The sequence below is a fragment of the Diadema antillarum genome, unplaced genomic scaffold, assembly GCF_040938485.1.
Source record: "Diadema antillarum isolate AM-2024a unplaced genomic scaffold, OU_Dant_1.0 seq00000932_RagTag, whole genome shotgun sequence".
Classification (NCBI taxonomy): Eukaryota; Metazoa; Echinodermata; class Echinoidea; order Diadematoida; family Diadematidae; genus Diadema; species Diadema antillarum.
In genome coordinates this window covers 52,699-124,787 of record NW_027271783.1, presented here as the reverse complement: position 1 = coordinate 124,787, position 72,089 = coordinate 52,699, and the positions used below count along the sequence as shown (strand labels likewise).

At 38.7% G+C, this 72,089-nt stretch overlaps 1 protein-coding gene across 1 annotated transcript; it reads left to right on the top strand.

The window, feature by feature from the left end:
• Nucleotides 1-15,939: 15,939 nt before the first annotated feature.
• LOC139741539 (CMP-N-acetylneuraminate-poly-alpha-2,8-sialyltransferase-like) lies at nucleotides 15,940-67,595 on the top strand. The gene is made up of 8 exons (XM_071652118.1): nucleotides 15,940-16,326; nucleotides 36,049-36,250; nucleotides 52,711-52,836; nucleotides 61,897-62,062; nucleotides 62,622-62,734; nucleotides 64,179-64,268; nucleotides 65,198-65,433; nucleotides 66,583-67,595. The coding sequence occupies exons 1-8, from the start codon at nucleotides 16,140-16,142 to the stop codon at nucleotides 66,816-66,818; spliced, it is 1,356 nt and encodes a 451-aa protein (XP_071508219.1). The 5' UTR covers nucleotides 15,940-16,139; the 3' UTR covers nucleotides 66,819-67,595.
• Nucleotides 67,596-72,089: the final 4,494 nt, after the last annotated feature.

The window sequence follows — 72,089 nt, the reverse complement described above, 5'->3', positions numbered from 1 at the left end:
GTGACGTGCACCCAGATCGTGTGCTCATATCAATGTTCTGTTGACCATGGAATCCATTTAAAGGGTATGTACAGTTTTGGTTGAGGTGAGGATTTAGCTTTTAACATTTTTTGAGAGATATTTAGAAACCACTCTTATATGAGATGTCAAAGAGCATGCAATTCTAAGGGGTATCAAAAGTTTACTTGATGAAAATCGATTTTGAAATGGCTGAGATATCCAAAAACAAGGTGAAACAAAGAGATTCTAATAAAAGATGTACATGTAAGTCGATGTCAAGTAAATCTAAATTTAAATCTGATTACTCGCAACCTACACCACCTTCCCGGTTGTTCTAAGTTTAAATGAATATCTCAAATTGTTCCCATTCCATATTATGCAAATTAATGACAGAAAAATATTGGCCTTCAAGATAAAGACTTTCCAATTAGCGAAAAAAAAAAAAAGAAGAGAAATCAGGATATGATTCATGTCATTCCTCTAGACTGCGGTTTATAATAAACTTTATTGTTGGATTGCAGTATATCAGGAAATTTGTGCAATTTGTGTACTCTAGGAATCAGATGATCAAATAGTCGGATGATACCAGAAAATCTGATTAGCTGGCAAGTTGTTGTATGTAGACGTGCGCCTTGGAAGAGACTTCCGCGTATCAATATCCGGTCTAGTTCGATCGCCAGCTACGTGAAAATTGAACATACTTCCTGCGAACTTCCTTCGCAGTTTGTGACACAAAACAATTATTTGGGAGGATTATACCTTGACCCATGTACACATTTTCGGAGGCTAGTCACGTCTAATCCTGGTTCCATTTTCTTGCACAGGCTTCATCGACGACGGAACGCGAGAAAAGCGGCAGCGGAGGCCGGGGTTGTTCACATGCAAGAAGGACAGGTATACTCTTGCTAACATTCACGGGCTTTGTTGTAGTCCTTGCTGTAGTTCCTGTGTTTGTGTTTGTTGTTGTAGTGGTGACAATATAATGCAACAGAAATTCACAAAGGAAACTACACACACACCTATTTGGTTGCATATACTTACTGCACACACAAAAAAAACTTACATGTACATGCATTTACAAGCATTAATATTGAACTTGCTTTTGACAGCTTTAGTAAATTCAAATGGCAGTCAATCATATAAAAGTTGTGTTAATAGGCACTAATGTTCTTCATCAAGCCCGAATTTGCCTGCGTGCGATCGTTTTTGAAATTCTCTCTTTTGTTCCTTTGTATGTTCTCTATAGGTGAGCTTCGGGGATGGGGGGTATGGTCAATCCTACTTATGCTCCGGCCCCACCTCTCCCTGAGAAGGCTCCACCCAATGACGCAGAACTGTCGGCCATTGGTCCGCCGACTTTCGATTCGTCATACGTCACAACGCGGGATGACGTGCCCCTGCACGAACATGATTTCTCGGAAGCTTGATTGGTTAGCATGATCACATTGGGACCGTGAATAAAAGAGATGGGGGCCCTCTGGATACCCCGGGGTCATCCCATAAGATTGTCACCCATGAGTCACACAAGCATACAGCCCACGAGTCCTACAGCCCACGAGTTTGACATTAGCCAAATAAAGCCCATCACCCATGAGATCGACACTAGGTAAAAACAGCCCACGAGTTCGACAGACACGATACGGGATTTAATGTGTCGGTCTCGTGGGCCTTGTTTGCTTAATGTCGAACTCATGGGCTGTATGAATCGTGGGCTGTATACATAACTCGTAGGCTGTATGACTCGTGGGTGTCGGTCTCGTGACGTGCACCTGATACCCCATCCTAACTTACAACCGATCATCACAAAAGGCTATTCAATCTATTTTTTTTTTTCTGCATTCGATTACTACACAGATGATGGGATTACCATTACAGATCATGTGTGAGCTAGCTTAGCCAGTTTCATCAAATCGTTGGCCAAAAGCCAAAATGATGTCCATTTTTTCCTCTCTTAATGCACAATCCATGACTGCAGTAGTTCGCATTTGTTAGTCTTACTAAGTATCATATAACCTTTGATTTCATCTTAACCATGAACTTTTGACTAACAACATGAGAGCCGAAACAGTTCTAACTTCGTGCAAGGCCCACGAAGCTAACGTCCTTTTACCACTGATGGGACTAATAGAAGTACTTGAGGACTTACCTGCTTACAGAAGTATCTTCACAATTGTTGTTATGTGTATGAACGTGATGATAAGATAATGTATATCATGTATTGATCCATATGTCTTTCATACATCCATACAAAATATTATAAATACTATGTAGCGATACCAGGTGTATGCTACTGTATGCTGCTATGAAAAAAAAGCGTGGTGGACACATTAATGTTAAGAAAAGAATATAAGAGTTGGCCAAGCCGTATAGTTTTGAGTATTTGTTTGTCGTCTTTCTTACGTGCCTTATATCAGTGATAGCAAAGTAAAAATATCATAAGGATTGTGTTTATATATATATGTATTTGCGAGTTTTTTTTTATTACAGAAAACAGACGCACTTTTGATCGACAATTTTGGGTTGTCTGGAAGTAAAATCGTGTAAGCCTTGTTTGAGCATGTACTACTTAAAGGGTCTCGTGTAAAAGGAAAAGACACCTTTTAAAGGAAACCATTCCCATAAAAACAGAGATGAATGAAAGAAAATATCTAAACACATTCTTCATCAATATTGTCGATTGTATTCGCATGACCCAGTTTAGACTGTACCGACGAATTATGTCTTAATCATCCGTGGAAAAACCCGAGATTTCGCGTCGACTTTGCTTCCACGAATTATAGAGGGCATACTCTTTTAAAAGCGCATCTTAAAATGAGTTATTTCACACCGACTGGCGTCATAGAATTCAGTAACAGCATCCATCCGTCTTTTGTGTTAAGAAGCGAAAAAAAAAAATAAGGTGCTCCTGTGCAATTTTACAAGTTCTTCTCCAAAATCGCTTATCAAGTATATTCGAGAATAATGCGTTGGTACAAAAAATACTGTCCCTACAAATTATTTTACGACTATACATCAAGGCCCTGTTTTCTTTTTTAATTCGCAGAAAATATCAATACAGCCTTAATTGTCACTTGCAGCTATCTGAACCTTATCAAGCAAGATTTGCTTATTCAAAAGATTCTTTCCCCGACTTATTTTAGTATTTTGTGGTACGATAAAGTAAACAGACCCAATAAGGTAATATTCAGTGGACAAGTTAGTGTGAGATTTGAAGTACTATAAATGGATTTGAGTGAAGAAGGCATCTTGGTTTAGTCGATTATCATTATTTTTTTTCTCTCTATGATAAAAAAGAAGTAGCGATGGTATATCCTACGAAAGAGAATGAAGTGGCATAAACACCATTCGTGATTCTATGATCATAGCGTCCACACTATACTATGAAATAAATTGTGCAATTATTCAAAGTTTAGACGGACACGATTACGATAATATACAATATGTATATAATTCTTTGTACAACGTCATCTTTTCTCATCACTCTAGAAGATGTACATTGTAATTTTGAACTGCCGCTAAAAAAAAAACAGTGACTGCGCTCTTAAAGTGGTAAGCATGGTTACAGAGCTATATCAATCATGTCAATCAATGGGATTTGGTGCGTTGTGAGATTGTTAACGAGATGTACGACCAGCTTTACAGGTATTTTTCTTTTCTTTTCTTTTTTGTACTGAATGTTATAAGATTGATCGTATGATTCAAGTGAATCGTCATTGAATAGTGAAACATTTCACAGGCACAAAGTTTTTATCACTTACAATTTTTTAATACAGGGTTTTGGGGTTTATTGGCTAGAAACTTACCATAATAGCACAGTTTTCTTTAGAGTGGTTTAAAAAAAAATGAAGCAGTATAGTGCACGTGTAGATTCAGTATAGTACAAGCAAGTATTTTGCTTTCCATGCAATTTCGATATCGCCATCCAATCAGCTTATTTAAAGCATTGTAGTGATTGTCACTCGTACAGAATGTCTCTAGTGAGGTGTGAGATTCTCATGATCATGTTTTTTATGTCGTTGGCTTGAAAAGACACTTAGCGACTGCGTAGTAGTTGCGTGGTTGGTTTTGTAATAGCTATAAATAATGCTTTCGTATCATGTGTTCAGAAAGTGATTGCGTTCTCATCGAAATATCGTGGAAAATCTCTCTGGCGATCCGAATTTCGGGGTTTGCTTCCTCTTCTTTCCTCAGTACTTAACTGTAATCAGGATATGTCGCGTGTGTATGTGTTTGTGATTGCCGAGTATGCAGATTCTCATTTTTTTTTTTGACTCACTGACATGTTCAAAAGGCAATTCTGGACTATTAAGTAGTTAATCTGTAAGGGAAGAGTGACATTTTATAACAGTGAAAATTTGATCAAAATCGGATAAAAGTCAGTAAAGTTAATAAAATTGTAAATTGTAAATTGTAAAATGTTTCGTATATGTTTACCCATCAGTTCACTGGCACTAATAGGGAAATGAGTGAGCTGATATTCTCATCCTCTTGCAATATTTTCTATCAATAATGTGTAAACCCCCCTCCCCCAGCTTAAGATAAAGTAAAACGTGACTGAGATTAGCGTTTGCGATACTAGTATTATATTTCCGTGAGTTCATTTAATTTAGATACTGCTCGAGGATGTTGAAAGTTTATATTGAGCCTTAACTTTCGCGCGCATGATTGTGTCATCAGAAATCACACTGACATGAATATGAGATATCGCGCGTCGAAACTTGCCACACAAAATATATTGTTTTATGGAAGATGAAAGAACTACAAGATATATGACTAAAGTAATTACTACATTCAATCAATCAGGAAGAAAACTGTAGAGTTGAACCGATTATGATTGCATCAAACTTAAGTTTAAGAAATAAATTATATCAATACACTATATCAATGTATATAGGCGACAGATTGTCCACGTTACCCATGTGGGTTCTAATGTCGGAGTTTTGCCGACATGCCTGTATAACAACTTGTAGCACTGGCGTTTCAGCACGACTGTCGGGTCACTGGACTTCAGATGATGTATTCACGATTTCTTTGTGTCTTGGATATAGAGGCAGTTGATTTATTCAGTTGTTCGTATAGCAGACTGAAACTGTATTCGCGATACATGTACACACATTTGAATTAAATATGCATAATATGAATATGCATGATCTTTCTTACAAAATATATTTCACTTGTTTTATTGTGTATATCATTTTCACTTGTTATATACGTCTTTAGCAGACATCAAATTGTGACGCTCTTTGATGAGCTGTGTAGCTAAAGGGATGTGATAGTTTGGTTAAAATGGGGATTCATATTTTGACGTTTTTTGCAAGATAATTTGAAACTACTTGTGAAATGTTAAAGAGCATACAATTATAAGAGACACTCAAAGTATATTCGATGGAAATCGGTTTTGAAGTAGCTGAGATATTCAAAACCATGTAAAGCTAACTGGTCCTAATAAAAGATGGATCCCCACTTTGTATACAGGACCCGTTTGTTTGGGGGATCTCAGCCATTTCAAAACTAATTTCATCAAATAAACTTTCAATTCCTCTTAGAATTGCATGCTCTGTCATATTCCATAAGAGGTTTCTCGGTATCAGTTGGAAAATTGGAAACCTGAACCTTATCTCAACAAAAACTATACAATCCCGAACTAAAATAACTAGAATAACTATAAATGTTTAAGAAGTAGTACGGAATGACATCAGAGACACTTTAGACATACAGCACTGGACATTTCTGCAATGTCTATGAAATGAAATACACATATATTCAACACTTAACTCGCACCCATAACCGCTATGGTGACCGTGCTTTTTCCGTTTGTGCCCCCCTTCTTTGGAACACTCTCCCTTCTCACATTCAGACCTCCACCTCCGTTGACATCTTCAAAAAGAAACTTAAAACTCATTTGTTTTTAGAGCAGAGTTAATGATTATGTAGGCCCTGTATGCATTGTATATTTGTTATTCTAAGCTGATTTGTATGTTTGTTTGTTTGGTTGTTTAGCATTGTAAAGCGCTTCGAAACGTGTTGTATTAAGCGCTAAATAAATATTTCATATTATTATCATTATTATTATTAACAATTACATGTTTAACACATGCATTTTCAAATATTTTGAAACTTAAAATAATGCATTATATACACTCAGAAAAACTCCCTGGAAAAAGTGAAGTGATTAATTAGATTTTTGTTTGATAGTTTTGTCAATCACCAAAATTTGATGTCCATATAACTAATCTTTAACTTGTTCACTGTTATCGATAGTACTCATAAGTGTGTCATTACCTGCCATGTATACAGAATACGACCATGGGCCTGGTATGATGTTGACATGTTCTTTGTTTTGTTTTTGTTTACATTACCAATAAAGACATGACAACAGCAGAGAGAAGGGGGAGGGATTTACTGTTGCAGGAGAAAGAAAAAAAAACGTTCAACCATCTGGTAACAACAACAACGAAGGTTAAATGTCCACTGATGCTGGTGTTGAGTCATTATTGTCGGGTCTTCAAGAGGGCAGCCCCCACGTTCTGTTACTTGTCATTGTCATTCAGGATTACAAGAGCGTTAATCCAGCCAATTCCGTCGACTGGCACCGTGGTTCTGTACTTGCAGTTCCATGCAGGCCATAGTAGAGCTTCGCTTCATGGATTACGGGACCTATGGCCTACATGAAGCCTAAACCTTGCGGTGGAAATTGACATGGAATTACGTAATTCAAACAAAACAACAAAAAACAGCGGTCTTTTAATTATAGCACCATCTTCGTGCAGGACTTAATTTAAAGAGTCAATGTAAAGACTAACTTATCTCACACCACACAAATATTTATTCTACTAGGCTGTCTGCATTATTTGGAAATACCTTGGAAGTAAAGTCTGGGTACTGTTTCATGAAAGTTGTCAGCGCTGACAACTTGTCAGTCACTGACAATTACCATTGTAACAGTCAGTGACAAAAGCTTATCAACCAATCAAAACCGAGGATTTTACTGAAATTGTTAGAGACTGTCAACTTGTCAGCGCTGACTAAATTGATGAAACACCCCCTGGTCCGTAGTGTATGTTATACTGTGCTGTCCATTTGCTATACGCAAAAACATTATGCTGCTTTGTGCGTTTGTGTGTGTTCTTCTTTCGTGTTTGTTTTTACAGTTTACACGTTGTGATAAACCTGCTCTTATTTACCATTGGGTGATTATCATCATGTGAATCGAAGAACGGAAATCCGAGTTTGCTCGAACTTTGTTTCCACAGAGTCTTATTCGGATCATAGGATAGCAGCACGATTGTTATATACACGTTGACGTGTGTCCTCAAAGCTCAAGCATGAATGTGTATGCGAACGAGAACGATAGTCAGTTTTTGTAAAAAGCAGTCGGATAACCCTGCCTGAACAACCTGGATTGGGTCTCTTGGAGCCGCCTTTGTACGTGCGTGTTTGGTCTTTGTCCCGCCTTTCTGGTCTGATCTCGGAACGAACGATCTGTAGCCATGGAACCAACCGTTGGCGCCAGGGGGCAGCTAGCACGGCTGGTCTCATCAAGGACTCACCGTGACGACAGGCCTGGCATCATCCCTCTAGGTCTCACCTCTCGCCAGAGGATCTCTCGAGTTTGTGGGATGATCGCGGAGACAGGTACGTCAATTTTGTCCCATCTTATTTCGCAAGGCGATCGTAGTCCCAATGTCCCTTTATGTCCTCCTCAATCTATCGCTACCGTCCCATAATCGTTCCCCTGGTCTTATCTTAGATCTTATATCTTATATCTTTTCGCATTTCACAAACGATCTCTCATCCTGCCTTCCAAGTTATTGTGCGCTTAGAAAAAGCGAGTTTTCACCTTGTAGTTATCACATGGAGAACACACAGACTATACCAGCCAGACACAGACACACGAACAAACGAAAAAAAAAGAGACAAAAAATCTAATACGCATTTAGTCAAAATATGGTGACATATTTTCATTTCCATTTTCATAAAAGTCACCACTCAATAATTTGTAGGGACTGAAGACAGTGTAAACAGAAGCAGTTTCCATTAAAGTAACCCTGTGAGGTCTCTCCCTCCCCTCTCTCTTTCTTTCATGTCTTTCCTGCAGGTATATACAATAATTTGGAATATATTTGATTATCATGATCCATGTAGATACTTTCGAAATATTCGTGAAAGGTAAATCGCTTCATGATTTTAACGTAAAAGAGAATTTATACAGTAAGTGCTTATGATTCCACATTTTGCCAAGTTTGAGCGGCTACAATAACTCATCATTAACAAATCGGAATAAATTCCCATGCAGGAGTTTCGTAAATATATATATAAATATATATATATATATATATATATATATATATATATATGATTATAAAGATACAAATTTTGCATGTCACTAATTACAAACATAATATTGGACAATTAAATGCGGAGAATCCGACGAGCAGATGTATCTCTCAATACTGTCGATATAGTATCACGTTAGGAACGGTTTTCACCATATATACTCATATAAATTATTATGTATCATGCCGTATAGGACCTACAGTGTATCCTCTGTGTTCTGCAGTAGTAACTCATGGTGTGGTATAATGCACTTGCTGTGATATGCTTTGTGTGAGTGAGTGAGTGTGTGTGTGTGTGTGTGTGTGTGTGTGTAGGGAGGGGGTGACCTTTTACGTCAAGCAGGCATCAAACTCCCCCTTGGGCAGGTCATTAGTCATGTTTGTGTATATGACCGATGTCTATTTATACCCATTGAGGCGTTTTATGGTATTCGGCTATTATGCACTGATATAATGTGAACTTGCCTTCATCAAAGAGAGAATATAATGCGTCGCGTATTCAGAAAATATTCTATTATGATGAACTGGGTTCTTTATTGGTTGCACTATCGCCAACAGTTTAATTTGACTACCGAGGAATGTGCCTACACATAGGAGTTTCGGTCAGTATTGGTTCGGATGTTACACAACAGGGGTTCAATTCCTTTATCTCACTGCGACATTCGTTCCTACTTCCTTGTCCTCTATGTACGTTTCCTCTCTAATACAGGAGTCCAAGAACCACTAGGGGGGTGATGGGGGGGGGGGGGGGGGGGGCGGCTGGAGAGCGATACCCTTTTGACGCAACCATGAACCCTAACAATCCCCCCTTCCCTGGTCGGAGCAACGTTGATATGAGAAAACATCAACAACATAATGATATCTTTAGAAGTTCAGATTTTAGGGAAACCAAGATATCACAAATTATTGAAAGATTATGAGCAGTGTTATTAATCAACCGACTTGCATGGTGTTGAATTTCTATCTATATACACTCCAGTATTCCCAACCATTATCATGCAGCAATCGCTCTATATGTCACCTTGATTGTGCTTAAATCATCTGTACGTTTTATTGGGGTTTTGTTTAAGTTACCCTGACTCATGAAAGAAATCTAATTTACTGAAACAGTGATGAAGGTTGAAAGTATGTTTCCTTTAGGATTACTTGTGTTACCAAATATCACATTACAATTAAGGCTTATGGTTTAAAGGCAGCTAACCAATTGATGGAAAAAAATGTCCTTTCGTATGATTAAAAGTCTTGTTAATCAGTGGTATCACTCATATTTTCTCATAATTTCGTGTCTGTGAATGAATAGTATATTGTAGTATCAGTACACGTCTAACACCTGCAGACGAATGATATTCTTCTGTACTCAACAAAAGAAATAAAGTCCCGTGGTTTAGATGCTAAGATTCAAGACGAGAAAGAAAAAAATATCAGTTTAGTAAACAATAATCTAAAAACAATTTACGAATGTAAATTTTTGAACACTCACAGAAGCTAACTTTGAAGCAATGTAGTTTGGGTGTTATTTTGTTTTGTTTTGGTTGTTTTCCTCTGCTTTTTTTTTCCTACTTGCATGAAAGAATAATTGGCCAAATTACATCCCAAAAACAAACAAACAAACAAACAAACAAACAAACAAATCAAAATACTTCATTCCAGCTGCTGTTAAGACCGCTGGAAGTCGATGGGCTTCAAGGGATAAACGTAATTCAAAGTTTACAATCATAGTGTAACACGAGCCGATTAGCAACGCACGAAAGACAAAATACTGTGACGCCTATAAATGTTAAAGCATTTCATTATCATACTTCTCTTCCTTTCTTTTCATTTTTGTCCTTGTTATTATTGCTGTAGTTAATTTATCATCACTATTTATCAGTATAATCATAGTTATTAATTACTTTCACTATCATTGTCACAGTCATGAGGGCATTGTTTGAATGGATATGACTCTGGCTTTCAGTCGGAGGTCTCGAGTTCGATCCTATCATAAGTGACGTCCTTGGACGAGATGTTTTTACCCAGCATGTCCGTCTCGACCCAAGTGTGGTAATGGGTAAATAGATATAGTGGCAAGGCTCTCTGGTAGAGAAGTGCTAGCACTGGAGAGGCTACCCTACGTATAAAGACCATCCTAATATCATCATCACCATAATCGTCATCATCATCATCATCATCATCATCAACAACATCATATTTATATTGCAATTGTATGACCAAATAAATAAATAGATAAATAAATAAATAAATAAATAAATAAATGCATACATACATAAATAAATACATAAATAAATACATTAATGAACAAATAAATAAATAGATAAATAAATAAAATAATAATCATCATCACCATCATCATCTCATAGCAATTTCAGCTCACTCGGAACTGCTCTGCCAAGGGGCCCTTCAATATCAATACATTCAAAATACAATTTGAGTACAAAATACATCCTAGCAGATAAAATGGTAACTTAAAAGGAAAACTAAAATAATACAAAACTATTGAAAATCAAACAAAAAAACTGTACAAGAAAATTAAATGATTGTATATACACAAGTAATTTAAGGGAAAAACAAATCTGGGGAAAGATAAAGGACACATTTGCCTTCACGCAAATACAAATTATCGTCGTGATTATCAGTACTATTGTTCTTACTTATTTCATTGATTATTCTTATCATCGTAAACATCATCGCATTATTTTGAACATCAGGGGGCTACGCATTTTGGCAACACACCAAATACAGCACACACAATCTCTCCGCGATGATCGTAGTCTGTGAATGAGAAAGGTTTATCCTCGCTGACTGATAAAGTTAGAGGGCGTCCTTCTCTTTTTGTCGCACATTATACGGTATTGCTGTCGCAGAGATAATAAAGTCTCTAAATTTGGGGGTTGCAATGTACATGTAATAATTGCAAAATTGTCTTACTTTGGAACCTTTTCTAAACTAGTCAGAGACGCGTCATAATGACGATGTGTTCATGGGGTATGAATTATTTTCGATATTTACCTTTGAACAGACTGAAGGTAGTGCCAATACGATAATGAGAAATTCTCCGAATTGCAACCGCAGTATGATCAAAAGACACTGATTGGACGAAGCGCCCGCAAGCAATTAAAATTGGCAGCACCGATTGCTGCATAAAGGTCACAGGGGCGGATCCAGAGAGGACAGCAACCGGCGCACGCCCCCCCCCCCTTTATTTTTTGTTGAAACAAAAGAAATAAAAAGAAAAAAATGGGGGGAGGGGTGCGTGCGCCCCCCCTTTAATTTTGTAAACACGCCCCCTCTTTACGGAATTCCTGGATCCGCCCCTGAGGTCATAAGGTGCGCATAAGTTCCACAACTGCTGAAAAGAAGAAAATGATTAGAATATATGTGATAATTTTGACGGTAAAGTGTATCATCCAAAATATTTCTCGTTTATATACAGTGAGTGTAGTATCATTGAAAAGATTTTGTTTTTCTTCGTTTGTATATATGTTTTAATGGTGACTTCACTTTAAAAAACGTGAAAATGGTGTTTCTCTGTTTTTGTATCAAAAAATTGCAAGCAAAGTAATGCTTGTTGAAAACTTGGGAATACATTCGTAACCTGTTTTACCTTTAGTTTATTTAATCTTATTATATTATTAATGGAGAGTGCATGACTTCCTTTAAAGGTTCGTTATCATGGTAATAATTTTTTTTTTTCCATAAATCTCTCCCAAATGTAGAGCATGATAGTTCTCAAAACTATTTAATGCTGGGGTGTTTCTCTTGTTGTTTTATCGCGTATTTGAACATCAGCTATAAAGTCAACAAAAGTTCGAGAATGTTTCTGCACTGAAGGATACGACACGATGCTATATCTTTTAGCATGTGCACGTTGTGCAAGGCAACACAAAGTGCGCAGTTAGATACACAAGTGAACGACGAATTAAAGGCAAACCTACTGTAGTATATAGCCAGAGACAAAGGTGTAAGTTTGCGATGACCTGGAATGACAGGCATCAGAAGTCACCTTGGCGAGCCGTGACTGAGTTAAAGAAAGGAATACGCATTCAATATGAGCTCCAATACTATCATGGAATGCCATATTACACTTTGTTTACCTAGAGCACAGCGTCCTGCAGGCAAATTTGGGCGTTATCATTGTGATTATTATTGATGCAAACGCATAGTGTTACTGTGAAGGATGCATCTGTTTAACCATCGTCGTTCGAGATATCCAAACTATAGATGCAACAATGAGCAGGCAGCAGTTTCGAAATGAAACCTTACACCATCGTTGGGGGGGGGGGGAGGGAGGTGGGGAGTGAACAAAGAAATATGATGTGCACTGGCGTGTGTGTATATAGGCAGTTTAACTGACAGGCGCGCATTTGTAACATAATGAATGATTCCCTCTGCATGCAGTCAAGTTAAAGCTCTTGGTTAAAAAAGCGAAGATAATGATCATGAGAATAAAGCAAAGTGCAGCATTCCATATTCGCAGGTCTACACAGCATAGTATGCGGTGATGAAAGTGCGTGTAAACCATAACACACAGTCTTGGATAAGAGGAGAAAAAAACACCAACAACAACAAGACCCCGAGATAGATATTACAAGCCCTAACTGACACTACAGCAGTATCAGCGCAGCCTATTTTTATGAGGTAGCACATGTGCATAATAGTATACCGGATGCGGCAGTTTGTTTCGACGTTGTGTTTTATTGCAAGATAGAACTTTGTATTGATGAAAACCGCACGCATTCGAGAAAGTCCGTTGGCATCTATAATGTCTTACAGAAATTGATGAACGCATATCATGAATACAATGTCATGACTGATATTATGTGAATATAATGCCATTTTTACAAGTTACTTGACACTAACTTGACACCCCCTAAAAAAAACAAACATACAAAACCAAATCTATTTTAGCTTTGACAAACTCTTTGGAGTGGGAGAGGAATGTCAGGTGTGGTATTTATATCTAAATAATCATAAAAATATGTATCTATGAGATTGATTAATACTGGAGGCTGGAAATGTCTGAGTATAGCCTAAAATTCATCGGAAACGAAATCGTTTTACATTCAATGACTTCCGGGAAAACAAAACTTGGTCTGAGTATGTCAGAAGGTGGAAAGAGTTTGTGTGGAATATCAATCCCTTACAAAAATAAGATGAATAATAGATAAATAAATAAGTAAATTGATTAATCAATGAATTATATAAGTAAATGAATAAATAAACAAGTAAATGAATAAATAAATAAATTAATTAATTAATTAATACATAAATTACTTAGTAAATGAATAAATAAACAAGTTAATGAATAAATAGTAGATAAATGAAAAAAAAAAATTAAAAAGGGATGAATATGGCATACACACTACACCATATAGGGTCAGACCACCAAAACTTTCTTTTTTTTTAATTTGGTAGGCCAACATTGAATATTGAACTATTGCTTCTCAAGCTTAACTGTCTACGATATTATCAATGAAAAATACTTCCATGTCGCGATTAAATAAAAAAAAAAAATGACAAGCCCATTAGTCATGTGGTATAGTCTGCTCAATGTGTCCTTGATTAACGCCATTCCCCGGTGATCAGGAAAATCAATATTTTGCAATCAAGCGGAGGATCTCCAGTCTGTGTGAGTTGCTTTTCATTGCAAAAACAACAAAACGAACGGACTGAGCGTGGAGGCCTATGTTAATGAAGAGGCGGAACTGATGTTAATCGATAAATTTGTTAGAGGGCCACTGGCCTCATGCAGTAAATGGAATCTTGTAAATGGCTAGTCTTTGGCAAAGACCCTCAAGCTATAATAGTATAATAAGAGCAAGCGAGGGTCATCGCGCGAGACTAGTCAAGCAACCGACGGGAACTCAGACCCCCAGAGCCCCCTTCGTTCAGTATAGTAGAAAGGCCGACAGATAGAACGTTATAGCAATATTTTATAGCAATGCGTTATAGCCCTATAGCAATCGTATTTTCAAAACATCTTCATGCTATTCACTCTCTTTTCGTATTTAAAGAATGTTTGATTATTCGTCAATGATACAAGAATTTTGCAAAATTATTATGACCCGATTTGTCATCAATAGGGAGCATAGGGCCTATAGGTCCTAACAACTATCGGAAACTTTCTTAGATTGCAATAATGTTTGCATATACCTTTTTGGCTAATATTTTGTATTATCGTCGTCACCCAACTGCGATCATGTAATATCAGTGTTATTTCACACATTTCTTGTGCATGATATGTGTCAATTTCTGCAGGTGTATGTAAATCATATTTTTTACTTAAAAAGAACAAAAAACAGAGAGCAGGTGATCGATGCCATGAGGGCTAAGGATTTTTCAAGTAAAGGTATCACATAGTTCTCATCTTGATGGAGAGAAGGTAACTGAGGAGACACCTGTGTTTTACGCAGTCACGTGAATAGAGAAAGGGCAGCGGATATAAAGTACTCATTCAATCATCAGTTATCGCTTCCACTACAACCGCCACTAATTGCATAATTATTGAGACTTGTCTTGTTACAGAATGGACATCTCTTCAGTGATAATAATTTCTACGCGGACTACTCCTTTCTCTCGGCTCTGTCCCTCTCTCTCTCCCTTTCTTATTCTAATTTTCGAAAACCGATGAGTGCGCGAGCAAACTCTTGAGACACACACTGAAACAAATAACAAAAACAAATATGGCGGGTGACTCAAAATAAAAGGCCAAAGATTAAAGAAGAAAAATAAACAAATGGGGGAGGGGTGTCGCGTATCCAAGAGTAACACAAAACTGGCCACAAAAATTATATCCCAGTCCAGTTCGAAAAACACAGATTCCTCGCTCGTAGTTTATTTAGTGCCAAGCCCGACTTGACATGGCAAACATAAACTAAAACTGCAGTAAATGGCGTCGGCACACCCTACAGGTTTTGTATCTGATGTGGGGGAAGGCATGTTGTAAGCCGCTGGCTCGCTGTTGTAACGAGTATAATGAGTAGAATCAGGGAGTTATTGGTAGAATTCTATAACTCTTGAAACGTATCGTTGTGATAGACGCACTACCAGTACTCAGCGTGTCTACGGCGCGGCGCCGGCGTGACCCACCCTTAGTGACGATACAGTATATTTCGCTGATGTTAACCCAATGCACGGTGCGCTCGCAGACGGCCAAGTGCGAATTGAAAAGGGAGCTAGCGCACTCCATTGCTGAGCGCCGTGCGGAGGAATGGAGTGAAGGTAGACTAGATTCTAAACTGTTCTCCTTTTTTTTAACATTCCTATCGTAATGGTACAATTTGCACGAGCCTCGCCAAGCAAGAATATTGAGAATCTGAGTAAATTCTCAGGATTGCACCAACATAACGCTTGAAGCAAGTAGTGCGTATCACGGTTTTACGACAGAAAAATCAAATCAGTCCAGAATGTAGACTATGTCATAAGCTGTATCTCAATCCTTGTACACTCGGCACTATCATCATTCAGGACCATTGAAGTAGGTGAGGTTCTTTTTAGTGCACCCTGCGTGAAAAAAGGCTACACGTTCTAGTTGAATAGCATAGCAGTGTGTGCGTACGTTCGAGCCGTACATGCATGACCGCTAAATCCCGTGTGTGCATGATATGCAGCAGCGGTAGTTACGTGGAATATTGTGTAGGGCCAACAGCGAAAGTAACATCAGTACTCAGATGGACGATGTTCAAAGCTGATGGATATAAATTATGACAACGGATCTATTAAGTGGATATTATTCACGCTGTGATATGGACTTTCGTGGAATCACTGTTTTTTCTACGCAATCGTGAAACGTCTCGTGAAGGAACGATGATAAACGAAGTGGTGCTCGATTTCGAGTCCACGTACCGCACAAGGACTCCATACCCTACCGCTACCGGAGGTTGTGGGGAACAGAACGACTGCAAAACCCACAATCACAAGATTCGACGGAAAAGGGATAATTCACCTATCGGGGACAAAGTGTGGAATTCCCTGTCGTATTTCTCCTTACCGAGTATGTATGAAAGAAATAACATAGTTCCTTATGTTGTGTATCTTATTTTTCTACGTGCAACAAAACCGTGTCATGTTACAGATGATAATCATTTCACATTGATGGAATTTTGCGTGTGTTGCATATTTCATTTCATCTATGGATGTAGCCGCGTGTGTACATGTACATGTAGTACACTGACTGAATGTACACTCACGACTTCATCACTTGCACTTTCGATGTTATGTTGGCAGTGATTGTTTCTATTTACACAGGGTCGCGAAGGCATTCATTCGGGGTAGATATTATGTCTAGCACGTCATGTCATATCAGTGGAAATCCATTCTTGTATTAAAACATGGTTATCTGTAGGCTTGTTCATAATTTTCTTATGATCTTAATATTTTCAGTTTATTTCGGATGTATCGTCTACCATGCATACATGTACCACTGGAGTGAATGCATCATCTGGTCGACTATCTATGAAAAGAACCGTTGTTGTACTTGTACAGTTGTACGTGGTGTAGATGCATGCCATGCCCATTTGTAAAGCCCATAGGCTCGTTACATTTTTGCAAGTCGATCTAAATCGACCAGCAAAACTCTATGATAATTAGTATTTACTATTAGACCCTAGTCATGGAATGCAGAAATTAGCTCCATTTTCGGCAAACATCTGCTAACTGCTAGACAAAAAAAAAAAAGAAGAAAAAAAAAAAAAAAGATCACCGGGACTCACTACACTAGCGATTGCTCTACAATGTCAGTGTATACTAATACTACAACCACATTGTACGTGTTTGTATATTATATTTATAAACATATTAAAAGCGATACCTTGCTAGTTTTTATCCGATATAATTATATACCTAGAGCTTGATCTAGGCCTGCAATACTTTGGTGATGGTGAGAATGATGATGGTGTAATTTGTTGGCATGTCTTTATATTGCTGCTTGAGACACATACATTGTTATTTGTAGAATGGGTATTAATATCAAAGACGTACATGTACATGTAGGTCCTACTGTAGTCATATCCAGGGTCTTCCATTCTGAAACTTTCATCATATGCTCATTAATACTCGTATGTTCTCATTACATTTACATTGGCAAAGAGACAAACAAATCAAAGCTAGCCGTGGCTCTACGATGCACATCAGAGAGGGCACTTTAATTGAAATCGGATCTATGGCTCTGAATCGGACAGGATAATTAAATGTATCTCGAGAAGAGAGAAGTAAGCCCACAGATTATGCTTGGGTAAATCTCGACAGTCTGTATCTGGGCAGTTTACAGAGTCAATCGGAAGACAATGAAAAAATAATCTGGTTGTACGTGAGAGGATTTTATCTCCCGAACCTTAGTCACGATTGTGCTTCGGGTTGGTATCGCTTAATCGTAGTGTATGTTGTGAAGAGAATCTTTGAAGCATTCCCCCCCCCCCCCCCCCCCAAAAAAAAAAAAAAAAAAAAAAACGAAAGAAAAAGAAGAAAGAAAAAGCAGTGAAGTGATACAGAAATCCTCGATTGTTAACGGCAAAGTTTGGTCTAGTATAGTGTGTTTTAAAGAGAAGTATAGACCTACGTTTGTGACGCGTGCAGTTGTCACTCCCACGTCACTCCACAGCTGTTACCTCGCACGGTGAGTGACTCAGGTAGTAACCGCAATATTACAAACGGTGAACTAACCACTTCCCGTCTCTATGTATGCTATTCGTGTGAATGGCAAGCCGTGCCCTTTGATCTGGACTGGGCCTCTTGATATAGCATCGCGATAGAAAACCATTGATAAGTGCTCTATAAGCCATCATTCCATGATAAACTCGTGTACACATTGGTACAAATGACCTTTCTCTTCTGTCAGTTGGTGTATCAAATCTAGGCACTTCACTCGTCTTCAAAGCGGCATGGTGTATTTCAAAGCTTGCCCGACGTATACAATTTATTGTAATCATGATTATTATCATAATTATCATCATTTTTATCATTATTATTATTACATCATCATCATCGATGATATACAAAGTTCTGCACTATAGTTTGACATTTGCTTTTCATGATCGCACTACATGTACTAGGTGCCGGATGCTCATTTTATACTACATTGTAGATGTACCTGTAGTATACCGACGATATTTGTACAACAATATTCGACCATTATGGAGTTTAGCTGTACAACCCTGGTAGAGACATTCATCACGCATGACAGGCCTCGCTGCAAAACAGAATTAGATACTGTCTCCGTGTCTGATCACGGTTTCAGAACATTGGGATGATTGTTAATGACAAAAACAACAAGAAGAACAGAACACGAGGTGTCAATTACAATGTATAACGTTTGCTTCTGAAGGAAAAAGAAATAGCGTGGATGTTATGACCTCTGAAATCCATTGGTCAAGACATCGAAGACATCAGACATCTTGAAGTGATCCTGACAGGTAGTCTGGACTTGTAATCGACAAATGACCATTGGTGTGCAAGTTAACCTGCGCATTAACTTGAATTATATAGCCCGTGCATTAGCTTGTGCGCACATTCAATCTCATTTGTATCCTGGAAACGGCTGCATGTGCAGTGACTACTGAACACACTGGTGTTGCCTACATACTGTAGTATATACTAGGTGGTCTTGAGCAGAATTGCACAGAGACTGGTATGGTCAGACTACAAAAACAAACAAACAAACAAAAACAAACAAACACACAATATCGTGGAACAGAAAAAAACAACAACAGCCCAAAACAAACTGGGAGATTAGTACTCCTGGCAGACCATCTCCCCACCCCACTCTCGGGCTCATAACTTGTTGAACAGACCATACAAAGTGTACAACAACATAATATTGTAAAGTGCCACTATTAATACTTATATGATATTGACTGGCCCTGAGGGAGGTACCAGAAAATATTGCCCAAACTGAAAGCATATTGCCCGAGTCGAAGACGAGGGCAAGGTAATAATGCATGATGTACATCATGTAGCCTTGTACACAGTCTTGAACGGATTGTCTCCATCCAATTAGTGCCCTGTAACTATATGCCTAATTGGCGTCGCGTCATGAATGAAATCAGACCTGCCCGGACCATTGCGCATCCCGAAACCCAAAACAGCATTGCAAAAAGATAAATAAATAGAAAAGAGGATAAACAAAAACAAAGACAAAAATACACTAAACTAAAATTGTTTTTGTTATTTGCTCTTAGTTTTATCCAGATTTCTAGCTTTCTCGAGATTTATAGAAGGCACAATCGATCGGAATATAAATAAACGATATTTGATTGATTTTAAGCCGTCTTGAACTAGCAAGTAAAATATTCTTATCTGCATCTCCAAGAAGGTATTCTTGGCATCAGACGTATCGTTGCATATTGTCTCACACTATAGTTTGTGTTTGTTTTATACTTACTTATACTTACATACAAGTGTTCATCGTAACTACGTTGTATATAGCGTGAACAGTTGCTCCTTAGCTATATACACTACTGTACTGTTTTATGAAAGCTGTTTAATGAAACTGCCAAACTCTTCAATTTATACAATGTAGGTCCGACTTCGATGAAATACGTATTGTTCATGTTTCGTCTGCATGAATTTTCCTCTATTTTCACGAAGGCCATAATACACTCAGACTGGTCCATTTATGGCTGAAACATCATATTGCACCAAGCGTTAAGAGTGATATCTTTCTATTCTTGCCGTAAGTTGAATGTGCCAAGATAATAATAAACGGGATAAGTTTGAATACAGCTTTAGTTTAAATCGCCAAACTGAATATAAATACAATATTATCAGATCATTAGGTTTGTTTTATGTTTTTTTTTTTTCTTCTGTGAAACACAACGAACGATTTTGTCGGCCTATGTTGTGAGTGATGCGAGAATAATTCGGTCTTATGCATGACATCGACGATAACAACAACAACAACAACAGCAACAACAACAGCAGCAGCAGCAGCAGCAGCAACAACAACAACAAAGAGCATAGGGAAGGGGGTGTTTCATAGTCATCATCACAACTGTTTTCAACCTGATCCATATGTATTTTTTCACAGCCCACGCCTGCGCACTCCCGTTAATATGAGATTCCAGATAAATCATGATGATAATGTCAACAACAGTTGAATCCCACGCATCCCTCTAGGCTCTGCCAAACAGTTATGTTCTTGTGTGGCGTTTCCGCCCGTTTTGCCAATATTTGTACGTCTTTTTCTTTAGTTTATCGATGTGTACGTTGCCTTATTTGATTAAACTTTCCATCATTTTATGCACACATTGATAGTTGTGATTTATATCGGTGTACATGTACGTGCGCACTTCGCAGACACGGCATGACCTAATGGCTTCGTATCGCTGGGGTGAAAATCCTTACACAACATTCGGTGACGGAGGTTCCCCTACCTCACGATAAATAGTACAAAAATTACGAAACTTTGGTTCGTTTTTATGAAATGTCGATATTGCCCGCCACTAATTTCTCCTGCAAATTAGATGCGATGATGATGCTATTGCCTATATAATAACCAACCCTTCTGCTGGTTTGTATAGAGTTACCATAAATATAATTGTTTATAATGCAGGCGATAATTTGTCATTATCGCAATCTTTAACTTATTGTACCTCGACCTTTTAGAGTAACCTGATATGGAACCAATGAAAGAGACGGAAACCTACATGTAATTTCTTTCACGCACGTTGTTGTTCGAGGTTTGTGTGGTTTTTATCTCGTTTGCCGAAAGCGGAAGCTATATGCATAGGGGTCATTATTCCGTCTTCATCGTCGTCGTCGGCGGCGGCATGGCAATTTGGTGCACTCTCAATAACTTTCAGAGTTTAAAACTATGGCCACCACATCCACACCACGTACATCACTGTAAGATCCAGGGCAAGTTCGAATACATTGGTTAAGTCTGACAAGGTCTAAGGTCAAAAAGTCATTGAACTTTCCCGGGTAAGCACTGTACTCCCGGTAAAATGGTGAACTCGATAACTTTCCACACAGCTTTGAGCTATGACACCAGACTCACGCAAGTACATCACCTTAAAAATGCTATAACCCAAGACCGACTACTGTATGGGTGAATTCCGAGAAGATCAAAAGGTCAATCAACTTTATCTGATATTTTATAAGCACTGTAATGCAAAGTATCGTGGTGTGCTCTCAATATACCTTTCCATGCTGCAGAGCTTTGAAATGTGGCCACCACATTCACAATACGTCACAGGTACAATAAGTACATCACTTGAGATCCAGGTCAAGTTCGAATATTGGTGAAATCCGACAAGGTAAAAGGTCAATAGGTCAATGAACTTTCCCGTCCAAAGTTTTGAGCTATATAACAATCAAACTCTCGCCTTGCATGTACAGTTTAGGCTACATCACCTACATTGTAAGGATGCCGGTCAGTTCGAACATTGGTGAAGTTCGAAAAGGCCAAAGGTCAAATGGTCAAAAGGTCAATGAACTTACCTTGACAAACAATGGTATTCACAATATTGGGGTGTACTCTCAATTACTTTCCACAGCTTTGATCATGAAATTGAAATATGTAGGCCTACACTAAAGTGTACTGTTTAACGCACGATACAGATGACGGTCAAGTTTGAATATGGGTCAGGTTTGACAATGTGTAAAAAGGTCAGAAGGTCGATGAACTTTCATTGCAAAACATTAAAAATAAAATTTTGGGGGTGTACTCTCAATAACTTTCCACAGCTTTGAGCTACATGTATGACCATTTAATTTGAACACACAATTAGGTAATGTCATATAAAGATGCCGATCAAATGTGAATATGGGTCAGGTCAGACAATGTCAAAGGTCAAACGGCTAATGAACTTACCCTGATCACTCACTCATCTTGTTGAGTTTAGACGTGAATTTGGTCTTTCTCATTAAACCAGGCACATGGTTAGAGCCACTTGGCACTATTCATTTTACTCACAGGCTATTGTCTAGCAATTTGTTGTTTAAAAGCTTTCATTCTATCAACTAATGTTGTATTAGTCTCTAAATCTTCGTAAATACCAGAACGTATACCCCGAAACAAAACAAAAAAGTAATCAGCAGATAAAAATTCATAGAAATGTGCTATGAGTCGTAATGTGATCATTATGATGTTTTACTCATGACATCAGTTTTATCAACAAAGTTGTCTACACTGAATACATACAGCACTGGACAGCATCCTTTTCGTAAAGTCTGTTTTTAAGCCAAGGAACAATTAGAATAATTATCACACCCCATGTGTGCTCAAACAACCAAATTCAATCAAAAAGAAAGATATGATAGAAGTTATAGACCGAAGTTTGCAAGTTTTCGTTTTACTCAAGTTTCGCGTGTTTTTCGCGCACTGGTGGATATCGGTTTTATTCACATCCATCCACACACATTGCGGTGAATTACAGACCGAATGTGAAATGCTCTAGTATAATGCTGGCACTTGTGTTGCTTTAAATTGTCGTATATCGAAGGCTACTTCTGCATGGGCGATACTTTCATCACGTGAATGCACTTTACCATCCATTGAAATGGCGCTGAAACTTCCGCATGAAGATCGTTCTCTCCGGTATAAAAATAAGTGAATTATAAAGAGATGACCTCTTTGGTGAATTAATTACTACTTATACTGCATAATAATTATCCCCGTTCCTGCTCTATTCCCAATGTGGTACAGTGTAGACTTCGTGAGTGTCTCATGTCATGGTGATATTGCACGATGGTGGTCGACTAGAGAAAGACCAAATAACCTGAGCCATGACCTGGCAAATTTTACACATATCCATGTAGTCATGCAACCGGGTTATCTTATTTGCTCATCCTTGAATCGTTTCGTGAATCCACATCCTGATTTTGTTTTGCCTTGTTTTGGTTTGCTTTTTGTTCTTTTTGTGATGGTGGTCTTGAAGCTTCCCGCATCACGTCTTGACCTCAACCAACCACGATGTGCTGAGAAACATCCTTGATAGAAACGGAGGTCAACCTTGTCACCAAGCTAGAATTTGCTGGCAATATTTCGTCAGGTCTTGATCATTACGGGACAAGCAAAAGAGAAAAAATATAAGGAAGAAAGAAAGAAGCAAAGAAAAAAAAAAACAAAGACACAAACAGCAACGTATAGTTGGTATACAAGGTCCGTAAATAAAGTACACGTATAGTTACATCATCTGTTGAAATGCAGTATTGGTTTAGTGCAGTTTGCCATGGAAGAGGTCAGTTGTGACGTTTATCATTGCTGTGTGTGTGTGTGTGTGTGTGAGTTTGTGTTATTTTATCTTATATGTTCAATACTTTTTTCTTTTTTCTTTTTTTTTTTGGGGGGGGGGTAACAAAATGAGTACACTGAAATCTTCATATTACTAAAGGTAATTTTAACTTGAGTCATGGAACACAAACGTGTTCGAAGACGAAATGATTATTTCGTATCGAAATGACAACATTTCGTCTCCGAATTTCCAAGTACTGATTTTGAAATAGGCGTATGCTATAGTGTGCGTACAGGTGGTTGACATTGCTTTTTTTTTCAAAATGTAAAGTGTGTGTGTGTGTGTGTGATGTGATCATCGCGGCTCTGATGACACCAAAGATGTACGTCAAGCTTCCTGGGTAAGATTTCGTCATGTGACTATTGTTTCCGATATCCTATGATATCCTTGGTATCATAAACGCGGATATACTAAATCCTGAAGGATTTCCCCCATTCACCCCCTCGCTCAAATCAAAAGAGGGGTTCCGTGTTCCTCTCTGTCGCTTTTATTGTACGCACTTCCGCGTAATGTATACAAGCTGACCGTGATGAATAAAGCAACTGAACAGAGTAATGAACTGAGCGAAGTTTGATCAAATTTGTACTTGAACTGCTAAAAAAAAAAGTTAGTAAAGCTCACACCTACCCCGTTTGTTTGTGCACACACACACACAAAATCATTAAGATCATGGAAATTACTTTATGACGATGACTTTATGATTTAGAGCAGTAGGCTCTAACCCTTTGTACCCCTATAATCACCAATGATAGATTAAAGTATGGACATAGCAAACATAAATTATATAATAGGCGTAGTGTAGTGCGAATAAAATACGTATATGGGGATTTTTCCCATTAATTTCATCCCCCCCCCCCCCAAAAAAAAAGTAGATGAAAGTTAGTGCAGGTTTATGTCAGGTTATAGGGCGATTATTGTGAAACGATGGAATTACACGTATCACGCCATGGGACGAACATCAGCACTGTGTCGTGAAACTTTAAACGTATTTTGTAATGCACCTTGTAAATTCCATAATTTCCTCATTTTAGGTCCCATCTGGATTAAACCTACAATAGCTGTCTGATTACCTTATGAACCTTTCTGTACCAAGGACATTATTATTTACCATTTGCAGGTGCAACAAAAACCCAGCTTTTATTGCTTCAAAGTACATTTAGTTCTAAAATGTGAGTCAGGGATAGAAACAACCAGTGTGAAAAAAAAAGTTAATCAGTATTATCAATGTTAAGTAATTGTTGATATGCAAAATGTGAACAATAGTTGAAATAAAATTGTTTCTAGACTAAACCGTATACAGTTGTTGTTTAGTTAGAAAAATAGTGATATCTCCGTATATTTTAGGCTATATATGATATGTTTTGTGATACAACAGACCTCTATACAAATATGCATCAAATGTGATATCTTGAACATTTTTTTTTTGTAATCACTGCTCACAAAGGTAAACAGGACCTTTAAAGCAGATATCATCTTCGTGTATCTTTTCCGTGATACATTGTATATGCACTGTACGTCATGGAGAGGAAGGAATAATGTTCTCTTCGTAGAATCGTAGAGTTGTGACTTTCAGATTAAAAAAAACAACAACAACAAACGGAAACAACCTCCAGGGGCCCGTTTCATAAAAGTTACAATTATGGTAACTTTGCCATCCAATGGTAACTACCATGGCAACAGTACTTATCAGCCAATCAAAATCAAGAATTCCATGGAAGTTACCATTGGATGGCAAAGTTACCATAATTGTAACTTTTATGCAACGGGCCCAAGGAAACTGTTTCCAGAGGGATGCTACTTTGTATGCTCTGAACATTTTCATCCCATCCCACGCAGATTCTGAACCTCTCGCACCTCGCTCTAGTTTCATCCCAGTTCTCCTTTCTCCCTCTCTATCAATCCACTGCATGCCACAACCCTTACCTGTCCATAAGTTTGCATATGAAATTTGTGCACACTTCACTCATTGGTACAGGAAGGGGCGGGTAAACTCATGCAGGCGTGGTTTCCATGGTGAGAGCATTGAGAGCTTATACCTACACGTTATCTCCTCTATATCACATTGTCTTTCTTTGATCCAATCGCCACAGCCGCCACCTACACAGTTGTAATTTATGTCCATCTTAAAGGGCTGCTTTAGCATTGGTTGAGGTGAGAATTCAGCTTTTAACTTTTTGTGAGATATTAGAAACCACTTTATGGAATGTAAAAGAAGCCTCCAATTCTAAGAGTAATTCAAAGTTTATTTGATGAAAATAGGGTTGGAAATGACTGAGATATTCAAAAACGAAGTAAAACAAAGCGATCCTAATAATTAAAAGATGGGTTCCCCCTTTTATTATGATTGCTTTTTTTTTTGATATCTCAGCCATTTCAAAACCAATTTTCTTCAAATAAACTTTGAATTCCCTGGGTTTTTTTTGGGTATTCTCTTTGTATTTTCCTTATATCGTTCTAAAACGCATGTGACATTTGTAGTAATCTTTTCATCCAACAGTGACTGCACAGAAACTTTTTAGATTCCCAACTTTTGAACGGGTTGCCTGATTGTCTTTAAACTTGATGTGTTTTACCGACATAAGCTGCATTCACTAAGTATACGTGTATAGAAGATGAACTTGTCCTGTCTGTATAGTGCACTCCCGTTATAACGAACACGGTTATAACGAAATTGCGGTTACAACGAAGTAAAGATTCAGGCCGCAACATTGTTCTCTCTATAACAATGCATTTTGGTTGATTGTTTATTTGTTCGGTTACAACGAAATTTCGACATAACGAAAGAAAACTGCCGGTCCTGAGGACTTCGTTAGAACGGGAGTCCACTGTTAGTATACATGTACAATGCAGTCGCTCCTCCGCGCAGAGGTCCTGTGTACCACCATCAAGTACTCCTGTGCACCGTCAACTCAAGAGTAATTTCCACACATCATCAACCAGCCACATATTATTCATTGCAGTCCATGGTCATTTAACGGTGTGTAATGGACGCTGTGTGAAGTTAACAACATGCAGTAGCTCCATAATTACAACAGTGGACGTGTACGAATATAATGTATCACTTTGTATCATAAGTAAAGCTCGTTAGGATTAATGCATTCGATCCATCAACTAATTAACAGCGCGTTCGATCGCGGTGCTACGTAGAATAGAAAAGGGTTATTTCGAAGGGAGCGGATTTACGGTACCTTATCTCTTTTCTAAACAATAATTGATAATCGAAAATGACATGTCATTCCAAACTCCAAATTTTCTTTGCATAAATAATTAAAATCAATCAACAGAACGTTAACGAATTAGTGGCTACGAGACATGATTGTAAGGAAGTTATGTGATCTGAAAGTGATATTGGACACACCTACACTTACACACACATGACACACCCACGCAAACAAAACAAAAACCCCTCCCATAGTTTTGTACTAAAAAAGAAAAAAAAATCGGCAAATTTGTTCCACCATTACTATGAAGGATACACTTCAGTACATGGACGTCTATTTGGGGAAAAAAATGACAAAGCACGAAAACGTTTCTTTTCATTTCATTGCCCCCGCACTTAAAAAATTCCATCTTTTCAACAGCGTTTGCATCATAAAAAGAAAAAAAATTGTATATGATATACAAGTGTATTATTCCATATATTGACGAAACGATTGTGCTAGTGGCTTTTTCACAGTCGCCACTGTTGTGTGCAGTATCTTCGCCCACATGCGGCAAGCTCTGGCGACCACGCTGCCAACAGGACACAAGATAAAATTACAGTACTGAGTACACTGCATTTGACCTTGCACTGTTGCTATCCGTGGTCCTCGTAACACATGGACAACACACGTGCAATGATTGGCACGCATAAAAATTATGACTGTGTGTGCGGTAGTTTAGGCACCTATATGTACGAAGTGGAAAGGAGGCGCATGTGATAGCATGTGTGTGCGTGTGTGTGTGTGTGTACATTGTATGTGTGTGTGTGCGTTTGCACAGGAATGATAATGTTTCTTCTTTTTATCTCATACCCAGACAGCTGTTCTGAAACAAAAGCTGAGAAAAAAATGAAACCTTTGCAGGCCTTACATAGAAAATTAATATCAGTCACCTAATCAGTATACGCATCTGGGTCAATAATAATCCACCGGGCACAAAGCCAAAACTGCCTACATGAAGTGAGAATACATTGTACTAGTACTACTAAAGATCAGCGCACAAAAGTGTTGCCAATTTGCAAACACCACTTTACTCATTGTAATGTCACATGTTGACGTTGACTTTGTTAAGTATAGGGAAAGGGGTACGAAGTGTAATTCATGATTTTTGTTGAAAATGGTATTTGTATTTAAGTGGTGAAAGTGATGTTATGTGATGACATCTATAATTTTAACACACTTGCATTGAATTTATGCGTTTGGAACCAATATCTCTGTTCCCATAACATGAATGTACCAATATTCCATGGTCTTCTTATACAATTATTATACGTCTAACGTTTTAATGAAACATATGCTGTTCTATTTTCATCTGTCTTCACTAAAAAAGAATTTGGAACTGACAGGGGTTACCACCACGGGGGTGGCCACCTCCTTGGTATCACCGTGATCACGTTACTTTCGCTTTGACCAGTTGACCGAATGCGTACTGATAATGAATAGTAGCTATAAATCACAGAGCTCTGCCCCAGCGTCTGACTGTAAATGTTTCTAACTTTCGATTTGTCTTCATTGGCTTTCTGTCGCTGTAATGTACAGTATCCCTGTGGTTGATGCACGCTTATCACTATCAACTGTCCATGTTTCGAAAAGCCTAGCCGTCACGCAACATACACATACCTTTGTACCATCTGAAAACATTGACGCCATGCAAGCGTCATGCAATAGTCTGCGATATGTACACGTTTCTCTCAGGTCTCTCATTCTTGAGGTGTGAGTGATTGTGTGTGCAAACAAATTTATGTTTATGTTTGTTTGTGTGTTTGTTTGTTTATTTTTGTCCACTGATGTATGTTGTATGCGTTATATATTAATTGGTCTATAGCGTGTATAATTTGGTCAATGTCACAGCGAGTAATGAAATGGATCTTTTCTTCTTCTTTTTTCTTTTTTAGGGGCTCTAACTACATGTATACAAGCATATATTGTTTCTCAGGAGTCCTAGCCTTTAATGTTATATTTGCTTCTCTGTTATGACTTGCATGTATTGTTTATTTTGCCCAATATAATGAGTGAATGAACGTTTGTATGTGTGTGTGTGTGTGTGTGTGTGTGTGTGCGTGCGTGTGTGTCAGCGCGTTTACCCTCCCTCTCCCCCTCTCTCTTGCACATCTTTTTATATCAAATATCTAATGTGATCAAAACTATAAGACAGTAATGATTTGTTTTTTAAGTCTTGAGCAATCAAACACGAATTGGCAACTCTGCGATGTAGCATGACATGTGAGCCCAACTTCATTTTTGTCATATTTGCATAAAATTCCATGAAATACATCCTCTCTCCCTCTCTCTCTCCTTAGTTATTTTGCATGTGAGCATTATTTACAATGATTGTATTAAAGGAAACCCAAACCCAAAGAAACAATTGGACCGTACAAAAGTTTTGGTGTTGGGACCGCTGGATGAGGAGACTATACTAGAGGTTATGACGTAGCATTTATATGTGTGGACAACAATATAGAGAAAATATAAAGGGAATTCCACAAAAATTCACTTTTCTAGCATAATGAAAGAGCACTTGACTAACCGCTTTCAGAAAGCATGACAGGGGGAATAATATTGCTACCCTTAACATATAACGTCAGTGTCAAGTTGATGGAATGTGTAATTTTCATGAAAAATGAGTTTATGTGGCATTCCCTTTATATTTTCTTTATTGTTGTCCACACACGACGTCATGAACTCTAGTAGTCTCCTTATCCAGTCATTACTACACCAAAATAAAAAATAAAAATAATTACTTTTGTATTGATTGTCCGATTTTCCTCAAACTTTCACTGATGTGTTCTACTAATGTTGCTCCTTTCACTCAATCCACATTTCCTCTTTGGGTTTGGGTTTCCTTTTAAGGGTGATCTCAAATGTCTGTTCGAGCTTTGGTTATGTCAAATGTCTGTTCGGTGATCAACTCAAATATTTGGTGATCTCTAATGTCTGTTCGAGTTTTGGTTATGTACAATATTTAGTTGGAACAGCTTTTGTTCTTCAAGTGGTGCATAATTCTATGATGTATTTATACATTGAAAGCAGAGACTATTACATGCTGTCAGTACTTCCCGTTATCTCGTCCAACATCACATGATCACCAGACATGCGAAGTGCAGTGTACTATACCGTATGTCCCAAAAAATTACAACGGGACCCTCCGCAATGATAACTTTAAAAATAGTGCATCAATCCAAATACAATTTCAGGATACGAAACTATAACTCATTGCCCACATCTCTTACAGAAAACCCCATTCGATTTGCTTCAGTGGTCAAAGAAAAATGAGGAATTTTGTAGAGCATGTCAGGAATCTCTTCCCTCCAAGTTCGGTCTATTGTGTTCACACACAAGAGCATCCAAGTGCTAGACTCATGACATGCTTCACAACAATCCACATTTCACTGTGACCGCTTAACCAAATTTAATGGGGTTTTCTGCAAAATAAAGCTAAGATGTTATGTTTTAAGACTCTGAAGTAGCATTTCGACAGTTTAATCATATTGAGTGTTATCAATGCGAAAATCTTATTGTATTTTTTTTTCTTGGGGGGGGGGGGGGACATACTGTACAACTGCAGTGCACAATCACCGCGCTCACTATAATACTATTATTGTAGTGCGCGGTGGGTACTGTATTGGAGATGTATTGAAGTTGTAAAAAAAAATATTGATTATACTTCCGACTATACGGCATTGAAAAGAAGAGAATTCTATCTTGATGTCAAAATTAATGTATGCAGGATGCAGTTCAGATAGGGTGGAAAAACTCATAACTCCAAACTAGTGGCCCCATGCATTTCATGCCAGTCCCATTGTATATTGTTCAATGCTACACGTGTCCCCTAGCTCCTCAACCCTCCCCTCCCCCTCCCCTCCCCCCCCCCCCCCCCCACGTAGCTAGGCACGCAGTCTTCTTTAACATCATTTGTCCATCACGCGGTATTGATGGACAATATACATCGCATATACATTGTAGTATCGAACATACATTAGTCATTTAGGATCAGCCACAAAGCTTCCACCCCCCCCCCCCCCCCAAGTCTGTATAGAGTCGCCTTGGAATCTTTCGATTAAAGTGCTCATTCCCTGACAAGGTTATAAAAACCTTTAGCCCCTTCTCCCTTATTTAGACATTCACATTTGATTGCCATTTGGAGTACTTCCATGATTACCCAGTGGAACCCCCTGGATTTCATGTGTGTTTTGGCTGTCTTGCGGCCAAATTCGTGCTGCATAATAGTGCATTGTCCAACGACTAACAATGGGCATTTGAATAGCTTACACTCAAAACAATGTCTGTGCTTGGCAGGAAAATTTCCCAATTTCCTTCGTGACAGAAACTATAAAAAACGTGTCTAAACAAGGAGAAAAAGGAAAAGAAAAAAAATCACTTGTTGGTAGTTGAACTTGGCGTCTGCGTAGATTAACTGCTTCTTGTTTTTATAAATGATAGTTTAAAATAAGCCCACAAAAATCATCTTCCTTGTACGATCAAAATTGCTCTTAAATTCCCTGTTATTGTGGGAGAGTTGTTGCGTGCATGCATGATAAAAACACCATCGCTGCATTTATGTGGTTACCACTCATTAACATGATTAATATCACTGATTAGCGACCATAACATGAAATCGAAGATCTTTTTATCTTCTGTACGATTTTAATGAAACGTGTATTGCTCAGGCGTACTTTGTTTATGACAGTCAACCTTGAAGATGTGTAACCGTATACTACTAGTACATGTACTTGGCACTGTCCCGAGCGTGGACGCTTTGGAATGACAAAAATGTCGTGGTCATGTCCCTAGGTGCCCTGTCGTTACGAGCGACAGTCAAATACTTGTACTTCGTCAGTGCTCATTCTGTGCATGTACCTAGCTAGCCGCACTCACACACACCCGAAATTAGCGGTGTTTGAAAAAGCGGTGTTTTTTAAATAAATATGGTGATAATTTGACCTGCGCGGTGTGTCTAAACGGCACGCGAACAATTTTTAAATCCCCAAAATGCCACTCGCCACAGTATGTCCACACCCGTGGCGTCCACACTCACTCTCGGTTACCTGGGGTCATGTTCCGGTCACTACTTCGCGATGATTTGTCTTGCAGCGTGTGTGAACGGTGGCAAATAAAATCGATTTTTTTTTTTTTCATTGCGATGCAAGAACCTGATACGGCCGATATGACATGAGAGTATACCAATAACTTACAAAGGTACAGTGTCTTCTGTCCTTGACCTCTCATTTTTGTCATGAATTCGTAGTTACTATTATATGCCCATCCTATAATAAAGCCGTATTACCAGTGAATATTTCTAGGAGAACTTGCCGCTATTATTAAGGGTCAATCTTAAGCCGAAGTTCAATAGCCTTTTATCGCTGACCTTGATGAGGTACTTTCCCAAAATCTACTCATTGGCCCGAATTCACGAAGATGGTACAATCTTGTCCATGGTTTAAACCATGGACAAAGACCGTAGTTTTGTATGGGGCGCCGAGTGTTGCATAGCCTATTTCGTTACGAAATCAGTCATTTCGTCGACGAAAATGGTCATTCGGGCCAGAGCATTTACCCTCATGTTGCATGCCCGGGCTAGCTACTTAGTACATGTTGTATACTGTAGGTATCTATCAAAGGCATTATTTACAGATGAAACAAAATCTCAGCTTTAGTGCTTCAAAATAGTTCTAAAAATAGAATTTGAGTTTAGGAATAGAAACAACCAATGAAAAAAGAAAAGAAGAAAGATAATTATAATCATTGTTAAGTATTGTTAAATCTACAAAATGTGAGCAATAGCTATAATAAGACTTTCAAGAATAAGCCGTCCACAGTTATGTTTTAGTGAGAAAAATAGTGATATCTCCTTGTACAATATATTAGGCTTTATTGCGAAGTTTTTACATGCCTAGTACGTATAGTAGGATGTTTTGTGATACAAGAACTACAAATATACATCAAATGTGATAACTCGAACTTTCTTTATTATCGCTACTTCCAATGGTAAATAATACCTTTAATGGAACGATATTGTTCTTTAATCGGGCAGGCCAAACATAGGACGGGCGAAGATTGACTTTTAAATCTAGTAGATTGAGATTTTCGATCTCATTTCGGATTGGTCCCTCATTTCAATCTAAAGAATTTAGAAAGTAGCCGAGCGCCATTTTTTCACGGTAACTCGCCTTTTTGGTACATTGATTTGTCTTCTGACTGCATTTTACCCGTTATCTTCATTATAGGAGGTCACTGTCCTGCTCCAATATAGGCACAACATATATTCTGTATGCCCCTGTAATAATCCATCTACTAAATATTAATGACATGGGAACGAGACAGAAAGAGAGTTAAGTAGAAGAAGAAGAAAAAAATGATTATCACGTGAAGGAATGACTCTTCACCCGGGTCCCTCCTCGGCCATCCATTCTTATTTCATGGAGCGTTTTCATTCCATACCAGGGCCATCTAAAATTCAACGCATTGCAGTCTGCATGCGTGTCCCTTTCTCAGCCAATCTCGCGTGGTGTCGAATCATCCAAGATTTAACATTCTCTGGCTCCTTGATAGAATATGCCTCTAGGTGATTTTTTTTCTCTCTCAGTTTTATCTTCCATCATTATCATCATTGTTGTGTGTTTGTGTGTGTGTGTGTGTGTGTTGCTACATGCAACGTCTGTGACTTCTATGAGAATGGTAATGTTTCCATAGTATTCCACTCTTTCTTTTCTTCATTTTTTTTTCCTTTCCTTCATTCCTCCAGGGTGGTCCACGAGGGGTTTTAGCATGTCGCTGCAACATGCTAAAATTCTTGTGCAACATCCTAAAAACCCAGCAACATGCTATGCAACATCCTCAAGAATTTGCAACAAGCTCAAAGTAAAGTATTCAAAAATGTGCAAAACATATGCATAACATAAGAAACATCAAACTACCAGGTACTTTAGATATTTGTGTGCAAAACATGAGAGAGAACATTGAATGTAAGAAGCATAATATTGCGTACTACGTACTCATCGTGTGCGCTCCGCGCATATTCAATTTCTGCAATATTCTCAGATTCTGAGCTTGCAACATGGTAAAATTTCAAGTTGTGAACCACCCTGATTCCTCCTCTTCATTCTCCTTATCCTCCTCCTCTTTTTTTTTTTTTTCTTGTGTTGTTTTGTATTTTCTCCCCCTCCTTGCTTTTCCCATGCGTTCCTGTCAGCCTGTTGGCGGGCTGATTATATAACTATATTTACTATATTGTGATGTGTAGGCAAGAGCAGTAAACCAAATTAGGTGCATGTGTGTGTGTGTGTGTGTATGGGTGTGTTTGTGTGTGTTTGTGTGTTGTATGTGTACAGATAGGGGTGGGGGAGGAAACAGGAAGGGAGGGAACTGGTGGGGGTGGTAGGGACTTAGGAAGGGATATGAGTTAGTAGGTGGGCGGGTGTTGGTTGATAAATAACATGGTTCCATTATTTATTACTTTATAATTTTGCTGCATAATTCATTTTGATGATTATCAAGATTAATGCTACAAGAATTGAATCATCACTGTTAAATTTAAGCAATATTTGAGAGCATAGGGGAAGTGACTGTATGTAAATTGATAATTGTCAATGAAAATGTAATTTTTGTTATGTCATGTACAGGGTCAATAGGAAATTTGCTATTATGATCACAAATGTATATTTCAGTTTTTTCACTTGTAGCAAATGAAAATTGTTATTTTTTATATTAATTTGAATGGAACAGAATAAATATCGTTGAAAAACAAAAAAAAAAGTGTGTGTGTGGGTGATACATCAGGGATTATTTTTTTTTTCTCGAAGAAGGGTTACACTCTATACCCTTTGACAGAATTTACATTGCACCACTTTGCACTGCGCGAAGAGGACATTGGGAGCTTGTGAAAAAAAAAAATGTGGCTATATGACTGTTTTAAAGCGTAACCTCTTCTCCATACACCTGCACTGCAAAAAGTCCGGTGTTATATAGTGAACACCGAGCTGGTGTTCAATTTTCGGTGCTCATTTATGGTGTTAAATTAACACCTCCGGGTGTCATTTCCAAATTTTAAACTGTTTTTGAAGAGTTTCTTAGTAACTGCACTTCTTGTTCATTTTTAATTTAAACAAGACGATCAAGAATTTTACATTAAAATACTAGATTTTTGAAAAAATGTAAAAATAAATTTACACCAAAGTAACACCAGCTGGTGTGGTCTCTTATTGAAGCTGGACGGGTGTTAAACCATTGATATTAACACCAACAAATATCAAATCAACACCGTGTGGTGTCATTTTTGAATTAACACCAGTACAGTGTCAAAATAACACCAGGTGCAGTATCAAATTAACACCACGAAGTGTCAAGTGAACACTTTTCAACACCATCACAGTGCATTTTTAACACCTGTGGGTGTGGTCCTTTATTGAAGTTTGATCGGTGTTAGATTTACACGTAACACCCGTGGTGTTAAATCTAACACCGATGTTTTTACAGTGTGCCATAGATTCAAAAGGTTGGCTTCACGAATGAAGTGATCATAACAGTTATGCACTTTGAATCGAAAAAAAAAACACTTCTAAATGGTTTATAAGGGCCATGTCTGCATGGAACATTGGCTTCGATTACAATTTTAAAAAAAAAGTTTCGTGATGTTACGCGCTTCTCAGAATGTGATGTTGCTCCGATTACAATGACGCGATGTTACACACTTTTCATAAAGTGATGATGTTATCACTTGACACAATCATCTTCGGGTATAGTATGCAAACAAAATTTCAGCTACATTTAATATCCTCTTTCGAAGCGATAAAAAATAATGCCTGTTTCAATCGCATTATACATTAATAAGTGTTGTATAACATCCAGCGAGCGTTACATCCTGAGGACTCAAGAGAGTTTATTGTTGGGAAATTATAGCCATCCTATCCTTGAGTTATTCGACGGTGACGTCATTACCTCATTGAATAAGAACTATTCGCCTTGACTTAATCAAATATAGGCAATATTATGCCCCTGTGGCAAATGTCATTGGTTTAACGTTGTGGCAAATGTCATTGTATAACTTTAAGTGAAACTCGTAATCCTTAAGCGTCTTTCATTCTTGTTTTTATTTTGTTTTATTTTGTTTTCTTTCTATGTGTTTGTTTTGTTTTGTTTTTAGTTGTTTGTGTAGTTGTTTGTTTCTTTCTGCTTGACGAATGTCAGTGAGATGTTCACAGTATACCCTTGCGCCATCTCTGCTTATAAGCAGATCTACTGGAATATGAATATAAATATCTGTTCTATATGTTTCGTTTCTTTCAGTGTGCTCATCGTCCACTAAGATGCGACGTCGGCTTCATTCACGCCGCACCGTCGTGATGCTCGCCGGCACGTGTATACTGACGATCTTCTGCTACCACTTCGTCCTCTCAGCGTTGGGCAACATCCGGCGCTCCTCTCGGAGCGTCAAACTCTCGCCCAGCGCGCGGTACCTCACGGAGGCGATGCACGGCGGCGTGAACGAGTAGGTAGTCGACCATAAAGGTCTCTCCCATCTCCACGAGGATCTCGCCTCTCGCCCCAACCGCCCGTCTACTCTCGATCTCCCCTCTCTCCATGTTCCCCCCCCCCCCCATCCCTCTCCTCTTCCTTGTCTATCCCATTTCTGCTTGTTCTGTCGACCCCTTTCTCGCGTAAAAGAGGGGTATGGTAGAGGTAAAAGACAGGGGTGGTGTGTGTGTGTTTGTGTGTATATGAGGATAGTCAGCTCTTCCGTATACAAGCCTTTTTTTTCACAGAGGTTTTTGATTATAATTTTTGTAACTGTATAATATACATTATAAGAAATGATAGACGATACTCTCTAAAAAAAATCGAGTGAAAATATTCACTCTTGAAGGAGTGAATACAAAAAAAGAGTGAATTTAGAGTGAAATTGGAGTGAATTTTGAGTGAAACTGTTCATTTTCACTCGTTTTGGAGTGACCTCAGGGATCACTCGAAGATTTTGGAGTGATTCCTGACGTCACTCTAAAACGAGTGAAAATGAATATTTTCACTCGATTTTTTTAAAGAGAGTAGATGCTCGTAAAATGACAGATTATAATGAGATGATTATCTTCTCACAGTGTTCATTTGGGATGTTCAGAATGCGAGCAGGGTAACGGATAATGTTATTTCTGTATAATTAAGTCATTTTTGTAACAAACATCTTTTCCGCCCTCATTGTACAGTAAAGCGTCATTCAGACCTATACTCAGTTTGCTATTCATCTGTCCCTGGGACTGAAAGGCGTAGCAGTAGCCGGGGGCTCCGTATCTAAAGGCCTATATTATAGGGAGGTTTATTGCCACTTGGTCTAATGTCAGCTGCTTTACATCCAGGTTCGTCTAACGCAAGTATACGGCTAAACTAGATACTATCATTTTTGTCTAATGCCCGTTTTGCCCAATCCTCACTTGGTCTAATGCACTAACACTTCGGCTACTAGTAATTATCGTTTCATCTAATGACCAGATGGTCTCATTGCAATTTCGTCTTCTTGGATTTTTTACCATTTTTTTAGATGAAATGGGCATAGCCCATGTGGAAGTAGACAAACTGGTAGACCGATAGTGAGGCTGTGACAATTGCATTAATGGTCATCAGATGAATTGGTTGAAGACGAAACAGGATTAGACCATGTTTATTGAGACTAAACGGCTATTATACTTGAATAGTATTATAGACGAAGTGGAAGAAGACCAAGTATTAGTGATAGATCGCCTATAGCGACAGCGCGCGGGATATTACATACGACAAAATTAATGTGTATGAAGTAGAGAGCTTCAGGTTTGTATAGGTGAAAGGGAGGTACCAGTCGTTTTCACGTCGGGCATCATGCCAGGCGCTTATGGTGGTTTATTTTTCTCCATAACTCTCCACACGTTGCTCTCGAGTTCGAGTTCTGTTTTACTTCTTTTTTTCTCCTCCTCGGGGGGAAAACCCAGAAACACATAACACTGGGATATAATATAGCAAGTGAGACTTATCATGATCATGATACAAGACACAGTCATGTTCAAAGGTCAACCGTGACGCTCGATGTATTTCTCTTTCGTGAATTGAGAGTCATAGGACCGTGTCAAGTCAACAGCAGAGATTTTGTGCTTCTTCTCTGCCTTGTCTGTGATATATCTAAGAAAAATCCAGAATCATAGCACCGTGTCGAGTGAACGGCCGTGACTTTTGTGCCTCTCTAGATACACTTATTGTCTCGTATACTTGCACCATCAAACCGGAGAATACAGTGGCGCAAACATTCCCAAACTCCAGAGTTTTAAGTCGTCACCAGGTTCACCGTAATTGACATAATGAAATCTTTAAGGGAGGAACTCGTACTTTTATCTGCAAATATAGATTGTTGGTGCATATGTTAAACATGGTGATGGCTTATACACAATATTAAAAACAAAATTTCGGCGATACTTTTGAATTCCACGTATATTCGGAGTTCTGTGAGGTGATGAATCACATCAGTACCAGATTTCATACTACAGTAATCATGTCTGTTGAATGCGTTATCAAAACATGTCTATCATGTGAACTGTTGATAAAACATTAGTTACACAGTGTAGGCCTACATTCAGACGGTGATCCGTAACCTCGAGGAAAAGCTATCAAATTTCGAGGATAAGCTCTATGGGGCGCCAAGTGTCGCACGGCCGATTTCGTTACGAAGTCAGTCATTTCGTCACAAAATGACTGATTTTATGAGTAGAAATGACTAATTTTTGTCGAGCCCACCGGAGGTGTGGATCGCTTGCGGCGTCTGTCCGTCCGTCGTCCGTCCGTAACGCTACAAAAACTTAAATAACTCTCTACTGAGGACTGCAATTTCAATCAAACTTGGAGGGAAGAGTGGTTATACAAAGTTGCACATTTTTGCCAAACATGAAGGTCAACTCAAGGTCAAAGGTCACAGGCAGAGGTCAATGAACTTGTAGGGCCCAATGTTAAGTTTTTACGGCGCGTTTCGATTATGGCTCATAACTTTTGATCCCTATGTCCGTTTGTGACCAAACTTGGTTGGTAGATGTCCCTTGGGGAGTTGAAGGTCATCACAAGGTCAACGATCACAGACAGGGGTCAACGAACTTGTAGGGCCCAATGTTAAGTTTTTACGGCGCATTTCGATTATGGCTCATAACTTTCGATCCCTATGTCCGTTTGTGACCAAACTTGGATGGTAGATGTCCCTTGGGAGTTGAAGGTCACCACAAGGTCAAAGGTCATAGGCGGGTCAATGAACTTTCTGGAGTTAGAAAAACATTAATTTTTTTCTACACGAATGGGCGAGACACAATTTGGCACATGCCTTGTTATTAGACTTTTACCGCACAATGGCATGTGTTTAACTGGACTCTGTCCACTAAAACCTTGATCATGTAGTCCTATTTGATATGCACTGTAAATGTTTGCGAATTTTCTTTTTCATCTTGTTTATATTAAACTGGGATACAACGGAAATCTCCAAGTTCAAAGCTCATCAGTAGCTGACTGTTTTCACAGTGTGTTCACATTGTGTTTTATATTGTGCTTTACACTCGCGGGACACTGTTATTCCCAGCAGGATATACCGTGTTTTAGTTATTGTAAGGATGTAGTATATAAACAATATAATTCATAGTCGCGTAGTGTCAATTTATCGAGGAACACGATTATCAGCATCAGTGAGCGCAGATATAAAAACAAAAGGGAACGAAAAGAATCAAACAACAAACCGCAAATTCAAATTGAATTTGATTATCAACATCTATTACAGATCATGCAAAATGATATATTGATGAAGTTTGAACATATAGGCCCATGTTCTTTCAATTACTTTACGATGAATGCCTCCCTCAAAATATTCAAACCAGTTTTACCTAATACATTCAAAAATAATGTCATGATATTATGCTTAGATGGAGACAAGCTACTGATTTTTTTTTTTTTTTTAGTTTTGTTTAACGTATTACGAACGACTGAAATTTACTGCAAAATTTTCCGTAAATAAGGTTATTCACCAAATTTACGCGCGGGAACATAGTGGTAGAGGGAATGTGAAATTCATGGATATTCACTCGTATATCTTGTATATGTTCTCAATTGCTTTTTTTATTCTGGTGATTGAAGGCCTTTACGACGAGTGAGTTTTTATTGCCCATATAAATAAAACAATGTCCTTCCCCAATGTCGCGAGTCACAAACCATATCTGCTGCTTATACAAAGCCTAGCTCTTTTCGGATTCAATTTATTTATACAGCCCATTCGAGCACTTAACATATATTATAGCCGGTATTTATCACTTGTTCCTGTTTAGCTTCTTCACGATTATACCAGGGGCTCATCACACCCAATTCTGGTTCTTCTTTTTTTTCGTTTTGTTTTGTTTTGTTTTGTTTTGTTTTGTTTTTTTGTTCTGCTTGCAATTATCCAAGTTACAACGAGTGCAGTTAGTGCCAGCTATACCGGGTGTCCCCAAAAAAGCGGAACGGTGGATTTTCAGTACCTTGCCGTCTAAAAGGTATATATCTTTTGACATCATTAGAAAGAGCATCTTCAGCAGAAGACTATGATACCAAAATCATCAAATTTGGTTCCGTGCTTTTTATTCTACGCCAATTTCTGAAAATGCAGTCATTGCCAAATTTCGCCGGATTTTTGCGACTTATGAGATAATAATTTGAATGCGACACGCGATCCATACGGTGAATATCGTCTAAGCTCGGTGATCCATGTCAACAAAAGATACAGCTTTCACATTGGGCACGGGCCAGGAAAAAACCGTGTGTGTGTATGTGTGTGTGTGCGCGCGCTCCCAATATGAAAGCCTTATCTTTTGTTGACATGGACCAACGAGCTTACACAATTCACCGTATGGAACGCCTGTCGCACCCAAATTATTATCTCATAAGTCGCAAAAAATTGAAAATGACTGCATTTACAGAAATTGGCGTAGAATAAAAAGTGCTGAACCAAATTTAATGATTTTGGTGTCATGGTTTTCTGCGGAAGATGCTCTTTCTAATAATGTCAAAAAATATATCACTTTTAGAACGCAAGGTACTGAAAATCCACCGTTCCGCTTTTTTTGGGACACCCGGTATACAACTGAAATTCTCACATCTTTCATTTAGCTGCTGTACGGGTTGTTTTCGTTTCTGTTGCCATGGCAAATGCACTTACGGCAAGCTGCAATTGCCCTGTGATAAACGGCTGCTCTTTTACGAGTTTTAGAAAAAGTGTTCGCTATAAGTACACCACATAAATATAATATCTGTTAAGTGCATGCAACCTTACAATTAAATTGGATATCAGTCTGTTCGTTATGTTTGGAATAAAAACCCTGGTCTGTTTGTGTTCTTCGATTTCTTGAAGGTGATAGCTACGCGATATGCACTTTTGCTCTGTTTATGATGAAAGTCAAGAAAAATAATATACGAGGCAAATGAAGTGTAAATTTTCATGTACGTATACAGTGCTATTTTAGTACATTTATGACGTATGCTCCGGAGCTGGTATATCAAACTGCACACGCGCCCACAAATGTAGAATTTTCAAAGTGCATTCGTGTTGTTGTTGTTGTTTTTTTTTTCTTATTCTTGCTATAGGTTTAGGTATAGGTATAGGTCAAGGCTTTTGATTACTACATGTATTTTCCCCATCAGTTGTATCGCATATCTTTTAGTGCTGAGAATGCCTGCAGTTCGCACGGAATTAACCCCCTGATCCCGTATATAACGATACTGTGCGATTGGGGGGGGGGGGGGGGGGAATCATGTCTCTCGAGTAGGTCTACAATGTGCAAAATTGATTTTCATGAATGAATAGTGAAGGATCATACAAAACACAATGGCGGACGTGACATGAAAGAAATCGGGGGCAAAATAAAGAGATTATAATTGTACATTTTGTGATATTGTATTGTCTTCGGGAAACGGTAGAATATTGGTCTCAACCGCATAGTAATGCCTGTACTTGCGGACTATAGCTTATAGAGTTCGATTTGCCGTATAGTTTCACAGAGTCTCCTTGCCCATTCGTATACACACAAAAGTCAACATCTTCACGAAATGTCCTTCGTTGCCAGTAGATTTTCTTATTTTTTAAATGCATTTCAGCTTTCTTTCAGCAGAACATAGTCCTTCAGTTGGTTAACTCTCTACCGAGCGTCCCCGTTCACGTCATGAACAGATGAAAATGGAATAAGAAACAAAACAGAATATACAATAAAATAGGCCTACTCATTGATACGAATGACCGACACGAATACCATGTACATTCTTTCGCATAAGGCGTATTGATAGTCTTAACGGTATACCCAGTTTTCGGATTTAAAAATAAACGTGTTTTTACTCGGTTTTTTTTTTTTTTTTAACACACAAACCGACGAGAAAGTTCAAAGGTGAAAACATCACCACGTCAGTACAGTGTGTATCTAATTTTGAGATGTCCAGTTTTAGTCAAAATTATACCTTTTCGTTGAAGGGGGTGGCTACTACCTTATCGGTGGGAATCAGTGGGAATGCTGGGGGATGGTTGTTCCAATTCTTGTGGGATTCATGAGTACATTATCTATTGTGTGAAAATTATTTGCTTCAGAACGGTCTCATATTCAAGTAATGTGCAGTTTAATGCCCCGTCACTGTACAGGCATGCTAACCTGCAAACATTGAACTGCACATTACTTGAATATGAGATCATTCTGAAGCAAATAATTTTCACACAACAATAGATATATAATGACAATGTGTTGTACTCTTAAATGAATCCCACAAGGATTGGAACAATCATCCCCGAGCATTCCCACTGTTTCCCACTGATCAGTTACTAGCCATCCCCTTTAAATCGATATTGCTCTGATTTGTCCGTTGAAGTCTGCTAAACCAGAAGTGTCATCGCACTTATGGAGTGGCAGACTATAGTATACAACGGAAACGTGTATCGTAACAACAGTAGATAAGCATATTTACACGCATGATTGAGGCATAAAGGTCCCGCATCTGGAGCTTACAGAGATCCTATCGAAATGTGACGATTTGGTTAAAGTATAACGTGCGAAGTAAAGTGAATTGATTGTACCACATATGCCTATCAGGTTCCATTTACTCTTGCAGTATCATCAGAATTGCCCATGGCGACGCGGCTTACATCCGAGCCTATAACACACACACACACACACACACACGCGCGCGCGCGCGCGCGCGCACATAGATCTCGTTCTTTTCTATAATAACACAGGATCTATATGATAGGTGTGAGTTTCTTCAATTTGTCTCCCTCTACAAATTAAATTTGTTAAGATCGCAACTACAGGGAGACAAGTTGAATAAACTCACACTTGAACCTTCACCCCTCTGAATAAATATCTTTCTTTCATGATCTCGTTTTAAAGCATGCGATTGAATGAGATATATAATTGAAAACTTTAAGGAGACACAAATTGTCTCCCTATTAAGGTCGTGTCTCTCAATAAAGTAGGCCTAAATATGAGGATATATGGTTGGGTGTTCGTAATACCGGACACCTAACGTTTTTCTATCAATAAAAACGTGAAAAATCTCACAATTTGCCTGAAATTTTACTCACGTGTGGAGAAAATACTCCGGATTCACAAGCGCGCACTGAAAATGCGATCTGAGGTACGCGCTCTTAGATGGCGGCTTCGAACGCGTGGGGTGTCATTTTTTCCGCACTCAGTTGCCCTGCTCATTTCAACCGACCACCCTGACAATACGTATAAAGGGCATTTAAATGCGTTTTTTCGACAGGCCGCTGTTTTTTTCTAGCCGTCATTTTTTCCCCAATAATATTTTGAATATATTTTGAATCCTTCGATATTACTTATGAAGGACTGTTTGATGAATTTGAATTGATTTTCATTCGGAAACTTTTCATCATAATTGAAATAAATTAGATGAGTCGGTTTGTTTTTTTTTTTTCACATTCATTTCTCGTCTCTGCATCAACTCGTACGGTCGTAGCGGGCGACAAAATGTTTATGTCATGTGTATGTGTAACGTGTGTGCACGATCGTACAAGCGGCGGTGACAATTTTGCGGTCAAAATCGTCAAATTTATTACGGAAGGATACTCTACATCTAACAACGAGTCAGCAAAGGTAGGCCTAGTTATATGTAGTTACACGATAAACCTTATTCGATTTTGCTAAATTTCGGTAATTTAGAGGGAATACGAATAACTTAGTTGTTTTCGCCACATTTTATTCGGTAGCGTAGCCCAGTGAAGAATCGAACACCGTTGCGCGTAGTCCCATGCGTACATTTTCTTTCTGTACGCGCAATGCCATTATAATGCGCGGCCGGTCGTTATGGACCCGGTCGGTGGGTTGAACACCTACCATACTCTGTACATGTCTCCCTAAACTGGGATCCATAGTTTTTATGACATTATAGTAATGCACGTTTATTTTCCTAAGTAAAACAGAATATTTAAGAGTTAGAGAGGGATGGAGAGAATAATACAGTGAGTTCAAATTGCATGAATCAGGATTTTTATTATGCCTCCGCCACGAAGTGGTGCCGGAGGCATTATGTTTTCGGGTTGTCCGTCCGTCCGCCCGTCTGTCCGTACGTCCATACGTACGTCCGTCCGCATTCGTTTACGCGATAACTTGAGTAATATTGACTGGAATTATACCAAACTTGGTCCAAGTATAAAGTATGATGGGGCAATTATACTTGATTATAGATGATTAGATTTTGGGTGAAATCGGACAGAGGTCAAAGGTCAAAGATCAAGGTCAAATCCCAAAATTTATCTGTTTACGTGATAACTCAAAACTGGCGAAAGGAAATTTCACCAAACTTGGTCCAAGGATGGAGTATGATGGAGCAATTAGTTGAGTAGTTTTTAGTGAAATTTCCAAGAGGTCAAAGGTCAAAAGGTCAAGGTCAAATGCTAAAAATGTTGCTATTTACCCAATATATATGCAGTGCCGGAAGGTATTTTCTTGAAACTTAGTGTAGACATGGACTACTGAATAATGATTCTCCAGAGAGAGTTTCATGTCATAAGGTAAAAGGTCAAAGGTCAGGTGGAAATGTTACAATTTCACTTTTCTCGCAAGTGGTTTGATGCATCTTAATTCATGGAACATGGTACATATGCATTGACCGGCAGGGATAAGCTAGGGAATTTAGTGGTCATGGGCCAATAGTCAGGGTCAAAGGTCAACGTCAACTCCTTAAAATTTACACTTTTTCCTCGTACATTGAAAATTATTTAATGCATAAACTTATATAAGGGTTAGTTAAAAGTCGAGTAAAAATTCTTAATTCCCCAAATACTTGTGCGTGTACCTGCACTCTTAGACAATTAAAGCAAACCTAGTTCAAGGAAAGTGAACATTCAAGACATTTCTGACGAACCTGTCATTTCAGTGTTTTGCCAGTTTTGTGAAACTGTCGTCACACATTGTGAAGACATTTTACTTTATATAGGCCTACCTATTTGGCGAATCATGCGTTATGGCGGAGGCATACCAGTCGCCATAGCGACATTTCTAGTTTCTTTTGAATCGGCATGCATCACGTTCCTTTTCCATTTCTTATTTCTTTGAGACAATCTGCCTTTTTTCTTTGTTTTATGAGAAAATTAGAAAATTGCAATTCATTTCTAAACATATATATATATAGCCCCCCCCCCCGCATCAACTTTTCCACTTGCTCTGAAAATTGCCAACGTACAATGCTAGTTCCATGAGTGTCTACGATTTTGTCCGTGATGTTCCCCCGCGTAAAGTTTACAGTGACATTGAAATGAAATTTACCAGACATATTATACAGCAATACGGCCGTACTTAATTTTTTTTTACCAAGTCGCATGTCACGCGACGTCCATAAAAACCACTGGAGTTGAGACTGATATTCTCACAAGACCAGAGTCAATTTTGTGCTGTGTTATTCTCCGCGTCTTGATAGGCTATTTACGTGAATTTTTGTCCCCGCCGAACGAGTTCGAGCAGGGGACTATGAAACGGGCTCCGTACGTGTGTGTGTCCGTCCGTCCGTCCGTCCGTGTGTCCGTCCGTGTGTCCGTGTGTGCGTCCGTGTGTGATCAAAATCTTCAATTTGCTACTTCTCTGTCATTTATGAGCCAATTTTAATTCTGTTTGCTTTATATGATAGCACTACAAGGGAGCTTTGAAACTTTTACACAGAATTTCAGTCGTGACCTTTGACCTTGACCTTTGACCTATATTGTACATTTTGCTACAAAATGCTACTCCTTCGCCATTTCTAACCCGATTTCGATTCCGTTTGCTTTATATGATGGCACTAGGTGAGGGCTTCAAAACTTCTACACAGACTTTTGACCTTTGACTTCTTTGACCTTTGACCTTGATTTTTGACCTATATTGTACATTTTGCTACAAAATGCTACTCCTTCGCCATTTCTAACCCGATTTCGATTCCGTTTGCTTTATGTGATGGCACTAGGTGAGGGCTTCAAAACTTCTACACAGAATTTTGACCTTTGCCTTCTTTGACCTTTGACCTTGATTTTTGACCTATATTGTACATTTTGCTACAAAATGCTACTCCTTCGCCATTTCTAACCCGATTTCGATTCCGTTTGCTTTATGTGATGGCACTAGGTGAGGGCTTCAAAACTTCTACACAGAATTTTGACCTTTGCCTTCTTTGACCTTTGACCTTGATTTTTGACCTATATTGTACATTTTGCTACAAAATGCTACTCCTTCGCCATTTCTAACCCGATTTCGATTCCGTTTGCTTTATGTGATGGCACTAGGTGAGGGCTTCAAAACTTCTACACAGAATATGACCTTTGCCTTCTTTGACCTTTGACCTTGATTTTTGACCTGTATTGTACATTGGCTACAAAATGCTACTCCTTCGCCATTTCTAACCCGATTTCGATTCCGTTTGCTTTATGTGATGGCACTAGGTGAGGGCTTCAAAACTTTACACAGAATTTTGACCTTTGCCTTCTTTGACCTTTGACCTTGATTTTTGACCTGTATTGTACATTGGCTATAAAATGCTACTCCTTCGCCATTTCTAACCCGATTTCGATTCTGTTTGCTTTATGTGATGGCACTAGGTGAAGGCTTCAAAACTTTTACAGAGAATTTTGACCTTTGACATCTTTGACCTTTGACCTTGATTTTTTACCTATATTGCACATTTTGCTACAAAATGCTACTTCCGGCGGGGACATATATTACGCACCGCGTAATTTCTACTTTTCCTTGTTATCGATGATATTGCAGCTAATGAAAACTGCTTCATTTTGCTTCTTTTGTTTTATTCGTCAAAAAGAGACACCACAACCAGAAGTTAATGTGATCCCATAATGTGCGATATTTATTGTGGAGAATATAGTTTTGAAACTGGATACTGCATGACATTACTTTTTATATTGACTCTATGCAGTCGTGATAAATCATGTCATATCCTGGTCTAAGTGGGGTCCATTTTTTTTTTTTTAATGCCTCCGTCGCCGGAGGCATTATGTTTCCGAGTTGTCAGTCCATCGGCATGTTCGTCCATATCTATTGATGCAATGCCTTAAGCTTATATTTACTTGAAACTTAGTGTATGTGTTACCCGATTAATATTCTCTAGAGAAAGTTTCGAGCAGTAAGGTCATAAGTCAAATGTCAACCTATCAACGGTTGGGTGCACATGCTCAAAGTCAAAGGTCAAGTCCAAATTCTCAAAATTTCACTGTTTCCCCATATCTATGCAATGCGTGAAGGTATTTTCTTGAAACGTATAGTGAATACATACGTGTATTAACCTATACATATTCTCCAGAGAAAGTTTCGGGCCTTGAGGTCGAAGGTCAAAGGTCAAGTGAAAATGCTAAAATTTCACCATTTCCTTTGTATCTTGAAAATTTTTCAAGCTATCTTCATGGAACTTAGTTCATATGCATGCACTGCCTGACAGTAATTCTCTTAGGAATTTTTGGGACATGGGGTCAAGGGTCAAAGGTCACAGTCAACTATTTCACTATGCAAACCTGAAGTATTTTCTTGAAACTTAAGAGAATATATGAATTTACCCAATAGACATTTTCTAGGAAAGTTTTTGGCCAAAAGGGCAATGATCAAAAGGTCAAAAGTCAAGTGAAATTGCTAAATTTTTACTCAATTCATCTTTGAAGTACCTCAAGGTAGCATCATGAAACTTAGGGCCTATTTATGCAGGTACTGCCTGAAGGTGATTCTCTTTCGAATTTGTGGGTCTTTGGTTAAAGGCCAATAGTTTGGCGAGGTTAAAATGCACAAGTATTATCAAATAATGCAAAATTATACATTTTCTACCTTGAAGATAACTCAATACATAAACTTGTAAAAGGGTTAAAGGTCAAGTAAAAATCCTCAGATCCCCAAATACCTGCTCTTTTAAACATATAACACATAATTCATCCAATTAAACCTAGTTCAAAGAAATTTATGAACACTCAACACATTAGTGACAGAGATGTCAGTTTAATTTTTTTTAACCTTTTTTTTACCAATAATGTGAAACTGTCGTCACACATTGCCAAGACGTACTCGAGACCTATTGGGAGAACCATGCATTATGGCGGAGGCATACTAGTAGCATGGAGGTAGAATCTCTCTCTACCTCCATGCTAGTAGCCATAGCGACATTTCTAGTTTCTTCTTACGCTGATTGGCCATCTTGAAAGACAATTCAGCTGATTGTTTTGGAAAATATGTTACGTGCCCCTTTCTTTATAGAGCCTCCTTGCTCCCCTTTTCCGCAGGGCAGGACGCTAAACGTAGATTTCTTTAATTACAATTTTGCGTAACTACATTTTATTATCTCTCTAAATCTATTTGTGCTCCAGATGATAAATGGGGCCCGCTCTTCTGCAAACTTTAAAGAGACTTGAGTAAGTCAAGCCCTCAAAATGCCATACTCAAGGTCAAAGGTCAAAAGGTCAAGGTCAAATGTTCAAAATTTCACTATTTCCCCCATATCTATGCAATGGCGAGAAGTTTTTTCTTGAAACTTGGTGTATACATGTAATACCAAATAAAGATTCTCCAGATAGAGTTTCGAGTCATGAGGTCAAAGGTCAGAGGTCAAGTGAAAATGTTAAAATTTCACTTGTTTCTCCATATCTTGGAAATTAGTTCAAGCTATCTTCATGGAACTTAGTACATATGCATGTACTCACTAGTGGTGATTATCTAGGGAATGTGGGGGTCATGGATCAAAGGTCATGGGTCAAAGGTCAAGGTCAACTCCTCATAATTTCACTTTTTCCCTCATAGTCAAATACAATACCTGCCCTATTTTTCTTGAAACTTTATATATTCATGTATAACCTAGATATAGAGATTCTCTTGGAAGTTTCTTGCCCAAAGGTCAAGTGAAAGTGCTAAACTTCATTTCTTGGTCCATATCTCGAAGATGACATATCTACAGTTCTGCATGCATGTATACCTGACAGTAATTCTCTTTGGAATTTTAGGGTCATTGGGTCAAAGGACCAGGGTCAAAGTTCAAGTTAAAATGAAAAAAAAAAAACTATTTGAGAGTGAAATTACACTTTTTTTCCATGCCTTTAAAGTTTAATCAATACGTAAACTTATAAATAAAAGGATCAAAAGTGAAGTAAAAATCCTCAAATCCCCTAATACCTGCGCTCTTGGGCAGTATAGCCATGCATTCAAATAAAACCTAGTTGAAGGAAAGTGAACATTCAACACATTAGTGACAAACCTGTCATTTTAATATTTTGCCAGTTATTTGAAACTCATCACACATTGTCAAGACATTGTACTGTAGACCTATTAGGAGAACCATGCAATAAGGCGGAGGCATACTATGATACCAGTCGCCATAGCGACATTTCTAGTTTATGTTAGGTCCAGTGGGATACAAATGTAACACTTGATTATCCATTTACAGGCTACTTATACAGCACATTGCATTGGAAATCATGCACTTCCGTAGTTGCACAAAACGCAGTGCTCGCGAACAGTAAAGACATCCACATAGGCTATACAAGAAAATATTCGCCTGCCTATATTTAATATTGATTCGCAATTAAACACGACGTACATGCATATTATCGAGGTTTGACAGCTAATCAATGGCCATTGACCCTGACCAGTGGACCACTTAATTAACATGATATTCACATTTATTTACTATCGAAAAACGGAGGTTGTTCGGCCTATTACCCAAGTGCAATCATCAACAAAATATTGTGCAAACGGAATCCTGTGCATCAAAATGTATTTAGTGTTTAATACGATCATATGAATTGACTATATCCGTTACCATTGCCTTATATGACAATAACAGAAGAAAATTAGTTGTAAATCAATTCTAGTTTTCCCTCGTGTTCGGGTAACGATCGCTATAAAACAACCGCTATCAATAGCAAGGACCTACAGTGTATATGACATCCTTCTTAAAGGCTCTGTTTATCTTTGGGAACAGTGATTTAAAAATGTTCAGGATATCACAATAATGCGTATGTGTAGGTCTGTTGTATCTTAAAACATCCTACCATATATAAAATGTTTGCAATACTGCCTAAAATAAAAGGAAATATCAGTATTTTTCTCATTAAACAATGTTACTGTAGACGGTTTAGTCTGGCAACATTTTTGTTATAACATTGTTCAGATTTTTTTTTTTTTTTTGTATATAACAATACTTAACATTGATCATAATACAGATTCAAATTTTTACAGTGGTTGTTTCTATCCCAAACACACATTTTAGAACTATTTCAAAAAGCACTAATGCTGTTTTTTTTTTCATCTGCAAATGGTATATATTGTGCCTTTAATCAAATTTGATATACAATCTATCATTAAGTGTGTAAGTGTATGGGAGAGAAGATGACGGCTGTGTATATTTAGTATACTAAGTGAACCGTGGTACATGTATAGGCCTATATACTGTGCATGTACATGTTAATGTATGTATTGATAATCTTCAGATTGTGTAATTAAATCCATGATTATTTGCCCCCTTTCCTCAATTCAATATCTTATTAACAGTTTCTATTGAAATGTTTAGTCACTGCATCTGATTAGTTTGTTTCGATTGATTGAAATACGTGTACTACATGTATGTCCTTTCGATGTGAAATACGTGTACTATATCCTTTCGATGAACTAACATCATCTACAAAATAGTGGCAGTGCTATGTTTACGCCGCACTATAATTGCGCGTGTATGGCGACTTTAATGAAGGAAAGCAAAAAGATGTCGCTCACATTCAGTGATTCCTATTTGGTAGGCCTCATTTAGTGTTGGGCCAAATGGCTTATGCAAGGCTGTGACTCATTTGCCTTAAAAATGAATGAAGAGAGTGCTTAATGGTGACCTCATTAAAATACTTTTGCCACCACCCCAACGATACCCCCCCCCCCCCCCCCCCCCCTTCCTCGCTGGTCGGCGCTTCAATACCCCAGTAATTAGCCACCCCACGAAGAAAGCAGACGACGTCCCTTCATTACAGTGTCTTGGTATATTGCGAGTACGAGTAGGTTGGTGCAGTGAAACCATACACGCGGTCTTGCTCAGCACGATATTAAAGGGGCTACTCTAGTCTCTATCAATTTGCAAGTGTTGACTGTGATAACCAGACTGAAATCAGACATACGAAAGATCATTATTATCAGACAATAACTGTGAAAATTTTCGGGGGACGTTCGATGTCCAACACGTTAAGTTTCGCAGGAACGCAGCCTAAATCTAACGGTGATCTCGGTCACAATCGGTGCGCGATATCAGACATCCAGACGGTCACACTTTATCATATTTCTCCTTTATGAAGTCAATTTGCTTGCACTCAGGTATATTGCCAATTTTCCAAATCCTGTATCTTTCAACACTTTTTATGATAAATTATGGGAAGGAGGAGATGACATGATTTGCATCATGTTGTATAGTATACAGTTCATGACTTTTTTTTTTTATATGTGCAATCCATTATGAATATAAATAATGTGATGAGGTAACGATACGATTCCACACCACTATGATCATGATTTTGATTTGTGTGTGTGTATGTGTGTGTGTCTTTACTCTTCGTTTCGAGCAGGGATACTGCTCCGGATGTGGAACCCTGTAGCGCAGCAGGCCGATCCCTCCCCCCTCATTCCACGGGCCATGTATTTCAACAACATCTATTATAGGCCTCCATAATTCGGACACAATATCAGAAATACTGGTAGCGTGTATATATGGGATTATGCAGCTCAGAATATCCTCATGCCGCTCAGAATATAAAATGGAAACTGAAGACAATGTTAGGAAACGTTAATTCCTTCAAGAAACCTCGATATCGTAAAACAAAACAATGTTTGGTGCATATTTTAGTTGTTGCTGTTATCTAAACATATTTTCATACGCTTGATAAACAATGTTATATTGTATGTAGTCCGATGTTTTTCGATGCGCACCCTAACTTATTTTTTAGTTGTTTTCTCGATGCCCGAGTCTCGTTTTCTTCAGTGAGATATAGAGCATGACTTCGTTTCACTGGCAAACATTTAAGTGAGTGACTACGTATATCATTCGATCGTGTTGAAATGAATGGATGAATGTGTAGATTGAAGGGAACAGTTCTGACTCGACAGAGATAAACACGAAATGTCAGATACAGATACACAGACAATTATTTACTCTAATTGTCTATACAAAAGTTGATTATTCTCAATCTCATCATTATTTCTGTAGCCTATTATGCCCGATATGAACGTGTGAGTTCTAGCCTGGTCCATACACGATTTCTTCCAGTCGGCAAATATTATATGCCAGTATGACGTATCTCATAGTAGCATGCCATACGTGACTCCAACTTATGACAACGTTATTCTGTTAATCAGCGTTATTCATGATGAATGAATCGGCTCTGATTTTCGTTCGATATTTTTTTTTTTCCTTTCGACTCTGCCCCTCTCCCATACCAACTTCCGCCTGCAGGTCAACGAACTTCACGCACAATATGTGGATGTTCAAAAACAGCGACGCGGAACGGCTGTATCTGTACACTAAACTACTTGAAGAGCACGTGTGGACGCCGAACGAAGAAAACATGAATTCATTCAGGTGAGTAATATGCGATTCCTGAATTAAAAACTTATATAATTATATCGTTGTGATTTTCATTCAGTGTACTTTTTTGTGATGTCGACCGAGACGAAAACATGAGTGATAAATAAATCGTGTAGCACGCACAACTACGCTCGCGTACTCCTAGCCGCGTTCATGCAAAATTAATGTGTATGCATGCATGTGTCGGATGTTTTTGTGTTTTGTTTTCTGTAATGTGCAGTTTAATGCCCCGTCACTGTACAGGCATGCTAGCCTGGAAACATTAAACTGCACATTACTTGAATGTGAGACCGTGCTGAAGCAAATAATTTTCACCCACCAATAGATATCTATGTACTCTTAAATGAATCCCACAGGGATTGGAACAATCATCCCCCATCATTCCCACTGATTCCCACTGATCAGTTACTAGCCATCCCCTTTAAGCTGCAGTACGCCCATTTCTGCCTCGAGGATCCGGTATAGAAGGAAATAAACATCAGTAAATCTCATTGACGTTAGCGAGTACCGCCAGAATCCTTGAAGGTATCACACTTATTACTGTAAAATTGATCCTTACTGGTACGAAATTCACTAAAGATTCACTGTTTTACGTGTTCGTATTACATTATACCAACCTATTACAATCCAGTCCTGAAATGCGCAAGGATGGGGGGGGGGGGGGGGGGGGGGGTTCCAACTCAACTCCGTTAAAGGACAAGTTCACCTTCATAAACATAAGGATTGAGAGAATGTAGCAATATTAGTAGAACACATCAGTGAAAGTTTGAGGAATATCAGACAATCCGTTCAAAAGTTATGAATTTTTGAAGTTTTTGTGCAGTAACCGCTGGATGAGAAGACTACTGCAGTGTATGTATAACTTAGATGTCACATGCGTACAACAATACAAGGAAAATAAAAAGGGAATTTCACAAAATTCCATCTTTTGACAAAAGTACATATTCCCCTGACTCGTTACCGACAAATGTTATGAGTAATATTATTCCCCCCGCCTTTAGAAAGAGGCAAGTCAAGTGCTCTTTTATTATGCGAAAAAAGTGAAAATATGTTGAATTTTCTTTTACATTTTCTTTATACTGTTGTTATACGCATATGACTTACAAGCTGTAGTAGTCTCTTCATCCAGCGGTTCCAACACAAAAATTAAAAAAATTCATAACTTTTGCATCGATTGTCCAATTTTCCTCAAACTTTCACTGATGTGTTCTACTATTATTGTTGCATTCTCTCAATCCTTATGTTTATGAAGGTGAACTTGTCCTTTAAGATGTCCAGTATATAGAAAAACTGCGGTTTCGCTGTATACCTACAACATTTCACGTGTTTGATGAATCTACGCCGAAGCAAAATGTAGTCCCCCTAGGCTATATCTAACAAAAACAATGTCCAACATGCATCATGAGGGGCATTCGCAGAGGGGTCCACCTTCATTAAACACACCTTAACTGAGGGGTCCACCTTCATTAAACACACCTTAACTAAGGGATTCAACTTCATTAAACACACCTTAACTGAGGGGTCCACCTTCATTAAACACACCTTAAAGGAATCGTGTAGTTTTGGTTGAGACCTAATTTCAGGTTTCTCACATTTTTTGGTGAGATAATGAGAAACCTCTTATTAAATATGAAAGAGCATGTAATTCTATGAGGAATTCAACGTTTATTTGATGAAAATTGGTTTTGAAATGGCTGAGATATCCAAAAAAGAGCAATTCTAATAAAGTGTGGGACCCACACTTTATTACGATCGCTTTGTTTTACTTTGTTTTTGGATGTTTCAGTCATTCCAAACCCGATTTTCATCAAATAAACTTTGAATTCTTCTTAAAATGGTATGCTCTGTGCTATATCATAAGTGTTTTCTTGGTATCTCGCAAAAAGTTAAAAGCCCAATTCTCATCTTCACCAATACTGTACCATCCCTTTAACTGAGGGGTCCACCTTCATTAAACACACCTTAACTGGGGGGTCCACCTTCATTAAACACACTGTCACGACTCAACCCAATCACCACATCATGACAATCAAAATGTTCCGCTCCATTCCTGGCAGATCGCACCCAAACCATCACAACAATGTTGCAAAAGACCACGATTGGGAAGCCATGTCTTGATCTGAGAGCGATAACTTGCTGCGGACCTCTTTATTGGTATTAGCCTTGTTCAAGGCGCATCACATCTCCCCCCTTAAGACGGGAAGTTATGGAAGAACTTTCCAGTCAAACTGCAAACAGTCGTTACAAACATGTTCCGAAACACAATACATAAAAATGCACAATTGTGTGTTCATACACTAAAGTGGATTCTTCACATAAACAAGCTCAGACTTATGAGCCTTATCAAAACCTGTCTTGAGCGTAGGCTAACTGTCTAAATATAGACCCACTACCTGCTCGGAACAAGCATGTGCGTATACGCGCAAAACTTTACAACCACAACATTCCTTGTTTTCTTTTCTTCTTTTTTTTTTTCTGCTTGGTCATAAATCATGAAGCATGTATTCTCTTTAGCTTTCCTGAAATGCTTATGAGTATCAAATGGCCAAACATTTCAACACCTTGTCGAAGTCTAAGAAATGCTGCTGGTTCAGAACAAAATACACTGTAATTGTATCATGAAATAATATACCATAAGTATGGACATATCAAACTTCTCTCTTAGCTTGATGTGCATATGCTTGAGAAAAACCGCTACACATATCACTGAATAACCTACATACACTGATAATCATGCAGTTTGCATAATGAACTTCACACATTTTTGTTGTGATTATTGTGTATGTCACCAATAATAGAAGCAATCTTCCATTCACTATACTTATTAACCATATTTACATGGTGAGCTTGTAGCAATCTGACCGTTGATGAAAACTGACATAACAACGCGTTCAGCTCAACTGTTTGGTCTGACAAACATCTCTACATTTCTAATTTCTTGGCACTTCTGTTCAAGTACTGTAAAGCCTTGTTCGTCAAGACAATAAATGCATGTACAGTGACTAGAGTATAGCAAAACAATGCAATTATGAACACCTGTTATACTCTCTCTGTTTCTGAAACAAAATATCACATGAATATAACCTGGTTATGTCTGTACACCTGTATGGTCTCATGAACCTTACACATTCACAACATTATGAATATCATAGTGTCATAATTTCACTCAATCGATATCTATGCTATGGAAAATGTGTATAATTGGTCAATTCTGTGATGCCACAAATTCCAAACTCTTGCAAATTAAGCATTTGAAGAGATGCAACAACAGCTTTTGTGTGTTTGTGTGTGCTTTCTGCAAACAGCAATGCAACTTAATTTGCAATTCCAATTAATACAATGTCTACATTATACACTGTATCAAAATATGCTGTATAACTGAAAACCCCTTTCTTTAGCATATAAAGCATAAAACATAGCAAAACTCATGCTATATCACTGGAAATGATTTTGCCCTGTTTTGGTGCAAAAATCATGACAATTTCGAAAACATGCTGTCTTTTTCCACACAGACAAGAACAAATTATGGATAAATTAAAGCAGTGTACACAATGTTTGTGTCATCATTTCAAAGCAATCAATAACACTCTTTCTTCAACATGAGAAATATAATTTTCTTACAAATGCATGAAAACACATTTCTTTTGTCTCGTATTGTTCATGCTTCCAAGTCATTACCAGTCTTATTATCTGTGGATAATAAGCACATTTGGTGTCCTTTTGTCCTATCCGTGGAAATACGCGTACTTCTATCTTATTCACGGGACAAAGCGTCCAATTTGTCACGACTCAACCCAATCACCACATCATGACAATCAAAATGTTCCGCTCCATTCCTGGCAGATCGCACCCAAACCATCACAACAATGTTGCAAAAGACCACGATTGGGAAGCCATGTCTTGATCTGAGAGCGATAACTTGCTGCGGACCTCTTTATTGGTATTAGCCTTGTTCAAGGCGCATCACAACACCTTAACTGAGGGGTCCACCTTCATTAAACACACCTTAACTGAGGAATCCGCCTTTATTAAACACACCTTAACTGAGGGATCCGCCTTCATTAAACACACCTTAACTGAGGGGTCCAACTTCATTAAACACACCTTAACTGAGGGGTCCACCTTCATTAAACACACCTTTAACTGAGGGGTCCACCTTCATTACACACACCTTAACTGAGGGGTCCACCTTCATTAAACACACCTTAACTGAGTGGTCCAACTTCATTAAACACACCTTAACTGAGGGGTCCACCTTCATTAAATACACACACCTTAACTGAGGGGTCCACCTTCATTAAACACACCTTAACTGAGGGGTCCACCTTCATTACACACACCTTAACTGAGGGGTCCACCTTCATTAAACACACCTTAACTGAGGGGTCCACCTTCTTTAAACACACCTTAACTGAGGGGTCCACCTTCCTTAAACACACCTTAACTGAGGGGTCCTCCTTCATTAAACACACCTTAACTGAGGGGTCCACCTGCATTAAACACACCTTAACTGAGGGGTCCACCTTCATTAAACACACCTTAACTGAGGGGTCCAAAAATTTCAAATATGAGGGAGCCGTTCCAGGATCACCTGCCTTGATCTAGGCAGAATGTCAGCACGCAGATAGGTCACGTGGTTTTTAAAGTAGGTCAAACAGCGTGAAATATAGTCGCGGAGACGTCTCCGGAGACGTCTCTGCAACCTCTCACCAGTTTTTCTGGTCTCCAGCAGGTCTCGGCGACATCTCTGAGACGTCTCTGAGACATCGTGACTAATCATATCCACGACTGCTGAGACGTCTCCGCGACGCGTCGCGGAGACGTCTCAGCAGTCGTGGATATGATTAGTCTCCGCGACGTCTCCGCAACTGATGGAGACGTCTCGGAGACATCGCGGAGACTTCCCGAAAAATCAAACATGTTTAAAAATTTCTTGAGACTAACTGGCGACTAATCGGAAACTCTGTAATTTTCAGGAGACGTCTCGGAGACGTCGCGGAGACGTCTCTGCAACTAGCAAAATCTAGAGTCGCGAACTAGTCGCGAACTAGTTTTATGCCCGGTGAGATACCCCCTTTAATGCGCGCCCCTGGTTCCAACCCAAAGAGATTTTCCCCAGTGAGGAGAAAAATCTCTTTGTTCCAACCCAAGCTATAACAAAAGACTATGACATCATCGCTTAGGTAGGGCCTACTCTATATTGCTTAACATAATAAGTTTGTTGGTTGGTTGGTTGGTTGGTTGGTTGGTTTGTGTGTTGCTTTTTTATGCCTCCGCCAACGAAGTGGCCGGAGGCATTATGTTTTCGGGTCGTCCGTCCGTCCGTCCGTCCGTACGTCCGTCCCGTTTTGTTTTTGTCGATATCTCACGAACCGTGTGGTGGTTTTACATCAAACTTGGTATGAGGGTATATCCTGGGGAATAATACTTTGTTTGGATTTTAGGGTCACGGGGTCAAAGGTCAAAGGTCAGGTTATTTTGTGAAAAGAAAGGTTGAAATTTCATGTTTTTCTGCATATCTCTCAAATGGTTCAAGGTATCTTCATGGAACTTAGTATATATGTATCTACCGATGAGCAGTGATTATCTTAGGGAAGTTGGGGGTCGTGGGTCAAAGGTCAAGGTCAACTCCTCAAAATATCACTGCTTTCCTTATATTTATGCAATGCCTGAAGGATTTTTTTTAACTTGATGTATGCATGTATTACCCAATATATATTCCGTGGGAAGTTTCTTGCCAAAAGGTCAAAGGTCAAAAGGTCAAAGGTCAAGTGAAAGTGCTAAATTGCACTTTTTCCTCCATATCTCGAAAGTAACTTAAGGTATCATCATGAAACTTACATATTTATGCATGTTCTACCTAACAGTGATTCTCTTTGGAACTGTGAGGTCAAAGGTCGAAGGCCAGGTTTAGATAATACTATTTTACCATTTTGATACTGAAATTGTACTTTTTCTCAATACCTTGAAAATTACTTAATGCATAAACTTATAAAAGGGTCAAAAGTCAAGGAAAAATCATCAGTTCCCCAAATACCTGCACTCTGACGTTTTAATCATTCATTCAATTGAACCTAGTTCTAGGAAAATGAACATTCAGCACATTTGTGGCAAACCTGTCGTTTTAATATTTTGCCAATTGTGTGAAACTGTCATCACACATTGTCAAGACATTGTACTATAGACCTATTAGGAGAACCATGCATTATTGCGGAGGCATATCGCCGTAGCGACATTTCTAGTTTTTTGTTTGTTTGTTTTTTTTTTGGGGGGGAGCGAGTCGGATTTTGTTAAAATAATGATAATAATAATAATAATAATAATAATAATAATAATGATAATAATAATGATAATAATAATAATAATAATAATTGTTATTATTATTATTATTATTATCATCATCATTATTATAGTAATAATAATAATAATGATAATAAAAAAATAATTATTATCGTTATCATTGTCATCATCATCATAATTAATGATAATAGTAGTAGGAGAAATAATATCTTTACAACAAAGTGATGTGGCTCGGTCTGGTCCATTTGATCATAGTATGTATTTACCGATGTGAGACCTAAAGAGCGATTCCGAATACGGTGTGGAATTGCCCTTGGTTGTGGAGCAGCTGCTTCGTCATAAAAGCGAGAAACCTTTCGTCAGCGAGTTTCAGTATCCAGTCAGCCAGTCGACTCGGAGCTTCCCCATCGTTTAGTGTAGGCACCACCCGGCGCGCGTACTGAAGACGTCACCATCAATGATGCTGGTTTGTGGTAGGGTCGTATCCATGGTAACAGTACAAATCCGCCTCATTCAATGCATTGAAGACAGATGGCAGAGTTTTAAACGCGCAGGTGAGGCTGCAGTGCCGCGCAAGCGATTAATCCCGGGCGTTCGCTATTATTGTGCCTAAGAGCGTGATTATTTTGTAAACAAATTGGACAGCGCTGCTTTCGACATGTCGGGGATTCTGTGAGGACGATTTTATGACCTACTGAATGGCTACTTCCATTGACAATTTCCTACACTTCTCAATGGCCATGAGGATTTCTCGTGGCAGTCTATTCGCAGCACCTGCGTATTTGACGTATGTTTCTTCGGCTAGATATATTAAGTTGTTGCAGCAGGTTTTTTTTTGTTTTTGTTTTTTGTTTTTCAAGCGAGCGTTGGCACTTAAAATTGTATGTACTAGTATGCTTTATCTAGCATCATAATCTATCATGGCCGCGATCCCGTATGTTATCATTTGCTCTTCATGCGTGTATGTATCTCGTTACGTTTATGCATACCAATGTATTTTCACGATAACTAACAATCTATCAAATTTGCTACGAATAACAGTAAAAAGGTCCAGTGCAGTGCAAAATACACGAACACGGTTATAACGATTCCGGCTCCGGTTACGATGAAGTAAAAAGTCAGATGGCAACATTATCCGCTCTATTTTTATTGTTTTTTGTTCTAGTGTTATAACGAAATTTCGATATAGGGAAAGAGAACTGCTGGTCCCGAGGACTTCGTTATAATGGAAGTCCGCTGTATCATGTTTTCAACGTGGGGACGTTTCTCACCCATCAACCTGTTTAAATGGTGGCTCTCCAGTGGATTTTTCTTCACAAAGAACGAATCGCAAAATCAAACTCCTGTAAATACAGCCATAAGCACTGCGCAAAATGAAATTCATTCCAGTATACGTATAGATCAGAATGATCGCCAGTATCTGAATGAACCTTTTGCTGCTTCTATTCTCTCTCATTCTTTCTTTGCTTTGCTTTGTGTTATTTTGTGTCGTTTTGTGTTTTAGTGTTTAGTGTGGGTTTTTTTTTCCCCTTGATGAGTAAGATTCACATGATCAGGAGATTCCAATACCTGAAAAAAGGATTGTCCGGATTTCCTGCCTTTTCACTCCCATTTTTTTTTTTTTGTTGGTTTCTTTATTTTTTCACAAATCTTTCCGCTACCATTCAGCAAATTGTAGTGTACATCAATGTTAGGGGAAACATTCCCTTCAGTCAAGTGTAATATGTCCCGTAGCGAATGTCTGACCTCGACACGGTGATGGTTAACCTATCGAGAGTGTCTTATCTGGTGCTCTCCTTAGAATTTTCTTCTTTCTTTCTTTCTTTCTTTTTTGTTGAGGGGGGGGGGATCTATCAGTATGACTTGGGCTATCAAAGGGAAATCGCCTGATTTCAGCAACAGGTGTGATTTCATGTCTTAAATTGCTTTAGAGTACAGCCGTTTCTTCTCGTCCCCACACCTCCCCATGTTTGTTTCAAATGGCTCTGTCTGATATTCATGTGTGTGTGTGTACTGTGTGTGTGTGCATGTGTGTGTGTGTGTGTGTGTGTGTGTGAATAAGATAACTTAACCCCGCAATCGCTTTACCAGTACAATGTATCTCCAAATCTTCTGTCTGCATGGCGCCCCTGTACCGTATGTCCCCCCCCCCCCCAAAAAAAAAAGAAAAAAAAAAGAAAAGAAAGAATACCACGGTACCCTCCGCAACGATAACTTCAAAAATAGTGAATCAATCGAAATACAATATCAGGGTATGAAACTATAACTCATTGCCCACATCTTACAGAAAACCACATTCGATTTGCTTCAGTGGTCAAAGAGAAATGACGATCTTTGTAGAGCATGTCACGAATCCCTTCCGTCCAAGTTCTGTCCATTGTGTTCACACATTACTATGCAGTTCCAAGAGCATCCGAGCGCTGAATTTGGGAGAAGCAGACCCATGACATGCTTTACAAAGATCCACATTTCTCTGTGACTACTTAACCAAACTGAATAGAGTTTTCTGCAAAATATAGGTAAGATGTTATATTTTTAGACCGTGCAAACTGCAATAACATTCATAAAGTTTAATCACATTAAAAGTTATCAATGCGGAAACCCGTTGTATATTTTTAAGGACATACTTTACAAATGAATCATGCTCATTAACTTACCAGCACCACACCGCGCACCTGCTTTTTCTACGATCGATACACACATTTCACGGTGTGTATGTTTTTTTCTTCTTCTTCGCGTTCCCGTGATCGTCAGGTACGAGCTGAACACGGAGTCCAACGTCACCACCGACCACCACCTCATCATAACGCAGGACAACGTGAAGCTGGGCGAGGAGATCCCGTGCTACGTGGTCGCCAAGTCCTTCTGGCAACTCAAGGCCTTCACCGTCGAAGAGGAGTTCTTGGCAACGTTGCCAAAGGTTGGAAAATCATAATCCATGTGTGTGTGTCATCTTCTATAGTATATTCACCGTTGTATAATGATGATAATGAAAACCACGATGATGACGACGATGACGATTTTCTATTAGTAGTGATTTTGATATAATGATAGTGATTTCATTTTATTTCACTTCATTTCATTTATTTCCACAACTTGCACAACTCGAGTAAAAAGGAATAAACAACACAAAAACATTACAATCAATTGCAATATACCGTCTGGAGGAAGAAGCAAAGGCCGTTTATCTCTCGATGCTCCTCCCCAATAGCAAGAGGATTTTGTTATAACGGGAGTCGTCTGTATGGGATACTTTATCAATACTATCATTGAAGGTGTGACGCAACTATGTAATGATTATTATATATTCTACGATCTAAAAATTGTTCATGTTTTATGAGGACTTCGGGAGGGGAATGCCCGTCGGCAACTCTTACAAGACGATGTCAACGGAATAAATCTGAGAATGATGTAACTTTCTTTGGATTGCCGATGCACTCTCCAATTGATAGTTACTAGTACCTGTCCATCTTTCACAGGCATCGCCGTTGGCCGGGCGGAAGTACAAGAAGTGCGCCGTCATAGGAAACAGCGGGTCGCTGAACAACACCGGGTGCGGCCAAGAGATCGATAATTTCGACTTTGTGTTCAGGTAGGTTGAGGTCCGGATGTCGGTTGCACACTTGGCCTACCATAGTTCTGGGCTAGGTTCTGACACCGGCCACTATATTGATTCTTTTTCTGGTATCACATCCCAAATTACGCGCAGATGTGCCTATTTGAGAAGGGAACTGAAGGATTGTAAATGTAGAATGAACTGGACTTGGCCTTCAGAGGGACTTTGCCGAGGTTTCATTTTATTGTTTCTGCATGGTACAAATCATCAGTTATGATCACTTTCAGAAATATACACATGGTTCATCATAATTCATGGCTGATTTTGCACATGAAAGGTAAGCGAATCATTGCGACAGAGAACGGAGATATAATAAAAGAAAAAAAAAATCTAGGTGCCATACAGGAGGATCCCCAGTAAGCTGAGCTTGATATTGGGGTTTCATTGCATTCACAAAGAAATAAATTTAACAGTTTTAACCAACTATCGTCTTACTTAACTACAACAAAAACAATCTATTTCACACAACAAAACATACACGGTCATGTACAGTTTCAAGTTTGAAGTTTGAAGTGATTGAGATGCTAGGGTGGGCTCGTAGTGCACCCAAGATCCAGGGATTGAAGATTTGTGCATGAAGTCATGTGAAAGATTGGGAAAAGCAAGGAGGTATCCTTGGTAAAGGTTATGTATCGAAGACTATGAAAGCCTGTCACAATACTTTGAACCTTAGTGCCTGAAAGGAAGGCTGGCGTTTCCGGTAGAGTCGATTGCCCAGACAGTAGATTTCAAGCTCTGATCGAACTCACCTGACCTAGCAGTGAGTGTTTCTATAGTATCTACACAGGGACAACCCTTGGTATCGGAACAGCTCACGCCAAGTTTTATTGCTCAATCAGCATGGCTGAGCATGGCTGGGCTGTAATGGAGAGTCATCTCTATCTTTATCTCTCATAATACAATAAGTGGTGGTCATGGACATCCATCATTGTGTGTATGTGTGTGTGTGTGTGTGTGTGTGTGTGTGTGTGTGTGTGTGTGTGTGTGTGTGTGTGTGTATTATCTGATTGCAGTACACTACATACGTACACGTTGATAAATATATAATATATAAATATATAGTTACATTTCTCATCTACACACACACACACACACACACACACATATATCAAGTCTAATTTCTTTCACTACATAATATATGTATATATATATATATATATATATATATAATATATATATATATATATAGAGAGAGAGAGAGAGAGAGAGAGAGATACATACATACATATATGTTATATATGTATTGAAATATGATAGATACAAAAATAAATACAGATGTAAAAATGATGTACTTGTGTGCCTGTATATTATGTATAATATATTGCTGGTAGCTAAACCTAATAGCAAGCCGTGTGCGATAGGCCCCACCTACATACTGTTCATGCTGTGTGGATGACATTTTGGGTTGTCGTTGTAACAGATGCAACGCAGCGCCGGTGGAAAACTACCGCAACGACGCGGGGAGCAAAACGGATTTCATCACGTTCAACCCCAGCATCCTATACAAACAGTAAGTGACTTCTTCATCTCCCTACCCCCCCCCCCCCCCCCACCTCCCACCTCTCTCTTCTTTCATTCTCTCTGTGTAAAACTGCCATTTGCCTGTATATTACCACCACCAATAAAGTAGCCTTCAGTTTGGTAGGCAAGGGAGATTGAGGATCTCAGGTACAATCACCGTTTGCCAATCATTTTCCCAATTCGCGAAAATATCTGTACGTGAAAATTTCAGCTCGTACAGTAGCTCATACTCTGCCATTTCCTCTCCTGCAAAACAGATTCATATGTCTTCATTGGTATTGTTGTTATAAAAGTAATCTGCGCACTCTGCTCGGTGAATTTGTGTACATGCCAATTGAAGTACTACTCTACTACGCGTCTCTTTCGCTTTACATTATCCTGTTTAAAATTTGAGTGGATACATCCTTCACTTGTGATGGATAAGTAATAATGGAGAAACATTCCTATTCCGATATTTTGGCACTTTTACTGACATTTGCTCAATAATCAAAGAGCTTTCAGCCACCAGTGCAAAGTCATTTTTGTGCGTTCATTACGGTGGTACGTTGATATTAATCTGATCTGTACAAATAAGCCTACAATGACCAAGCTAGCCCGCTTAAAAAATGCCATGTCAATAACAGTTTTGACCATGTCTGTAGAGGCAGTTTGCCTGTTGCATATATATGGAGAGGTAAATGGCGTGAAATTTGCCCTCGCTCAGAGGGTTGCCATGTATGTCAATCTGTTTGTTTGTATGTGTGTTTGTTAATTTGTTTGTAATACAATTAAAGGCTTGAAGTTGGATGGGATGTGAATGCAACTTGGCGTCTGGAGTATATTGACTTCCTAGCAATCCCACGTCTCACTTTATTCGTGTCTTTCTTTCCTTCTTCTTCTCCTCTTTCTTCTCCTTCGTCTTCTTCTTCCACCCCGAAGCTTCGGCGGTCTCTCCAACGACAGCAGCGTAGAGTCGTACGTCCAGTTCATGCAGCAGTACAACAGCGTGGTGTGGTACCCGTGCTTCGGCTCCCGGAAGCTGGTGGACCCCTGCCGCCAGGCCATTAGTTACCAGACCCGCATCTCATCACAGCTGGTCATCGGTCACCCTCGCCACTATACCAGCATGTGGGCGTTCTGGAAGCGGCGTGGCCTCAGGAAGAGACCTTCCACTGGTTAGCTTTACATTTGTAGTTTAGTAGTTCAGTAATAATTATCAGTAATTAGTTTGTTTGTAGTATTGTGTATGTTTGTATTGTGAAGACTTTCATGTAGTAGCTAATATATTTAAATCTTTTAATTTTATTTAATACTTTATCTTTGTTTATGCGAATACCATTACTCTGATGATTTACTAGTATGCGACTCTATGACGTGAAGTGGGAATTCGCACGCTGGCACGCCACATGTTCAAGTCATATTGTATGGCAGAGGGGCCATTATAATTATCGCCGCTTGCAGAAGAAGAAGAAGAAGTAGTAGTAGCAGTAGTAATACATGAAGTAGTAGTAGTAGTAGTTGTAGAAAGTAGTAGTAGAAAGTAGTAGTAGTTGAAGTAGTAGAAGTAGTAGTAGTACTTGTAGAAAGTAGTAGTAGTTGTAGTAGTAGTAGTGGTAGTAGTATGATACTATACAAATATATTTTGCCCTGAGAGTTTCTGGTTAAAACTATGGGCAGGGGTGACTCCAAAATAGTACTATTGACTGAGGGGTGCAGCCCCGAAGTGAAAAGTACTTTTGGAGGCACCGATCATATTGAATTGTGCTTCTCTGGTATTGTTCTATTAAAGTCAGTTTAAGCAATAAATGGGTGTGGACAATCGGTGTGATAGAAAGAAGTTTTTGTGGGTTTTTTTTTTTTCAATTTTGATATCTAGTTTTCGAGATAGTTTAATGTTATCTCTGGATTAAAAGTATTGCAAACATTAAATAGTTGAAAAGAAAAATCGTATTCTAATAGTTGTAGAAGCAGTAATAGTTCCAGTTTTAAATTCTTTCTTATTTAGTATTCCAAATATAATTCATCGTATATTTTATCTGTATATCAAGATATCTCCCTTTGCTCAGAATTAAGATGCTGACAAATAAAATATTTTTAAGTCTTGGGGCCCGTTGCATAAAATTACCATTGAATTTCAATGGTAACTACCGTCAAAATTAGGCGTCACAGCCAATCAGCATCAAGGATTATAAAATTTACCGCTAATTTGAAGACTTACCGCTAGAAAGGAGCGGTAAGTCCAGCGGTAAGGGTTTTATGCAACAGGGCCTTGATGTTTACCAGAACTATTCATTTTATTTCTCTCTTCTAACTCACGCGCTCAGGCCTGTACCTCGTCGGCGTCGCTGCCACAATGTGCGAAGAGATTCACCTGTACGGCTTCTGGCCGTTCCCCGTCGAGATGCGCGGCGACGCGTTCACTGAGGTGCCCTACCACTACTTCGACAAGGTACCGTTCACCAACCACCACAACGCCGACACCGAGTTCCGCATCATCCTCCAGATGCACATGCACGGCGTGGTCAACCTCCACACGGGCGTCTGCAAGCCGGGTCACTGACCTTCTAGCATCGTCGACATCGCCATCGCCTTGATAGTCGCCGGCAACCGTCATCGATGTCTTCTGAACGTCCCCGGCGCATCGCTGTTTTCCAGATGCCATCAAAGACTTCGTTGTCATAATCGTCGTCATTCAGATGCTGTAAGCGTCATCCAGATCACGTTATCGATGTCATCGTCGTGGTCTAGAAAAGTGAGAGACACACGTGACCGGGTTTGACAAAGCCTTGAAAAACTGTCCTGGAATTTCTCCGAGCAGCCTTGAATAGTACTTAAACCAATGTACTGGACTTTGTACAGCAGATTCTGTATTTTAAGATATCGTTATTTGAACCTGCTGATCGTATTTTGTGAAGATTTGTCTCTTGAAACTTATTAAGTGTGTGTTATTTTGTGCCTGACCGAAGGCTGTGTTGTCACGCATTGTTCGCGTGGCCCGAGCAGCCTTTGATACGACGATTGCGATGTTGTAGATAACGTCGTCGTCGGCCAGGACAGTCGGGTGGATAGTGGGAGGGTGACGAGTGTTTGTTAGCCTGATGAGCCGTCATGCCCGATGTCTAGGGAATGTAGAATTGGGCCAAGAAATGAAGGGTAGCACGTAACACTTGAACACACAACACTGTCCGTCCCCGTTAGGTTTCACATATGTAGGTAAGCGCTGGCTCTGATTGACGTTATATTAGTTACTATAAAGGTATCATCTGCCTGTGTGTTAGTTGTTGTTGTCGTTTTGTTTTTGTATTGTGGACTGCTGGCAGGGGGTGTGGTCATTACAGGTGGTGTAGTCATTAGAGGGGGCATGGTCATTGGAGGGGGTGTGGTCATTGGAGGGGGCGTGGTCTTTGACATAAACCTAACTTCACTTTCATTAGGAAGAGTTCGAAGCTTGGTGAGGATGGAGCGTGTGGATCCAGCCAATCGGCAGATACAGCGGATCCTTTGCCGTTTTAGTCCCAAGTCAGTCCACCGATTTGTCTTCAGTGCATTCCAAGCCTCTCGACTGCATTCCAAACCTGTTATTGCCGTACGTCATTTTCTTCGAAACTTTCTTCGAAACAAGATGTCTGACTTTTTTTTTTTTCACAAAGAAATTTTATTCACTTTACATTGGTTCAAAATAAATGTCACGTATGATACATAAAGACAAATACATGGTAATTATAAATACATGTACCTCTATTATTATTTATTTATTTATCTAACGCAATTTGACAGGCAGCTACAAACAGTCTAAATAATATGAATACGATTCCAGATAATATTGGATACAAAACCTTTTTTTTTTCTTTTTTTTCCGGACATATATTCATATTTTCTTTGCTTGCTTGTCTCAGAATTTTGTCTGAATTTTATTTCCCCGCTCTCATTTTTTTTTTCTTTTAGAAAGGGACTGGTCAAAACAAAATGGATAAGAATTTTGGGTAGGTGGTAGGAGTCGTAGCATGATCGAAGTAAGAATTATCCTGCTTACAGACAATCTTCTTTATGGGGAGAAATGGCAATAAGTGACAAATAAAATTCTGCTCCCGTGTGGAAATGTTTTCATAATTGACAGCCAGAATAAAGACACCTCATCCTAACAAAGCCTTCGGAATCTGAACTAAACGTTTTTAACAGATGCCGCGGCTATGTTTGGTTTGATGTTGTTCTTTTTTTTTCAATTTTGATTTTTATATTAATTAAAATTGTCTTTTAAGTGGCGTTTTGTAAGATGTTTTTGTTAGTGTTGATGTTGTTGACGGTCAGCAGAAGTATGTTACATGTTTTACTGGATTCTGACTTCACCACCAAAGAGGCACCGCCTAACGTTATATTCAGCACACCCTCATTTATCGAACTGATGCTAAAACTACTATGTGGTAAGCACATGAAGTTTGATATTGCATTCAGATTATTTGTAATGCCCTATAGTGTGCCTTTGCATGTATTTCTGTTTTTTTTTTTGTTTCTTTCTTTTTGCTTTCCCATTTTGCATTGACCATCCATTAAACACAGGTGCTGTGTGGTGAAGATGTGTAGATACGTAATGCACCACTTCGACAGGTTGCGGGTTCAAATCGCAGTGCAGCTATACGGCACGATACTGTATTGTGTGCCCAACTTTGGCTAAAACAACCAGAATTGCCCCGCCCCTGTCGGCTGAAGCGAACACGGGTACCCGCGGTTTATTTTTGTTTTGTCTGTTTTTTGTTTGTTTGTTTATGTTTGTTTGTTGTTGTTAGCAACAACAAAAAAAGAGTGTGCAGAATAGTGGAGAGGAAGGCTGGCTAGCGCAATAAGGAATCTAATCACCAAGAAACTGAAGTTGTTCTTTACACTGTTTTATGAATTAACAGCGCGCCTCTTATACTAAGTAATATAATTATGCGTGTCTGTAGTATGATGTATATTCATTGACGTGTTCAGCGGCAGTCGCCTAGGTCTTGTGTTTATGTCAGCGAAAAGTGCAATCTTAAGTTATAATGGTTGTCTATTTGTCTGCCGTGTGTTCGCCATGGGTTAGTTATTCACCCCCCCCCCCCTTTCCCCAACCCTATCTGTCAATCACGTCATGTTATGCTTCTTTGGATGTTGCATATTGTTAAAAGTAACTTGTGTTGCAAAATATAATAATGTTTACATTTCTTGGGCTTGTGTTTGGTGGGTTTTTTTTTTCATTTTAAATTATTCTTATTTGTCTCGAATTATATTGCCCGTTTTGGTAGTGCACATCATGACTTCGATGATTTATTGGCGGAGAAGTAGACAGAACATATTTTTATATGTGATATTTGGTTGTTATTACCATGAACATCATCATAATTAAGTGCGCTAATTCTCAAGCCAAATCTCAGTTTCTGCATTTAGGTGAATGAATGATATCTCCATTGATGAAATATCACTTGATAAGGTTGAAAAAAAAATGAAACTTATGAATAATAAGTATCGGACATTCTTAGTAGTTCTTGCTTGTGATATGAAGTGTTCTATTTATCTTTGTATTTATTTATGTTTTTATTATTCATGTGTGTGTTCATCTTTTTATTTATTTATTCATTCATTTACAGGCCCCTGTATGTATATTTTTCTTATTTTGTAGGAGCCTTATCTAGAGCTGTCGGGATTTTTAGGACACTTTTCACAGTGAATCATATTTTCGTATCATTTCTGGCTCCTCCCAAAGTATGGGTTACCGGGAGGGGGAAAAGTAACAAAAAGTGACTAAACAGGGTTGACAACTTTAGGGGAAAAGCAATGTTTATGTTTGAGGACTGTTTTTTTTCCCCTCCTTTGCAGCTGGTGCTTTCAATAAGATTCCAGACAATGATATGAAGACCTTGAACTTTTCTCCGAGTATTAGCGTAGAGAGGTTAATTCGTCCCTTGACAAATACACCAGTGTTGACTATGCTTGGATACCGCCTAATTATGCAGGCCTTTGGTATTTTCTTATATTTTTCCTTTAACTGCTATGGTGAAAAATTAACCCATTTTGGCAAATTAATGATTACTCTTTCCTAGAGAGTATGAACCGTCCAGGTAGGCTAAGGACTACTATTGCTTCGTTTCCACGAGTTGAATCGTTTCTTCTTCTTTTTTTTTCTTTCTTTGATTATGTGTGTATGCATATGTCTCTGTGACATGTACATAATTCATGTCCGTTTTTATGTATTCATATATCCAATTGTGTACATATTCGTGGCGTCCGTGGGTTTTGCGCTTGTTATATGAGTATACGGATGTTACGTAACAGTTTTAGTGTATTTTGGTATGAATGCATGTGCATGTCACACAAGCGAAATGGCGTTGCAAAGACACAGGTCGTGACGAATTAGGTTGACGACGTCTTCTCACGTAGTAATCTCGTTGATATTGATTAAATGGAATTCACCCCTATTGTATGTGAATTTAGTGCGTGCAAAATAAAACGAAAATGATAAAAAAAAAGTTTGCAGTACATCAGTAAAGTTTGAGGACATTTGGACAAGCCGTTCGAAAGTTGTGCATTATTTTCCTGTGCCGTCATAGTCGGATGGGAAGGCTACTATAGTGTGTGTTGTCACAATATCAAAATTGAAAAAAAAAAGAAGAGAATTCCATATTTTTTTTTGAGGGGGGGGGGGGGGGTCTAGTGAAACGTACACAATGCCTTGACGTGTTATTGACGTAACAATAGGGTTAAGGGTGATATCATTCCCCCGATTTAAGGGGCTGGGTGAAATGCTCTTTCATTCACTCTAGAAAAATTAAGTAACAATGTATACTTGGAAATCTCTCTTCACATTTTCTTTATATTCAACCAGTTCTTTGACATCGCGAACTGTTGTAACCTTCTCATCCAGGGTATTTCGGTATATCAGTGTACTAACTACACACACCCCATCCAGGGTGGGCAGATAACGTTATTATGTCTTCGAAATAGACCGGAAAACAGGGCCCGTAGTTTCATACTATAGTAGAGTCAGGATAAGTTCGTCGTGTCATTATCACTTGCTGTAGAACATGGATGTTTGGCTATACGTGAACGATTTTTCGTAAAATCCAAGCTGATACATGTATTGTACTTGAAAACGGGCAGAGTAGCCTTATTTTGCTCATTACCATTTACAGTGATAGTGTTACTACTCGTGATCCCAACGGCAATTATGTACGTACATATCCGTCGCATCGTTGTAATGATTATGATAGCTGGCTTGGCAAGGCATGACTTTCGGCCAGAGAGGTTAACATGTGTGCAGCTGTAATTTTCAGAGTAATGAAATTCTTGCGTCGAGTTTTTTTTTTTTTATTGCAACTGGTTGACAAAAAACCGTACATCGACGTAAATAAGCACTGAATTAATCGAGACGTCTGTCCAACGATCAGGAGGTCGTAGGTTCGAATCCTGCCCGAGAATGTATGCCCATGATTTTTTTTTTTTTTTAAATTAATCGTGGTTACTTTGAGACACTGATTAATTCGGTGCTTAGTTACGTCGATATAAGACACCTTGTCAATCAGATGAAATTTTCATTCTTAATTTTATATCTGAGATACACACATTCGCAAGTGGTAGTACTGAATGCGGAGATTGCCCGTGTGGTTCTGTACTAGTACTGTCTCTGCGGCGGTATTTATGAGCAGCGATATACGTGTTGTGGTCACATAAGGACATGTATTTAAAAAACGATTATACAAGAATCATTTATGAAATAATCAGATCATTCGCAGCCATTGTGCGATGGTTTTTGACCATGCGCCAAAGATGTCATTGCACTCTCTCTCTCTCTGAAGGTTTTATAACAGATAGG

Bases quoted from the DNA above. Each gene is read 5' to 3' on its own strand.
- LOC139741539 (XM_071652118.1), top strand. From the start codon at position 16,140: ATGATAAACGAAGTGGTGCTCGATTTCGAGTCCACGTACCGCACAAGG. The intron at 52,837-61,896 runs GTGAGTAATATG...CGTGATCGTCAG, and splicing joins GAAAACATGAATTCATTCAG to GTACGAGCTGAACACGGAGT. The intron at 65,434-66,582 runs GTTAGCTTTACA...TCACGCGCTCAG, and splicing joins CAGGAAGAGACCTTCCACTG to GCCTGTACCTCGTCGGCGTC.